Below are 72,089 nucleotides of genomic sequence, written 5' to 3'. Positions count from 1 at the left end.
ACGTTCCTGGCTTAGAAGCCACATTGCTGTCTGAAAATATTTCCTCTTCACTTGTTACCAATACCTCTCCAAGATTATCACAGTCAAAAGTAGTGTTTTTAAATGTTCCTATTTCTGTCTTGTTTGCTGACCTGCAGATGATTTGACACCACTTCTGTCTGTCCAGATGTAGCATGCTAACTTCTCAACGTTAGTATGCTGGCTGGTCCCTGACAGGTAGATGACAGAAGACAACTGCTTTTGGCTGGGGGAAATTTGGATGGATATGAAAGAAGGTGGAAGGGCAAATGAATGTATCTGTTCAGATAAGCCACTAATTCAAACACATTTGCATTTGACTATAGATCAAAGAATGGTCATCAGCAGTAACTAGCATGTTCCAACATAGTATGTCTTATCTCAACTTACTAACACCCCAACAGGCTCTAGTTGGCCCTGCTTCAGCAGGGGGGCTGGACCAGATGACCACCAGAGGTCCCCTTCATCTTCAACCATCCTGTGACTGTGACCCAGCTGGACAGAAAGAGAAATCATAAGTGAGTACGAAAATTATGTCAGGGCCACAAGTACAGCAATGGCATCGGAGGATCGAGAAAGCACATAAAAGCCTGAAGGATCAGGACAAGACCTGGGAAAACAGGATGAGTGCACAGAGGCAGTAAAATGGCTGAAATGGGGGATTAACAGACTGCCTTAGATAGGAAAGATGGGTGGAAAAGACACTGGAAAAAAGTTCCTGGAAAAGGTGTTACAGGACCTCCGGTATAGAGAGGGGTGGACTATACAACGTTCCTCATCTGAAAGAAAAGGGGAGGCTGCACGGCATCCTAACATGTGGACAGGACACTGACACAGAAAGTAAAAAGACATGGAAATGTAGTCCATGTATATACAATAATCAGGCTTGCAGAAGCAAGGTCTTTAGAGCTGCTGCACCTCACCCCTGCTGCTTGAGAACCCATCTTCAAGGTGCTTCTCTGTCTGCACAGCCAGGCTCTGCCCCTTTCCTCCTGTGCAAGAGCTGGGCTAATGCCCTCTTCCATGGGTACAAGCAGGGGACTGGTGGAAACTGAGCTGGAACAGGGCAGGGTCTAACCTGACTCTTCTTCCTCTTTCACCCACACCTTGGTCCCGCTTAGACTGTATCCAAAATCCTGTTGCCATTTGGGCATCAAGCAAAGGTGCTTATCAGTGAACAGCAGCAGCAGAGCTAACTCCTGACAAAGCACCAGATAGCACTTAACAGAAAATGAAGGAGTGAGAGGGATAAGGTATGGGCAAGTATCTTCTGAAATAATTTTCCAATTGCTTGTGATTTCAAGATATACCATGACAGAAGATGTATGTTGTATGTGCTGTCTTCTCAAGCTGTGCTCTGACTGCCAGATGATAGAGCGATGGTGAATTGCACTTGCTGAGAACCTGCTTCTAGAGCTCAGTAGGCAGTAGGAGAGCACAGTCTTCTAAAATTTATGAAACAGGCTTTTTCTTTTTAGCATGGTACCATATTGAATTGATCAGTTTATTCCCGTGGGCAACACCCATCAATTTCCTGAGATCAGCTACAGTAAACTGGATCAGTAACCACACATTCTCTCTAATCTACTGCTGAGAAAACCCTTTTTAAAAATAAAAATTCAGATGGAGGTCCTAAATCATGTAGAATTCTTGGCTTGGTGTATGGCTGTCTGATGCGTACATAAGATATCACTGACACAATGTTGTTGGGACTTTTGTAAGCAGCAAATAAATCATTGCTTTGACAGTCACGCATTTGCACATTTTATTGATGAATGGAAGCTGGAAGTAGAAGACAGCATTTTAGTGGGATTCTCTTACTTTTTTCCGAAGAGTTTGAGCTGAAAACCCACTCCGTCCTTTCTCAAAACACCCAACAGTAAGCAGCCATTAACCAGCAAACAAGGGGCCACCCATCTTACATGTGGAATTGGGTAACTGCTGAGCCTCAGAAGTCCAGCCCTCTCTGGTGGGGTGAAAATAATTATTGCCCATGACAAGGCCTGCAAGTTATTAATTTCTATTCTCCCATGCACAATCCCTCATTAGCAAAAAAAAAAAAACCACCCTTGTGTTTTTGTGTTTTGTTTTTCTTTCTGACTGAGGAAGGCCACACCCGGCTGCTTTAATTATACTTCTGAATGCACACATGTAAACATTATTTCTTTGGCTGGGAGAACATAAGCGAGAGAGAGCTTTTTGGATTTTCATTTCTTTTTTTCAAAGAAAGACATAAATTAGTTACTGATAGCTACAATTGTTGTTCAAGCCTGATTACAATTATAGACATTAAATTGCTAATTATAATTTTATATTCCTTTTTTTCACACAATAGTCATTCTTGTTTGAAACTGCTGTGCTTATTTCTTTTTATAAAATTCCCCAGACAGTTTAACAGAACACAGTGGAAATGGGCACGTAACGTGAAAAATAACATTGCTTATATTATGCTTTTTTAAAAAGCTGTTGATTACAATAACTGTTTACCGAAGCACAAACTCATTAGCCTATGCAAATTCTGCTAGTGTCATTTAAGAAGTTGTTTATAAGGGGACTTCTTACATGCTACGTGGCCTAGCCTGTTTTCCCTTGTGTTTATGTAACTGTGCCATTCAGCTTTGCAGACTGTAAGGTCACACTCAGTTAAGATCGTGTAGTCAAAGCCACGGTAGAGAACCCAGGGAGAACTGACCAGGGGGGAGTTCCTTCCACTTTTCCTCTCAAGTGAGAAACTCTTATAGGGTCATATCAGCAATTTGCACCTAAGCAAAACCTAATACAAGTTGATATGCATTTAACTTCAAAATACTTGAGATGGTTGCTTACTGCACTGAAGACATTAATACTAAGTTTCTGAGGTTATTTATTTCAACATGTTGTTCAAAAATGATCCAAGGGCTTTAATAAGGCAGTCTGAGATGCTAAATGTAAGCCATTGAGCAGAAGAAGCAAATAAGATTCAAAGGATTTCAGCATCTCAGAAGTCCATGTCTATAGGAGAAAGAAGATGCATCCCCACCATTCAGTGTTTAGCTTTTCAATGATTCAAATAGCCAAGGAATATCCCTATGCTCCTTACATAGACCATCTGAAGAAAGATTCTTACTGATAATTTGCTGAGGTTCTGCTACATGTGATAGAATTACTATGCAAAGGGTCAGTTATATCACCTAGTTTTACCTACCTAAAATGCATCCTGTCGACTTTCCTTCTGTAGTCAATGGGAAAGGGCACCTGTAAAGGAAGATTCATCTCATCCTAACTAGGTGGCAGGGTAGATGGGATGACAGTCCTCTGGGTGCAGGTTTGGGGTTTTTTTTCCATTGATTGTAGAGGGCCCAATACAACTTAACATCCCATTTGAATGAATTGTGTATGGCAGAAAACTGAGATAAATACCAACCGACAAGTAAAGGTACTGATACCACTCAGATAACGCTGCCACACACTAGTGACTGCAAAGAGCTATATGAGGTACTGTTTCACTGCTTTGGAGTGCTGACAAAAGCAACTGACAGGTGACTAAGACTTATCCTTTTAAATCTAAGGTTAGGAATGACTATAGCCCAGCAAAACACAGCCCAAAACAGCTTTGAAGAGACCTCTAGCATGTAATCTTTCTGCATTGTTGTACCTATCGTATGACACTATTTTTCAGAGCCCAGATTACAAAATTAATTACATCTCATTCTGCCTTTTCATCCAATTCAAACAGTGTAACAAAGACCTGGTGGTTTACAAAACTATCAACAGCATGCAGTCTCCGTCATGGCAGTGGCATGTATCCCAACACAGCATAACTTCAACCAAGCAAATGCTTTTCTTCCCTCAGTTGACTAATGAAATGTTCACTAAAGATGCACATCTTCATGTGGGACACAGTTTTGGAAAACTCCAAATACAGGCATAGCAGATTTATAAAAAGCCAATGGTGTTTTCCTGAAGTCTCTCAAATTTTTATGTGAACACCCAGAGAAATCCTGATGACTAAACATTTGCCATTGAAAAGGAGAAGCTTTCTGGACTATGGGCTGAATATTCTTGGAAAGATCTCTCTGAAGGAAGCCAGGCCCTAAAGAAGGCAGGAGCTGAACTTCATCTTACAGTGAAAACCAAACACTCAAAGGGGGAAGAACAGATAAGACAATTCTTCTGCACAAAAATCTTTGTGCTACAGTGCATTGAACTTGAGTCACTCAAAGTCATGATGTTGCAAAAAAAAGACAAAAACTGTAATTATGATATAAAAATAGGATTATAGCCTGTGGCTGCAAGAAGTAATTCATCTGATACACTCAGCAGTAGCTAGAGTACTCCATCAAGATACCGGTCCCACACTTCAAGGAGAACATGGTCAACTGGAAGAGAAAACAGCAGGAAAGATCGTCAGTCTAGAAGACAAGGCAGACATGATTAAGTGGTTTCATGTGTTTGGTGCTCAGAGAAGTCTGAGAACATGATAATGATGTTCAAATATGCAAAATACTGCTTCACAGAAGAAGGAAACCATCTGCTCTGCAAGGCAGGGAGGACAACAAGGGGCTCAGACTGCAGTAAAGAGGCTGGACATAGGAGGCTTCTGTCTGACAAAAGTGTAGATCTGGGGGACGTTACCTGGGATGTTGTGTTTTTCAGAACCAGTTAGAAAACTGCCAGGAATGGCACAAGCACAGTGGTCCTGTTGTAGGACAAACTACAGAATTATGTTTGAGGTCCATTTCTGCTCTTATAAAGTATAACACACTTCAAGTTTGACTGAATGTGTGGAGGACACTATGTGGAAAATGGCTGAAAAACACCGGCTCCCACTGTCTCTATTCGCTATGCCTTCCTCTCCATCTTCATACCTTCACCTTTGCAACTGACCTTCAAACATGGAGCTTTGTCATTTATTTTCACACAGCAGCCAGGAACTTCCCAGGGACTTTTAGTCCTTGATTTTCAGCAGTTGACCTACTCCCCACAAAAGAAAACCAGTAACCATCTCTTTTCCAAGATGTGCCTAATCAGAGAGACTTAAGATCGCTTTTAAGTGCTGAGCAAAGCACGACAGAACTTTACTACCAACTTTTTGTTGCATTCCAGTTGCCACAGATATATATTCTGCTAAGTACTATCATCCAACACACCTGGACAAAGCGCCAGTAGGTAACAATAACGGTAACAATGATGAATATTTTGTATTAAGGTTAGTGAAATTGTTTAAACTAGAGTTTCTGAGGCACAAATGTGCACTTGAAACTCTTTCTATCCTTTCTCATTCTGGTCTGTTATTTACAGCTGTGTTCACACATGGCAACCAACACACAATCGTAGGAAGGACAGTGCAGTTTGTAGTTTCAACAGGTGTTAGCAGGGTAGGGTAAGTTTGAAGCATCACTCCTATCCCACCAAGGTTTACATTTCATGAAGCTAATGAAAGTAAGACCCACACAGTGGGAATCTTCACTATGACTCGTATTTGTTATGTGTTAGCTAATTGGAGGTAAAAGAAAAAAAATTTTCAGTGAAGATGGATCCCAAGGGGTCATCTGCACTTCATTCAACTATTCATTGTACAGATCACTTACTTTGCTCACTTCTACTAGAAATCTGTAAAATGAAGTGCTAGAAAGTAGGGAAGAGCAGAAAGAGGTAGAACAGGAAAATTCTTCATCTGCAATGAATGACAAGTACGTGTATTACCTCAGGTTCAGACAAGATAAGTTGTTCAACTTCTCAAAGCCTATCTTTTTTTAGAAGAATATACTCATGGTGAAAACTGTGGGCAGAATGTAGGTAAGCCTAAAATCAGCTACTTTCGAGCTGTGTGCATGCTTCTATACTGTATAATAATGACGAAAGATTTTAGTTTTGAAACTGTCTTTGAGATGTAAGACTCTATGCTAGAAAAAAGACCCGGTACTTTAATGTCTAAAAATACAAAGGTTAATGTTTGGGCTTGGGAGTTTTAGAAAGAAATATGTATAGTACCAGTAATGAGCAAGAGATGGAACTCAGTACTCTGAAGGGTTAAAGTGAACTTTAGTCTTCCACCGATCATCTTCTGGTACTGTGTCTTCATAAATTTCCTCCCTTTATGGAGTGTTTTTGATGGCAGGCAATTCTTTGTTGAAAGTTAAGTGCTCTTTTATATGAATAAATAAAGAAGGCTTTGGTTTGAATGAATACATTATTTTGACAAATGTTTATTGGAAACCCAATTATGGCTTCATAAATCAGTGCTATCTGTGGTACATCAGGTGAGCTCACCAATGCCATCAAATGGCACGTTGAATATTAGTAGGATAATTAAAACAATTCTGCTGAATGTTGTCCCTCTTACCCGGGTCTGACAGTAGTCAAAACAGGAAGAAATTGTTTATTATTTTTATTTAACTTATTAAAATACTTCTTGTAAGATGTAATGGACATACTTAACAAAAAAGAAAAAAACACATTTGTTTTCAATTTGAAGTTAGATTAAAATGACAAGGTCAGGCACAATGCATGGACTGAGTGGCAGCTGAATTTTAAGAGTAGTTGAGGAATGGAAAGAATATCTATGAAGTCTGTTGTTTGAACTTTACACCTGAGTGAAGCGGGGCTTTGCTTGTTTTGTCTGAAGTGGTCACTGATGATATGAAATGTGTCTAGGATCAATTCATGTGTTTCCTTGTCCTCCCTGCTACAGTGGTTCTGAGTTAGAATGACCAAATTAATTAGAAGCCATTTTCATACTTATGAAAATGAAGGGAATCAAGTGAGAAGTTTGAACTCAAAGTCAAGAAGAAAGGGAGGATGTTAAAGTTGAAAATAAATAAATAAAAGTCTACAAAAGACAATCTAACAGGCATTCCCATCTCTTGATGCCCTCTGACTGATGACAGCAAAATGGAGACATTTACAGTACTTGTGGTAGGACACAGAAGATCTGTTTAAGCTTTATGAAAAGAATCTGCACAATTTCCCAGTTTTAGCATATGGCTAAATTTATATTCACTAGGACTTACAAGCATAAAATAGGGACTGAAACTTTAGTAATTGGCTTTGGTGTGTATTTGTATTAGTGTGATATACATAGCCACATAGTTGCCTTTCTTACCCACTTCAGTATAGCATTCTTCTATGGCACAGAAGAGGGAACAAGGAGACATAAAGAGAAGGCAGCACAACATCCAGCTTTTCTCCCATGAAAGAAAATGAGTGTTAACAGTTGGCCAGAGAGATGGCAATGAAATACTTTTACTCGAAATTTGTCAGTTCACTGAAAAGGAAAAGAAATCACCAAGAGAAATTTGTTTTGTTTCACCAGAAACTAACCTTCCTCCAGAATAATTCAGGCTCCAGATTTCTGGCATCTGGCAGCAGGCAGATAAACTGAAGGCCCCAAGGCTGAAACTCCTACACTAGGACTTCTCAGAAGCTCGTATTTTTCCCAGAGATCTGCTTCTTAGATAATGTACAAAGTTTGAGGTCTTCTTCCAAATAATGGTTAGAAAAAAATTTGTAATTTTCTGCAAGATAATATTCTCCCTTTTTCACCCTAACTTACCCTAGTCCCTTCTCAGGATGTCAGATGAACAAACAATAACAGTGTGGGAAGCAATATAGGGGTAGTCTTCACTATTTAGAATCCTATTTTTTCATAACGAGATAAGAGTACAGTCAGCCTAAAACCAGGCACGCATTTTGCTGTCAAAGGCACCACTAGTAATAAATACTCTGTAGACAAAGGAGGCAGAACTTAGGGCTGTCATGGTCCATGAAGCAGTATAGAGCCTTTGGCTTTTTCTCCTTCCTAAGCAGTCTTTCCAGGGCAAACAAATCACTTTTCCAGAGTAGAGAGAAGTGAAGGTATTGTTTTATATATTAATTTTAGGGAAACTATTGCTTAAGTCTCGTGCTTCTTTATGTCTTAACTTCTGGATCCACTTTCTAGTTAGCCCTAAGTGGAAATGAGGGATTTTAGAAGTAAATTCTCCTTACTACACTGCTTTTTCACGTGTGTCCTCAGAAAGGGAGACCATTCAGTCCAAGCTATGCACCTAGAAATTAATTTCTCTGAGTAGTTTCAAGGGGATGTAAGTGGTTGGCCTGGTGAAGAGAACTATGGAACTGCAACAGGAAAGACATTTAGAAACTTCCCTGAGCTCTGCTGAGGCTGGAAGGGTAACAAGAAAAAGGGAGCCTGCAGTCCTTGGACTTGACACAAAAGACACAAGACACAGCTCTTCAGCACCCTAATTATCAACCAAAGCATCAGACCTTTCCCCAAAGCCTCAGGGAGATTTGCTGTCAATCAATAATACTAACAAGTTTGGTTCCTGGCAAAGTTTATCAGTTTTTCTTATCTCTAGTCTCTTTTCTCAAATCCTGTTTCTTCTCTTTGCCTGTGGCTACTCTGACTGCAAATGTGTATTATTGGAAGGGGAAAGGAGGGGAGAGAAAGAGCCCCAGTTTTCATAATTCAGATTTAAATCCCCTTATATTTCATTTCTGAAGAAGTTGTGGCTATCAACCTTATTTCCTTTGCTGTTGATTTCACATTTCAACACGGGACTGAAATGTTGTCTAATTGCACTCTGCCTTTTGCCAAAAAGTCTTGGTGGACAAGCTGGTGATTCCATCATTTCCTAGCCCCTGTGAGTGCAATGCATCAGAACAGTTGCTTCTCTCTTCTCCAGTGACAAAGACAAAAGAATCTGCACCACAGCATAGCTTGCACAGCCCTCTTTTTCAGTGGAAACCAGCATTTAAAGTATTACATCTTAGAGCTCAAAGGAGAGGAAAGCTTCAAATAAGATAGTTCTTCCTTTATATGCAAGACTCCTGTTGCCATCCACAAATCACTCAGGCTGCTGTTATAATCGAGAACAACGAGCTGGCATCACCCCTAAATACAGAAGGTTGAAAGATTAGCAGAACAAAAACAATAAAGGAGCCATTAAAACACCTAGAAGATAAAATGCTTGAAAATATCTCCCCAAATTTCCCTGTGGCAAGACAGTGACTAAGCCGTAAATCAAAGCTATTCTTCTTTAGGGGATATTTAAAGAGAAGGTAGTAGGGTTTGTTGCTATGTCCATCTAAAGAACTGCAGCTCTTACCCTAATGGGGAGAAGCAGACAGAGATAACTGATCACTGACCTCAATTATTTTAAATGCACTCCTCTTTCCTTCCAGCAAGAAAAGCAAAGCAAGCCTTGTTTTTAACATCAACATAAATGAATAGACTATGTTTTTAACGCTAGCTTTCATTTGATTAACTTTCAGCTTTTCCTGTTTTATTTGCATTGCTAAAAACCAAAACAGTGAATTGTGTTGGATGGATAGATTAAATTGCTTCTTTTCCAAAGTAACTTTGACCAACATATACAGAAATATTCATGTTCTAAATGCTTTGTACAGCATCACAGAAAACAATAGTTATTCAGAGCCAATACCTCTGGTCCATTATGTACTACTCAGTGATGATACATAAGAAACAATGACAGACAAACAGATGGTCCGGCAAATATTTGCTTTGAAGTCCACACAAAAACATCTATATGGTTCATTGCATTATGAAATTTTGAAATCTACCAATTTCCATTCTATCTTTTTGTCCTACCTCTCCATCAACTTCATCTGAACATGCCTGTGGTCTGCAATAAGCAGTGGGATGAAAATGCCTATAATAAACAACAAGAAAAATAATACCTAACACCAGACTAACAATAGTTAGGATGCTCACAATTGTAAAATGTATGTCCTTGATAATGGAAGGTTTCCAAAACATATATACAAACAAAATACCTAGAGTTACAACAGTATGAGTAGCATAATAAATAGAAATGCAAACTTTTGTTTTTCTCCCCTTTATGTTAAAAAAGGTAAAAATTAGAATGATTCCAACAACAGTTCTGTACAGATATTCCATCTTCTTAGATTTGCAAAATGCCGTATGTTGTTTCAAAGTCCAGGTGAAGCCACAGATCCAAAGAAATGTCAGCAGAATTACAGAACTTTTAACACTTAGTAGAGTGATCAGTGAAATACTGAGTATCCAAGAAGTGATGGTAAGCAGCTTATAGAAAAGGTACACTAACTTGGGAAGCACAGAAAATTCTTCTTTATCAGGCAGGGATTTTCGTAATGATATCTGATAATCAACAGTTGAAATGGAGATACCACAAAATGACATAATAATGGCAGCATCTAGACAAAATGCAAGAAAAAATGTTAGACTGAAGAAAAAAATACTTATTTTACATTATAATTTCTGAATGACGTTTTGGACAAGTTCATGCTTTCTTAACACTTTTGGTATTTCCTCTGTGCTCCTGAACAAGTCACCTTAATTTTAAAGCTCAGTTTAGTTGCCTACATCTAGGCATCTAATGCTATTTGGTATGCCTATGTTATCCTGCCAGTCTCTGGCCGTTGATGGTCTCACCTAAGTTACGTGTCATACTGGCCACGTCCATACAGATGACTTAGAAATTCCCAAAGTATTGCAAAAAGCCCATAAATCCTTAAGTTTAGGCAACTGATAATGATCTGGGATGTCTATAATGTAGAAATCTATAACTAAGACTTGATCCTTCACATGGTAATATTTAAGATGAGATTCATCTGACCATTTTGTCTCAGTACCTATTGACTCCATGGACTATGAAGGAACACAAGACAGCAGTGCAGATCTCTCCATTTGGTTAGATAAATTCCAACCTCGAGTAAGTCAATGTCTTGCCAATAATGCTGCTAGTTTTAGAGCTGGAAATGGTACAGCTGCTGTCTTGCTTCTGAGAATTGAACCAGTATCTCTTCATCATCTTGCCTTCTGCAATGCTGATGTATCCTTAGGGTTTTTTTGACTCTCTCCCTCATCTGTATCATCGTGTGGATGATGGTAGTAACAGCTCACAGGGCTGCTCTAAACACATTACTGATTTCAAGATTCCCAGTTAGTCGTTTTAGAAGAAACTGTAAGCAAAAGTACACAAAACAAATTGTTCTTAAAATTATATACTAATTGTATGCAATAGCTTGTTTTCAAGTCATGTATCATTATGTTTCTATTAGATCTTACGACTTGTTACAGTGAAATCTTCCCTCTCATGGATTTAGCAGAACGGACCACCTCTTAGACAGAAATTCTAACTAAATACAGATTAATTATACAGTGGAGTGTATGTTTTCCAAGGTGCGTTTAAAATGTTATTCAATCACGAGTTGTCTTTTTAGGTAAGATACTCAACTTGCAAATTAGGGAGAAAGGCAGACTCACATTGACAGATATTATTTTTGCCATGTTCCATGACGATGTAAATTTGGACAAAAAGCTGTGGTGTGGTCTCAAGAAAAGTCTTGAACACCCTGAGCATGTTAATATCAGTCACAACATCAACGGCTTGTTTTTGAATGAAGTTGGGAGGGTCTGTTTCTGATGCATCTCCGCTGCTATTTGGTTTAAATGCAGCTTGGCAGCCATACTTCAAAGCAAACCAATACCTATAAAAAAAGGAGACTTGATTAGACAGCACTGTTTAAAAGTGCAACTCAATAAAATGACATAGCCTCGCAACAATTTTTCCCATTTCATCCTCCATTCACATTTTATCTTTGAATGTAATCCAGTACCTTCTACTAAGATAAAGTTTAGTCCAATATCTGTCTGGTATCAGTGATGTCAGGTAATCATTTATGACCAGTGATACCAACAAAATGTAAAAACTACTAGAACAGAATGAGACTTGCCTGAATAAAAATTACAAGCTTTACTTTGATAGTATCTTATTTCTTTAAAAGTACCACATTTCTGAAAATCCCCTCAGTATGTCCTCTCAGTCTCTCTTTGAGATACTCATTCACTTTCTTTGTATCCTTTTAAGTGTAATAGTGAATATCCAGCTGTGAACATCCACATTTATATCAGTATAACATAGATCCATAAGACCCAAGGATAATATCTGATGAATTGCAAACATACAACAGGCTTTAAAAAAAAATCACTACATTGTTATTTTCTAAATACTCAGGAATACTTTCAGAAAGTTATTTTCAAGACACGTGGATTCCTGGGTTGACAGATTCTATTAAAAATCTGAGTGGTTTTACATGAAGAAGTCATTTGCCTTGGCAAACGAGTGCACCTGAATGACTTTTAGAACAGTTCTGGTTTATTTTCAATTAAGCCTAAATGAACATTTCCTCTAAAAAAGCAGTAAATGCAAAGATACATGGAATTAGTTAGTCACAACTGATGTGTATTCTTAGCTGTAGGCTAAGCCTTGTAATGCCGCAGCGCCATAACAGGCACTGTCATTGTTAGTAATGTGGCATAAGCTTCACAAGGCCTCAGCACTGGGGCTTGTCAGACTTGCTCCGTTTGAAGTTTTCTTGACCTGTCTGTGACTCTGTTTTACTTGGTTTAGCTTGGATTTTCTGCAGAAAAAAAAATGGTGATTTCTTCCAGTAGACCAGGCGGCTAATTTGTTTTACTTTTGTTCATTTTTGTGTGGTACAGCCATAGTTTTATATAGGTAACAGTAACAAGCAGATATTCTGTATCAAATGAGAAATTTATGACAGACATGATGATGCTGAATAGAGAAATATAGTTCAGGTATGATAGCACAGGTCCTGAGATGTGAAGACATAGGATGCAGTGTAAAAGAGTACATGGGTAGGATGATACGGGATGGCTTGACGCTGAAGACTCCACCGCTACAAACAACTCACCAATGGTCACTTACAGAAATGCGGACCTGGAGCTGGATGAAACTAGTTTGGAAGTAACATAGAATCATAGAATCATAGAATGGTTTAGGTTGGAAAGGACCTTGAAGATTATCAAGTTCCAACCCCACTGCCATAGGCAGGGACACCTCCCACTAGACCAGGTTGCCCAAGGCCATGTCCAGCCTGGCCTTGAACACCTCCAGGGATGGGGCCTCAACAACCTCTCTGGGCAACCTGTTCCAGTGCCTTACCACCCTCAAAGTGAAAAATTTCTTCCTAATGTTTAATCTGAACCTGCCCTCTTCCAGTTTAAAGCCATTCTCCCTCGTCCTATCGCTACATGCCCTAGTAAAAAGTCCTTCCCCAGCTTTTCTGTAGGCCCCCTTTAGGTACTGGAAGGCCGCAATAAGATCTCCCCAGAGCTTTCTCTTCTCCAGGCTGAACAGCCCTAACTCTCAGCCTCTCCTCATAGGAGAGGTGCTCCAGCCCTCGGATCATCCTCGTGGCTCTCCTCTGGACACACTCCAGCAGGTCCATGTCCTTCTTATTTTGGGGACTCCAGAGCTGGATGCAGTACTCCAGGTGGGGTCTCACGAGAGTGGAGTAGAGGGGCAGAATCACCTCCTTTGACCTACTGACCACACTTCTTTTGATGCAGCCCAGGATACGGTTGGCTTTCTGGGCTGCAATTGCACACTGCTGGCTCATGTTGAGCTTCTCGTCAATCAGCACACCCAGGTCCTTCTCCTCAGGGCTGCTCTCCACCCATTCCCAGCTGAGCCTGTATTTGTGCTTGGGATTGTCCCAACCCAGATGTAAGACCTTGCACTTGGCCTTGTTGAACTGCATGGTGTTGGCTTGGGCCCACCTCTCCAGCCTGTCCAGGTCCCTCTGGATGGCATCCCTCCCCCTCCGGCATGTCTACCTCACCAAAGAGCTTGGTATCATCAGCAAACTTTCTGAGGGTGCACTTGACCCCACTGTCCATGTCGCCGACAAAGATGTTGAACAGTACAGGCCCCAGTACCAATCCCTGAGGAACACCACTTGTCACTGCTCTCCACTTGGACATCGAGCCGTTGACCGCAACTCTTTGAGTGCGACCGTCCAGCCAGTTCTTTATCCACCGAGTGGTCCATTTGTCGATTCCATGTCTCTTCAATTTAGAGACCAGGATATCGTGTGGGACAGTGCTTTGCACAAATCCAAGTAGATGACATCAGATGGTCTTCCTTTGTCCACTGCCGCTGTAACCCCTTCGTAGAAGGCCACCAAATTTGTCAGGCATGACTTGCCCTTGGTGAAGCCATGGTGGCTGTCACCAATCACCTCCTTGTTTTCTACGTGCCTCAGCAGAGTTTCCAGGAGGATCTGCTCCATGATCTTGCCAGGCACAGAGGTGAGACTGACTGGCCTGTAGTTCCCTGGGTCTTCCTTGTTTCCCTTTTTGAAGATAGGGGTTATGTTTCCAGTCAGCAGGAACCTTGCCAGGCCACCACGACTTCTCAAATATGATGGCTAGTGGCTTAGCGACCTCATCTGCTAGCTCCCTCAGGACTCGCGGATGTCTCATCAGGTCCCATAGACTTGTGCACCTTCAGATTCCTCAGGTGGTCTCGCACTTGATCTTCACCTACAGTGGGCGGTTCTCCATTTTCCCAATCCTCGTCTTTGCATTCTGTGTCAAGGGTAGTGTGGCTGCAGTCCTTGCCAGTGAAGACTGAGGCAAAAAAGTCATTGAGTACCTCAGCTCTGTCACTGTCCCGGGTAACCAGTTCTTGCATATCCTTCTGGAGAGGGCCCGCAGTTTCCCTAGTCTTTCTTTTCTCACTGACATACTTAAAGAAGGATTTTTTGTTTGTCTTAATGTCCCTGGCCAGATTTAGTTCGATCTGGGATTTAGCTTGTCTAACCCGATCCCTGGCTGTTTGAACTATTCCTCTGTATACCTCCCAGGCTACCCGCCCCTGTTTCCACTCCCTATAGGCCTCCTTTTTCCTTTTGGTCATGTCCAGGTACTCCTTGTTCACCCATGCAGGCCTCCTGGCTTTTCTGCCTGCCTTCCTCTTTGTAGGGATGCATGGGAACATGAAGCTGCAGAGAAGTAAGAGAAAGCAAAGTCTGAAAGTGTGCTAGCAAACACACAAAGACGACCCAAAGTGGATTCTAAAGGTGAAGAAGAAACCATCAACATGAACACCATGTACCTCCCAGCAAGACTTCAGACACTGGTAACACCCTTTTAATGCCCTCCCCCACAAGAATGCAACTGCTGACATTAGGACCCAGAGGAGCAGAAGGGTGAGCAAAACAAGGAAAAGGGACAGGAACAAAGAAATATGTGTGCAAACAATTTTAACCGCACTATTATTATTATTACTAAAACTTTGATGCATAGAAGTATTATTTCTTTTCCTGTAATAAATAGATCTAGACTAATAATGATTATTGGAATCAACTGTTACAATTTCACTATACCAATAATAATTTCTTGGCTTTATAGGTATATAAATCCTGTGTTTGCCCATAAACAGTATTTTGAGCATAACAGCTTTCAGGCACCACTTTCAAGCCTATTTCTGCCTATTCAGTTCCCAGATGTCTTGAGCTTCCAATATTCTTCTCCAATGAACCCATTTTGACTACAACTAGCAGGCAAGGACAGCACAAGCCATCCTTTTTCAAGAAAATTCACTGTTATTCAGCTGACTTATCTAGCATTATAAATGCTGCTAAAGGTCTTCCCCTCAACAGGATTTAGTCAGTTGGATTATGAAGATTACATCAACCACTCGGATCTATTTTCTTGAGAGATCAAGCAGAACACCACAGACCATCACTTGGATATCTTCCACAGTTGTACAAGCCTGGTAACATCTGGGCTGAGAAAGGCAAGGTCCTATGCCTCAGCTTGCCTCCTACTTCCATTCCCTAAGGCTGCATCTGAGATGATTTCAAGATTCATGCTAAAGTGCTGCAGTTTCCCAGTTCCCTGATTGTCCACGGGATCATACGCACTACGGATCCCACGAAACCCATGCAGTTGCATTTCCTTTACATAGAAAACAGGGGGCAGCAGATCATTAGACACCCAGATCTTACAGCATCATCTCGTCCCAATATGACATTGGCGCACAGTCCCCTCCTGCTTACAAAGGGAGCTAGGAAGAATTCCTGGCTCCTCCAGGTGTTAAAAGTTTAACCATCTTTAAAGACTGAATCCTTTGACCACATGGGTCACAGTGTCAGGTGTTCTTCCACGGCTACAAGTGAGACAGCTGGGATTTACAGGTCCTGGGTTAAGTGCATGCTAGAGGAATCATGACTTATTCTCTGGTAGGTTAAGCCTGTCAACCATACAAGCGAGAATTCCCCAGGACTGCAACCTGTAGTAGGTGTGGGGCAGTTATGTTGCTACTGAGGAGCCTTAGAAGAAGATCCTTTGCTCTTCTCCTTGCAGACTTATAGACTGCATCCCCCTCATTCAGGCCATACATTGATTCTGTGAGCTGGCTCTAGATTATTTACTCCCAAAGGAAACTGTTTTCTACTGTTATGTTTTTGTGTATTTTACTGTTCTCTGAATACTCACTCATAAGCAAAGAACTGAACTGTTTGGCATGTTGTCTATACCTTTTTCAGCTTATAAAACAATTAGGATTCCAAAACATCTGGTTCTTGCATCCAAGATGTAAACATCTGGAGAGTTTGCAATGTTTTCAAGAAAAAACAATTGGGTAGACAGATCTGTTAGGTGTCCGTGGACTCATTCACCAGAGCTTGTGTTTGTGCATGCAGCAAGAAGTGGAAACCAGCTGCACAGATTTTGAGCTGCAGAGCTCACAGCTGAGAAGGCAGATGAGAGGAAAAGCAAGAACCAGACATGTTGTAAAAGGAATATTTCTGTTGGATGCACACCTGAAGTCACTTGCCAGTTTTTGGAAGCATATTCCTTCTGAGTGTGGTATACTAGGTTTATATCGTTATAAGATGGTACGCTATAGTATTTTTCCTTAATTGTAGTGATTTCAGTTTGTCCACTTCTGACTTTGAGTACTGTATAAAATACACTGTTTTCTAGAAAAGTCCAAATACTTCCATTGCTCTTTGACTACGTATTAAGCGAGGTGGTATTCCCTGAGCTCCCCATGACTACATCACTTACTGTAGTTTACTGTGACAAATCCTTTATCCCTTAAGGGTATTTCCCACCTCCCATTTGGCATGCAATATTCGGACAATTTATGAAGTGCCCATAGCCAACTTTTAGGCCTAACATTGGACAACTGCATTCACAGCCAAGGGCAAAGTTCAGTCTGTACTAAGGGATAGCTCAGACTCAAATTTTCTTCTTTATCATGCCCACGGCTCACCTAAACACTGTGCCTGCTATGAACCTATCATAATTATATTCCTATATTAATATATCCATTGCCATAGCAGCTCCATGTTTCAATCTTCACAAACTGAAAATAAAAGCTCTTTAAAAGCTACTTCAACTGGAATAAAAATACAGTAATTAAAAGTATTGGATTGGTTACGTATTTTGAGTAGACATACATCTTAAACTGAAGGTGGAATGTATATGGGTAGTGTGTCATTCATATAGAGAAGTGCAGACTTGCCATTTACTTTTTCACATTCTAAACTCATTAAAGAGGATCTTTTTTTCATTAATCCCAGGTATATAAGCTACTTGGAAGCCAATAGAGTAAAAAAATCACAATTTCTTTACAACTGGAATTGCCATGTGTGAACAGTAAAGAATTACCAGTGTTTCTAAAGCTCGTATTCACCTTGATAAGGTGAAAAAAAAAAAAAAAAAGAAAGGTTTCTGCCTTTGTGTTTTCCTTAGTGTTGTTTTGTGGAGAACACAGATGACAGGACTCCTACTTGTTATAAACACTTATTGAAACACAGCTCCACTGCTCTTGAGACGCTCCTAGACTTTCATCACCAGTTCATAAGGGATGAAGTTTGCTCCTGGTCTCCTGTAAAATTAGGAAAATTTTGGCTCTCCAAGCATGACTGGGAATTCACAGAGGTGACAGCTACTTGTTTTTGTTGCTTCACAGCCTTCACATGTTGCAGGCAAACTTCCATGTCACCTGCTTCCCCTCAGATTTCCACTGAGGACTTTCCACCACAATCCCAGTACTACACATCACGTCTCATCAAACTACACTGATAAAGATGTGGGTGCCATTTAGAAATTCATGCAGGGAGGGTGTGAGAGAGACCTGGCAGCAATGACTGTCCCTTCTAAATTCTGGTGACGCAGTCACAGTTTGCAGCATCGTATAAATCCTTAATCAAAGGAAAATTATCCTCCACTGCATGTTAAACTTAATCTTCTAAGTATTGAAAGGCCATATTAATGACAATTAAAGGCATTATTGAGTCCATGAAACTGATGGAACTAAGTCAATACTTAGGATAGTAAGTTTACATTAAGAAAATGTGACCAAGCACATATTATTATGTAGCCTCTAACTCACTTAAAGTAGCATTACAAACTTTCCAGTTTCAATTGACTCTCTGTACTCACTGGCTTGGTATCTTAAATACCTTTCTATTTATTTTGTCCTGTGGAACTTCTTGTTATACAAATAAATTGCTAGAGGCACGTTACCAGCTTCAGTCCTCATTGTTGATCCATTCTTGGTTTGGGTGTGACCTAACAGGTGCTAAATCTGTACCAGTATAAACTGAACATCACCTACCTTGACTGAATTTTTCTCATCACCTTTCAAAAAAGTGAATGAAACAACCCCAGGTTCAGCAAAGCACTCATGTTTGCTCTGATGTCTCATGGATTTAGAATTCATCTTTGAAAAAAAAATCTTTTTCATCTGCTCCTCTTCAAAGATCCAGGGCATTTTGAGGCTACCTTTAAGCATCAAGAGACACAATAGCAGCTGCCAATATCACAATGGCTGCTGCCTGTACGGCCTTCTATTCTGACAGTGAAGGTTATTAATTGTTAAAATTAAGTCTTCCTCAGGTGTCCTTGACTGATGCTGCAAACTGCTACACATCAGTGGACTCCAAAATTCATATGGTGCCCCAGGGAAATGTCCTCTTTTTCCACATTCACTGACTGTGTTATTGTCTTAACGTTGACTATTATACTGCAGTCTGTTCTCAGTTCCGCTAACATCTGTGTGACCCATTTAAATTTTATTCAGTATAGCTAATACATACTTTACCAACTTAATTTTTCTCCTTGCAGAGAATAACATATCATGTGAAATATAATTACGGGTCTACATTCTTTCCACTAAAAGATGATATGAAATAATTTTCATTTCATTTTTTCTCTATTTTTATATATATATAATATGATTTAATTTAATATATTAAATTATTTATATATTAATATATTATGTATTAAAATAATTATATATTAATATATATATACTATGCCAACCGTATCCTGGGCTGCATCAAAAGAAGTGTGGTCAGTAGGTCAAAGGAGGTGATTCTGCCCCTCTACTCCACTCTCGTGAGACCCCACCTGGAGTACTGCATCCAGCTCTGGAGTCCCCAACATAAGAAGGACATGGACCTGCTGGAGCGTGTCCAGAGGAGAGCCACGAGGATGATCCGAGGGCTGGAGCACCTCTCCTACGAGGAGAGGCAGAAAAAGTTAGGGCTGTTCAGCCTGGAGAAGAGAAGGCTCTGAGGAGATCTTATTGTGGCCTTCCAGTACAGGAGAGCTGGGGAAGGACTTTTTACTAGGGCATGTAGTGATAGGACAAGGGGGAATGGCTTTAAACTGGAAGAGGGCAGGTTTAGATTAAACATTAGGAAGAAATTTTTCACTTTGAGGGTGGTAAGACACTGGAACAGGTTGCCCAGAGAGGTTGTTGAGGCCCCATCCCTGGAGGTGTTCAAGGCCAGGCTGGACGTGGTCTTTGGCAACCTGGTCTAGTGGGAGGTGTCCCTTGTCCATGGCAGTGGGGTTGGAACTTGATAATCTTCAAGGTCCTTTCCAACCTAAACCATTCTATGACTCTATGACTCCATGATATGTACATAAGTGTATACACACATATTATTTCCATATTTATTACTTAGCATTGGCAGTGTGATAACATAACCAGACTGATTCCCACTGTGCTGTGCACTGTAAAAACATAACATGATAAAGTTCCCTGTTTCAAAGATGGAGCAAGACATGTAAAAGACATATGAGAGAGGGAAGCAGGGAAGCAAGCAGGAAGAAAAGAAAGAAAGAGAGTAAAGGAGAAAGAAAAGGAAAGAAAGAAAAAGAGGAAAAAAGAAAGAGAGAAAGAAGGAAGGAAGGAAGGAAGGAAGGAAGGAAGGAAGGAAGGAAGGAAGGAAGGAAGGAAGGAAGGAAGGAAGGAAGGAAGGAAGGAAGGAAGGAAGGAAGAGAGGAAGGAAGGAAGGGAGGAAGGGAGGAAGGAAGGAAAATTTAGTACGGTGTATTCACATCTCATAATTTCAAGCATCCTAAGTTCACTGGACAAGTCATATTTACTGTCTAGGCCCCTATTTTCCTCTGTAGTGACTGGACAATATAGGTTCCTGCCACAAATGACCTTCTAAAGAAGCTCACCTTAACAAGTATGACCCGAGTCCTGACAAAATCTATTTTTATCCATTGACTACAGTGATAAGCCCAAGTGGCTCATTGTCTAAATTAACTGGACAAATTACATGACTAAGAGGGAGGACAGGAGGGAGTTGTACATGGATACACCTAAGAAAACACATATAATAGGAAGCATATAATAGTTGATCACAAAGGTACAAGCACAGCTGTCAGCTTGCTGTTATCAGCTTATACTTTACAGTATACATTATCACACTGCTGAATTTTGAGGAGTGGCTGAAAGAACTTTGTAATTTACCCATATCAACTTGGAAACATTTTACAAGCATAAGAGGTGGTGTAGGAGAAAATATCATTTGTGCAATAGAGAACAGGTGATCAAGCTGACAACACTGTCAGTACAAAGGGCAAAATTATGTTTACTAGATAATGTCATTCAGAGAACATGGGACTAATTCTGGGAAGGAAGCTTCAAAAATTATAGAAATTCATGGTAAGAGGTATTCGTTGGAAAGGGTATGAGTTCAGGTAAATCCAAGACTTTCATGGATTACCTTAGATGAAGGTAATCCATGAAGAATTGCCTGTAAAAGCAGCATTTTTGAGTAGATACAAGTGCTGAATCAAGATTACAGTATCTAGAGTTGTGGACGATCAGAGCTTGGACCTGAATTCTGAAAGTCTGTGTTGAAAGATGAGGTCTTAGAGATAGTCACCAATCAGCAGGAAATTTTAGGGGCAACCTGGGACCGTAAAAAGCCAAAGGTGAGACCTGAACAGATTACAGAGAATGAGGTCATGGAAGAAAAAGGGGAAGAAGGGAGGGTTTGGGCCTGACATTAAAAGAGCAGCTTCTGCCATTCTATACTACAGTTACTGGCTTAACCTTTATCATCAGTTATCAGAAAAAGAGGTGATGGCTGGAAGAAACAAACTCAGAGCACAAGAACAGCACTCCCAGCCATACCTGAAGATGAAAAGCCTTGGCAACAGACAAAAAAAAGAGTGCCACAGTGAGCCCTGAGACATCCCTTCTAAAAGGCAGAACCTAGTAGAGTCCCTGTGGCCACATCTTGGTATATGTCACATGAATCAACCCATGTCCAAGGATCTGATTAGTGAATAAGATGGCATCCAGAAAAATTGAAGAGGGATTTTCTTTTTCTTCAAAATGTAGTATTTCTAACGTATTTCTAACTTTTTTGAATAACTGACACCAGAAAAATTAAAGCTGTCAGTAAATATTCCTCTGTGAAGTCTAAAACTTCAAGACTGTAAAGGAGGAGGAGCAGGAAAGTAAAGCTGATGGACAAAAGGAAAAAGAATATTGAGAGGCAAAAGTTGATTGTGACACCTAAAAGCTCCATCGTTTTCCTTAATCCATGAAAACATCAAGTCAATAAAACACGTGTGTGAAGGGAATTTTTACATTGGCATAAATATATTTGTCATCACTGTTCGTAGAAAAGTATACAAAGTTAAAAGAGACATTTTAAATAAGTATTTTATTAAGTGCCTCCAATAAGACTATATTCACTCCTGTTTCTTGCATGTTACAGACCCAAAATAATTTACAATTCAGGACTTTTTGCCAACATATTTCACCTCAGTTTTAAAATGGAAGTAAAATCTTGGAACAAATGATCTCTATAATGAGAATTATAATGATCATTTTATAGCAAAGCCTCCACAGAATGTTAAGCATATGGTATCTTAAACTATTCCTGGACATGTGCCTTTCAGCAAACAAAGGTTCCTGTCACCATTAACTCAGTCCCTGCGGGAAGTATTGCTGCAAGTATTCTTACTAACTGTTCAATGATTCGTTTCTCTCCCAAATCTTTGTGGGTTTTCTACATATGGTTAGACTTTCAGATTCAAAAATTAACTCTTACTTCAGCTGTCTCACCTGCTTAGTGTAATCAAATGATATCCCTTCTTAACATCACTTTATAAACTGACATTTATCAGTTACAACAGTATTACTCTGTAAAGCAAGCATTTTTATTAAGCATGCCCTATCAAAAGGCCAATGAATCAAACAGTTAGGCTGTGAATGATAAAAATTATTACTTACAGGTAAAATGAAAGATCTACATTTCCATCAAAATCTGACATAATTTACCACTGGCATAAGAAGACAAAAATCCATTTGCTTACATGGAGCAATAATTGCTAAGGCCAGATATACTCTTGTTCCTGAAGCCATATTAAGCATTTCTTAATAAACTGTCTTAAAGCAATATGATTTCTCATTTTAAAATAAATTTTAAAATGTGCTTACCTTATAAAAATTCCACACTGAAAGAGATGAACGAGAAAAATCCATTTCAGCTTCCTAGTATTGGTACCTTCCCAGTCATTTTTAAACCACTCATAACTGAATATCTGAGTTATTAATGACGAAAGACCTCTAAAACACAGTATCAATATACTCCAAGAATATTGTCCTTGACAGAAATATCTACTAGCTACCCAGAAGTCCACTCCAATATCAACTACATAAATTATAATTCCACCAACTAAAAAAATAAAATTCTGCTTAGTAAATTTCATCATGCATTAGACTGTCACTGTTGTCACTCTCTCCTGACTCTATGTAAAGGAAAGTCAGAAGTAATCTAAATCTACAATAGAGTCTTCTTCCTGATGATACCACCTCCTCATAGAAAGGAAAATCGGGTTATGCATTTTTATTATGGCAAAGGGACTTGCATTTTTCTGGATTCTTGATTTACATATTAAATTAACTACACTGATACATGTCTATTCTGAAAAGATAAATGTAAATTGTCTTTTTAATTGATGGGGTCATTCTTCATTACAGGTTCCTAAAAAGAACAAGAAAAAAGAAAGAGCAGCAGTAACAATATTTTCTTTTAAAGTATCATACAACAATTCACACGACCATTTAACAAAGAAAGTACAAAATGCAGAATGTACTGAGATATCTGTGTACAATCAGCCCAACAGAAGCTGCCACCTCTGAACCTGCTGAGATCACCCATTCTCCCAACCATAGTGACTCTCCAGTTACAGAGCAGCTGTTGAGATAATTCCTCATAGTTGCAAAATAATAAGAAACAAGCTTACCTCTACTAGCTTTTAAAACCAAAGAAAAAAAAAAAAAGATTGATTCCTTCCCAGAACTTTCTTAACTTCTGAGCTATTCTCCCTTACTGTGCACAGCACAAAACACTGAGAAAACTCCTGGCTTGAGTACACACTCCCGGCTTGAGTATCAGAGTACACATCATTACATCATTTCCAAGTGTGTTACTGCATTAGTGTGCACACATTTAGTGGTTTTATCATTTCTGCTTGTTTTTCCATATGCAACAAGAATGCTGAGACTGCAGCTCTCTTGTGAAGAGACTTGTAAGGAGCCAGACCTGAACCAGTCTACACCTCTTTGGGAAATCTCCCAAGCTGTGCGAGTAGTAGCTACACACAGACGACCTAACCACATTTTGTACTACAAACAGAAATAATTCGCAGTCCAAACTACATTTACATTGCCTAGCATTGCATGGACCTCTTTGAGCAGTCCTCACACACCTTTGCTCTGTAGATCTGTGGTATTTGCCAGCTGAAACAGATAAGCTATAAGGCAGTACATTGTCTCATTCATTTCCATCTCTGCAAGGCTATAAATATTAAAATTACAAAGTCCCTTGTTTCATTTGCATATCTTAGTAAAAATGCTGGCAGCAATCCCAAAGGATGGAACACAGGACATGCCAAAGCACTGGCTTTTGGCTGGTGCCACCACCGAAGAGCAGCAGACAATACATGGGGAACAACTCCGCCAGGGAACCCGGGGCAGGGGAAAGGCATGCAGGGGCAGGCCTCCTTTGGATTTTTGTGAATTTAGGTACGCTACCACGGAGGAATGAAATAAGCCAATTGGTTAATATCCCATGAACAAAACTTTTGAAAGGTAATGACTATTCTTCGCTTGTGTTGACTGGGCTAGTCTACGCTGTGACCCAGGTACAAATCCAAAAAAAAGAACTTAAGCTCTTAATTTCCTAATGAAGACAAATGGAAACATAACAGCCTAAAAAGGTGCTGGGTGTCTAAACATTATTTTTTTGGATGTAGGCCTTAGCTATTTCTAGCCTCTTGTTCTATCTCCTACTTAGGTTTCATGTCCTGGTCCCAAAGAGATCAGAAAGATCGGGCGATCTTACAGCTGGGATAGCTGAAATCCTTTCACTGTTCTTTGCTATCCTCTCCAATAAAATACCACTAATATCTTTTAAATCACTAATGCAATTTATATCCAATTCACAGTCAGATTCCAGGAAGTGGACTTTGGTACAAAGTCCAGCATAAACTGAACTTTGTGTTTACAAATGTTTCATACCTTAAAACTTGTGTATGAACCAACCTAAGAGTCTATTAGTAGTATTCATTGAAGAAAATTCCAAAGGAAGCTGTATTTACCCTATATAAGAACATCATGTCATTCTGCAACTTGATGTACCATCTTTGTCAAGCTGTATCCTTTTTTTTTGTGACAAGACCATTATGCAGTTTTTAGAACAGATTAAAAAAAACAAACAAACAAACAAAAAAAAAACCACCAAACCTGAACAGGGTCACTATTTGACTGTTGTAGGAAACACAACAGTAAAAGGTAAGTCAATAACTGAAGCCAAACAGAAAGTTCTTTGGACAGGCAATTTATGGCCGAAGCAGGCGGTATACCAAGGTACACATTTAATGAGTAATACTGTACCAGACATTTGAGTGGCAAAGAGCAGCCTCTAATTTTGTACCTGAAATGAATAAACAGGGTAACTGGATTCCCCCCTCTTTACAACCTCCCTATCCTTTTGTATCTGAGCACCTCACAAAGAGGAATTATCTCATTATCATATCTTCCCAAATAAGAAAGGAAGTTTTACAGGCTATGTCCAGACTCCTCTGAAACAACAGCATGAAAAGTAGCTGTGAGCCAGGTGATTTCTACTTCTGACACTGTCCAATCTTCTGCCATGCCAGCAGTCTGCAGACCTGTCTGGACATCTTGGTGGTATATGAAGTCATCAGGTAAGCTGAGATAAATGAGGAGCCACACATTATCAAGCATGTCAGCTTGCTGACAGTCTCATGATTGACTTGAATAAGGGGTCTAATCTTTTAAGAGCCTTGGAATGGCTGGTAAGACACAGGGTTTACATTTTGCTCATGGTAACCTAAATAAAAAAAAAATCTATCAGAGACTCACAAATCTGTATTCCCAAATGTCCAATGTCTTAATTCCAAGCACAAATTCCTGCTCACAGGTGCACATGAAATCTCTGTTGACGATCTCAGCCCTTAATATCCCCTATATTTTATGCATGATAGCACTCCAAAGGGCACCATAGTCTCATGCACCAGGTGGGGTACAATTAAGTGCCACAGGAGACGCTGTCTTATATCACTCAGAATTATATTGTCCCCAGTCTTATTAAACATATGAGATCTAACATGACAGGAGCAAGAAGAGTAAAGGGTCAAAGGGTCTGTCAGTCAACATAAATATAAGCCTGCTCTAAAAACTAACATACTTTTACAGAATTATTTTGTGACAAAGCAGAAACAAAAAAATGTGATTATCAAGGCCTTCAGTTCTCACAATACATTTAAAATGCTACTACAAAATGCAGACTTACCTTAATACTGGCCCTGGATAGAGATTTTTCACTTTAAAAAATTGTAGATTTGCATATTTGCAGGTTTTCAATCCATACCTTTACAAGACTTGTAATCCTAGAAAAGTTAAAGGGCTTACTGATATAACAGAAACTGAAACTAAAGTCATATGGAATCCATGTGACACAGTTAATGATTTGCTACCTGTCAAGAACAATCATTCTTATGACTATATTATAAAAATGTTATTCTAAAAATTTAGCTTAGAAGTCCCTGTCTATATTTAATACTGTTTAATATATCATAAAATTCTCTTCAATAAATTAATTTCACACTTTACTCCATAAAAGTAAGGGGGGGAAAAGGTACCATTTTCCCTCTGTATGTTTATATATGTGTGAGTATACACCTTCAAACTTAGACTTCAGTTTGTTAGACCCGTTGAACAAAAGCCATTAGATATTTATGGAAGCATGCATGTGTATATGTGTGTTTATATGTATATGTTTAAATATATTAATTTATTTATTTGTATACACAATTATATATCTCAAAGGTTCATGAAAAAAGAACAATGTTTCTGGCTGTAGTTGAAAACCAAAGTACAATGCACTTTAAAATATGTAGAAAAAGTCAAGAAAACAAAAGTGATTCATCATACCCATCCTGTCTTTTATTCCCCTGACTTGATTGTTCCACTTGCACAAAATCCACTGGAATGGACTGGACCACTGGTTCTTCACAACTTTCACTTCACTGGCACCACAATGGATGAGACTGCAAGAGTAGCTGGGGACAAAACAAGACACTGGCAAATTGACTGTGGACTAGACTATCTACATTTAGCAGCTTTTACCAAAACTGCCCCTCTCCATGGATCTGGGACAGATTTGAAAAGCAACTGCCCTCCAGTATAACATAGATTTTTTTTTAAATCCTAGAAAATGTCTATTAATCTTAGTCAATGGTTAATATCATTCCTTTATGTATGAAAAATTTTGGTCATCTGAGATATGTTCTCCCTGAATTATAAAAATATACATAATTTAGCAGCAGAGCAACAAATACGTTATATACTGAGTTTGGTATATATTTAAGATTCTTATAGCTCCACCTCAGCTTTTTTAAATTTGTGATAGGCTTTGCAAGCTATTTACCCAAATAGTGACTAAACTCCTACAGCTTTAAAGGAAGACATCTTAAATCAGCCAAGTCACAAACTTGTTGCTGTGACCTTTGTTATTATTAAAAAATGACAAAAGCTCTATAGCACCAAGAGAGAGAGACAAGGTTTGTGTATCTGATTCTTGGAGTGTAAATCAAGCAGCTCACAAGCTAAATTACTGGCTGGATGATTTATTTGTATTCTAGTTAAACTTGCCATCGAAGAAAGCACATCTCTAAATAGTGACAAAACTGTTATGGTATTCAGTACACATTTTGTTCTTTGCTTCCAAATGGGGTAGGAAGGACCTTTTTTCTCTGTTTTGACTAGTGTTGACAGGACATTGGGTATTTTCTCTTTGGAACAGTCCGCTTATTCCAGACATCAGAAACTAAGGTCCTCACTAGGGCTAGCATAGAAATAAACAGGATGAAATGCCAACCTGAAAAACCTTGGGATTTCTGAAGATTCATTATGTAAGTGTCTTTACTTTTGATACTTAAGCTTTGCAGTCAGTGAATGTTTTTGCCATTGGTATTAATGGAAGTTACAGAAGAAAATGCATGGCTTGAAAGAGTGTATTGGCCAATGACTTCATCTCAGCACAATAGATTCCCCTGGTTCTTCATGAATTACTCCAATATACTTGTACAAGCTGTCAGCAGTTTTCTACCACTGCTGCTACTTGGTACCCTGCTACAGCAAAACCCCTGGTCACCTATCCAGTGAACCCAAAGTTGAACTCACATGGAGTATTTATACTCTGAGCAGCATTAACATACAGATTTTTAGAAGAATCTCACAAAGACACAGATTGGCTGAGGTTGGAAGGAACCGCTGGAGGTCATCTGGTCCAACATCCCTGCTCAAGTAAACCAGGCCACTTAGAGCAGGCTGCCCAGGACTGTGTCCAGATGGCTTTTGAATATCTCCAAGGATGGAGACTCCACAACCTCCCTGGGCAACCCGTGCCAGTGCTCGGTCACCCTCACACTAAAAAAATGTTTCCTGATGTTCACAGGGAATCTCCAGTGTTTCAGTTTGTGCCCATTGTCTCTAGTCCTGTCACTGGGTACCACTGAAAAAAGCCTGGCTCTGTCCTCTTTGTACCCTCCCTTCAGTTATTAATAGACATTGATGAGATCCTCCTGAGCCTTCTCTTATCCAGGCTGGACAGTCCCAGCTCTCTCAGCCTTTCCTCATGGAGAGATGCCCCAGCCCCTTCATCATCCACCCTAATAATCTCCTACAAACCAGCTGATCTGGCTTTCTACATTTTCTACACAATGCTGCCTCTTAATGTAGGAATCTTGCAGCCTAAGTTCCCTCTGTGAAATCTTCACTTCTTTTTGGTTTAAGGTCTCTTGACTTATCTCTGTACTAGGTAAGAAGCATAAAAACATAATGAAACTGAAATAAAAGTTCTGAAAATACCAAGAAATAGATGCATGTCTTACTTAAAACATGTTTTATAAATAGAAACTAAAATAACACTAAAATAACATGAAAACCTACCAACCAAAAATCCTCTCAACAAGACTTTCACGTAACAATGTCTACGAAGATAAGTATCTCAAGAAATTTTCTGCGTATATTCAATTGATTCTGGCTAATTATGACAGAATTACATGCTTGTGCTTAGATCTATTAGGCTATTACACAGCCACAGTAGAGAGGCATTTATCCTCAACATTTATGCTTAAAATGAGGAAGAAAGCCAAATGCCAGTACTTAAAGTTTTCTTGAGTGCTAACAATTCAGTGACCTTGTGGGATTTTCAGAAATACCAAACTCCATTTTATGTATCTCCTAGTTGTAGAAAACTAATCCTCCATCAAATGTCATACTATATATGAACAGCAACCTCACTTTAGGATTATTGAAATTCAGCTTTTTTTTTTTTTTTTTTTACTGGTAGTCTAACATTCCCTGCTTCAGAATATTTTTTCCATCAAAATTTTCTCTTAACTTAAAACAGTCAGTGGACCAAAAGAACTTGAGGCTATCCACTCATATTTGCTTGTACCACATCAGCAAGACTTTCACCACGTGCCTATTAACCCCCTCTTTTATAGGAGAAACAATAGACTTTTTAAATCGATGGGCTTGTGCAGGAAATTAAGACGACAGCAGAAGAAATAACCTGCACTTTGTTCTCCAAAGGCGCTCACTGATGCCACCTACAGACGAAACAGATTCACAGCTGCTGCCTAATATTAGAAAATGTATTCTTTTACTACAGGACAGTAACAGTAGTAATAAGTATTCCCCAGGGAACAAGTCTAGAGTTCCCCAAACAATTCTTAATTAATATAAAAAAAATCTTGTGATGTTAAAAATAACTACTTCTGAGTTACTAATGACATGTAAAACTTCAGATATATAATTTCTCTAAAGTTTCAGAATTTTCTTAGAAATAGGAAACCACTGAAATACACAACTTACCGTTGCTTAGGTAGTACCTTCTTCTAACAAGACAGCAACAGAACTTTATTTAAGGACTGAAAATGGGTTGAATGCCACCAAATAGGTATACATGTGTGCTATAGAATCAGCATAATAGGATACCTCATGATTAGGTAAGTTCAGGTCAAGTCACAGTTTCTTATAAAACAATAAACAGGAAAATGATATGGGAAGAGACTGGTATATTATATATAGGGGTGTCTTGCTTACTTCAGCAGCATACCTGCACACATAAAGGCTTCTTTCCTTTGACACAACACATCCTTTCTGTCGTCTGTAGTTCATGCTTTGATAAGCTTGAAAATAAAAAAAAAAAAAAATGGTTCTATATACCAAATAAGTGAAGTTTTGATTCGTCAGATAAATCAAAGAAATTGGCTTGAAGGCCTAAATATAGGGATGGTCAGTATCTGTATTGTGGCACAGCTTCTGGCACAGCTTCTGTCTGTGGATTTTGTGATGCCTGGCAATTAAGAGCTGCAATGGAGTCCATGCCCAGGAGTAGATTTTTTTAATCGCTGCATAATATAGGCGCGTACAACACACTGCCAGCAAGCCCCTTGTGTGTCACAAAGCAAACGTTTTGGCTGAAAGGGTGACTGTAAGGTAATGAGTACTGTTTGTGTGGCTGAAGCGTCAGCCAGCACTTCAAGTGTACTAACTGTAGCTAAATTAGCACTGATGAAACAGCCTAGAGACAAGCACACTGTTGGACCCTGGACATTGAAGATGCAGTGCTGCTGTCTGACCAGGTAGCTGAAAAGCAGCATTTGTTCTCTGACCTTGGAAGCCAGCTGAAAACCTGGAATTATGAGTTGACATGAGCAAGTGCAGCACGGCTAGACAGGTAGCAGGTCCTACGTCAGAGCTGCCTCCCTGCCTCATGCCATCCTCTGCCTTGTGCTGCCCAGGGTGCCAAACACGTCGGGTGGATCTGTGGAAGGCTGAGAACAAGCAATGGGGCAAGGAGGAAAGAGACGTAGTGTTAGAACGGGGAATACAAATTTATCATACATGGCAAGATGCAGACCTTCACGGCATGTATTGCGCGTATCGCTTGCCCACATTAGAGTTTAAGCAAACCAAAAAAAATTAAATTTTGAATTTTAATGAAGTTACAAAGTTCTTTTGAAGCCCTGAAGTTTCATTTTTCAGTTCCATGCTGTACACCAAGTTGTTTGTATCTAACAAGCCTTTTGGAAGTTTGACTCTCAAGATCACTTTTGGGGATTTCTGCCCCTTCAGAAGACACCGGGAATCTGTTCCCTTTGTCCATGCAAATCCTAGAAATGGCCCCAGATTACATATAAGGGTTGAAACTCTATTTTCATATAATGAAAAAACATTTAAGCAAAAAATATGCTACCACCAAACACTGTTCTGTGCTTTGTATTGCCATGATCACATTATAAATTTACATTTATTTGTTACGGGTAAAATATCGGATCTTACATAGGTATAAAACAATCAGATAATATTTGAAATTCTAATGTTGGTAAAGTTGCTCACAGTAATACTACCTGCTTGAATTTCGAGTTAAATTATCTTTATTCTTCATTTACAGGTACTTTGAGGAGAGAACAAGTCTGCTCTAATTTCTCTAACAATGCCAGCTGAAAGGCAATTAATCAGGGGTTTCAGAAGGGGACACTGCAAAGCCAAACAGGTGAATTTCAGCACCTTGCAGGCTCCAGAATGCATGTTGTTTGCAAACTCAGTATTACTACTTGGATGACAGTGACAAAATTTCACAGAATCACAGAACAGCTGAGGTGGGAAGGGACAGCTGGAGGTCTCCTGGTCCAAGCCCACTGCTCAAGCACGGCCACCCAGAGCCAGTTGCCCAGGAACATGTCCGGGCGGCTTTAAAATATCTCCCAAGGATGGAGACTCCACAACCTCCCTGGGTAACCTGTGCCAGTGCTCGGTCACCCTTACAGTGAAAAAGTGTTTCCTGATGTTCAGAGGGATCCTCCTGTGTTTCAGTGTGTGCTCATTGGCACTGGGCCCCATGACAGGACCAGAGGCGATGGCCCTGTGACAGAGCCTGGCTCCGTCCTCTGTGCGTCCTCCCTTCAGGTATTTATATACACTGATGAGATCTCTCTGAGCCTTCTCTTCTCCAGGCTGGACAGTCCCAGCTCTCGCAGCCTTTCCCCACAGGAGAGATGCTCCGGTCCCTTCAGCACTTTAGTGGCCCTTTGCTGGACACTCTCCAGTAGCTCCCCAATTTTCTTTAAAATGCTGAATCCTAGATAGCTCCTATATGTCACAGAGGAGCATATATAGCTCCTATATACGCATGTTCTCAGAATATACAGAAAATGCAGCTGTCGTTACTGAAAAAAAAAAAAAAAAAAAGCCCAAAAAAAACCAAAAAAGTCCTTCCGGCATCAGGAAGAAGCCAGCAGAGCCCGGACCTGCCTCTGCCCGGGCAGCAGCGAGGCACCGGCCCCTCAAGGGAGAACACCGCCTTCCTGCCACTGCATTACCACAGTGTTTGTTCCCAAAGGCCGAGCTTGAAGCCAAAACCCCGCCGGTGCCCCGCCGTGGCGGTGGGCGGGCCGGGAAGGAGCCGCCTCACTGAGGGCGACAGCCGCTCCGCCTCACAACCGGGCGGAAGGTCCCGCGTCCAGCGGCGGGAGGCGGAGCGGGGGGGAATAAGTGGCTTCCGCCTTCCCGCCTTCGCCTGCCGGTGGCCGTGTGAGGGGAGCGGAGCCGGGGAGCGGAGCGGAGCGGGCGGGGGAGTGGGAGGAAAGGGGTTTGCAGGGTGCCGCTGCAGAGATGGTGTCGCTGCTGCCGCGCATCGAGCGGCTGTCGTCGCGGGTGGTGCGGGTGCTGGGCTGCAACCCGGGGCCCATGACACTGCAGGGCACCAACACCTACCTGGTGGGCACCGGGCCCAGGTAACGACGCTGCTCCAGGGGTCTGTGCTGCGGCTGGAGTGGCGGCCAGCGGGCTGTTCCGAAATCCCTTAATCGGGGTTAAAGAAAGGAGGGGAAAAACAACAAAAACAAAAAAAAAAAAATTACAGCATTAAGTTTTCGGGGCGGGTGTGCCCGGCGGCGGTTTGGGCAGGCGGGGTGCGGAGCCGCGGCCGGGCGGGAAGTTCCGTGAGGAGGGCGGGGGGCGGGTGCTTCACTTCAGGCCTCGCAGCTCCCCCGGCTGTGCCGGTCTGAATATGTTCTTTACCCCCCTTTGTAAATTGTTACAGCACGGGAGTAGAATATTACGGAGAGGAGAGATGGCGTCTGGAATACGGAGACATCCACTATTACCACATTTCCATGCAATGTTGGGTTCTTTCTTTATTTAATGAGAACTCTAAATTCGCTCACTGTTGTTGTTTTTTTTTTCTCTTGTTTTTTTTGTTTGGTGGTTTTGTTGTTTTGGGTTTTTTTTTTTTTGTCCCTGTGTAGAAGAGTCCTTATTGACACTGGGGAGCCAGCTATTCCTGAATATATTGGCTGTTTAAAGCAGGCACTGTCAGAGTTCAACATCTCAATTCAAGAAATTTTAGTGACACACTGGCATCATGATCATACCGGTGGAATACCTGATATCTGCAAAAACATCCCTAATGGTAGGCCAGACATTTCGGATATTGTTGAAAACGTTAGATATGTGGCAAGAAAAACATTTTCTGAGTGCTTCTGTACAAAGCAGCCGAGTGGTTATTCTGGAATCTCCATATAAACTACATGTAACTTCATTATACTGTTGCAGTGTGTAGAATGGGAGCAATGAATAATCTGAATATTGTAGTTGTAGTACTAGAGTTTTTCTTCAGTACCTGTGCATACCTTTGTAGTGAATTTTTCTTACAGGTGAATAATGAGAGCCTACATACCATCAGCAGCTTCCATGATATTAAGAGATGTGAGAAAAACTTGATACTCTTTCTTTTCCATGTTGACTGTAATGACAAATTGACCATTACTTCCACTTGTGTTAATCTCTGAAAAAGAAACATGCGTAACTGAGATTGTTACAGTAGACCATTAGTAATTGCTGACAAATCCATAGACCTCAGATCATAAGGGCGAAGAGGGTAGGGCAGTCTGCAGGAGAATTCTGATCTGAAAATGTGTATTTCATGTTGAGAAACAGTAAGAGACATTAATGCTTTAGTATCTGGGAAGAAAATTAGCAGTATGGATCATGCAGTTCTTAGCATCGCTGGACTTTGTCACAAGCTTTGTTGCAGGCTTTACCAGATTTTGTAAAGTTGCCAGGTGCTTATCTGTACAGAAGCCAGAACACTCCTGAAAACAACATTATTGTCTTTGTGAGGATTTTGTTTTTTTCAACCCATGAGCATGGTTGTAAAGACTAGCAAGGGGCATAAATACCTTTCTGGGTTGCTATCCATAGCTGTTCCAGCCAAGGCATGCAGTTGGAACATGCACAGTTCAGAATGATAGATGCTGAAGGAAGTTGCAGGTCAAAAAGCCTCCCATCTAGTGTTAGGCAAATGTTGAATGGTGCTTCTGTGAATCATAATGGAGAACGCAAATGCAGAAGTCTTAGTGGTGTTGTAGAAACTTGGGGGTTGTGGGTCTTGATGAATCAAGAAGGAACATTTGTGAAATATAATAATTATTAACATTTCTTTTTTAACTTCACTTGCGCTTTTTTGTCTTCAAAATTGCTGCTGGTACAAAGTACAGTATTCACATTCAGTGGCTTTCACTATTCAGTGTTGGTGGCTCTGGAATAAGGTTGCTTTATAAATGTAAAGTTACTGTACATAATTTCTTCTTTCTAGTTTTGTATTCACACTGTGTAATAATTAATAGTACTTATTCAAAAAGTAGCCTTTCTGTGGAATTTACTTTGTTAGTGACTATTTCAAAACATCATTTTCTTTGCTTTCTTTAAATAGGCTCTGAATATCGCATCTGTAAGCTTCCTCGTGTCCCTCACCGTGAAGAAATAATAGATGGAGGACATAAATATTTTTATCTTAAAGAAGGAGATGTGATACAGACAGAGGGAGCAACACTCAGGTAAACGTCAATTTCTGCAAGTTTGCTGGATCACTTTTTTCTTCAGAATTCTTACACATATGTGTATCCTAACTTCTAATGATTGGCAATCTGTACATCTAATCTTTTCAACACTTAAACCTGTAGACTTCTTACCATGATCCAGCAGGCCATGTTTATACGAAGAAATTGTTTTTATGATGAGGATTATCAGGAGTTAGCCTTTGGTTTTTGGCCTCAGCAGAGAAATTAAGAACATTTCCTTTGAAAAGTATTTCCTCTGGGAAAATCAAATAGGATTTTACATACTTTCTTATCACTCTTAGCTAAGTAGTTATTATGAAAATTGATACTTTTGGGGAAGTTTACGGTAGTCTGGATGGATTATTTAGTATGACTTTCTTTTTACCTTAAAAATATCTCCCAAGGAGACACTAAAACATTTAAAACTTAAAATGTTAAATTTTAAACCTTTAACCTGTCAGGTTCTCGTAGGGTGCCAATTTGGGAGGGCTTCTTCCTGGAGAGCATGTTGCCTGTCTTGTTAGTATGAATGAGCCTGAAACAGAAAGCCTCTCTGCCTCACACAAACACACACACACAATAAAAAGATCTGACCATTTTGTTTCCAGAGTTCTTTCATTAACAAGGCATTACTCATCTAAGGACAGATTTTGCTTGTTTTCCTCAGTTGAGATGTGAATTATATCCCACTTGTAGAATATGCCAGCTGGCTGATTGGAAAAAAAAAATGTAAAAATAAAGGATATATTTGACCAAAAGCATTTTATTTTTTAGTGTAAAAAAAAAAAAAAAAAAAAAAAAAAAACATGGAGAGTATTATATTGAATACTGAAGACCTGTCACTACTCTGAGTGGTGCATGTTTGGACAAAATCAGTTTAGAGATGGAAAACAACTTGTTAAATTTGAATCCAAGACAGAGGTGGCACATTTTGAAGTTTGGGGTAATGCAGCCAAATTTTATGCTTCATTGTAAGCAGGTATTCTCACCTAGTTAATTCCATAAGCACTTTAAGCATACTCTTAGATCCACCACAGGTTCCAAAATAGCAGTATCTGCATGTTTCATTTTAGTTACCAACCTTCAAATTTTCGAGGTGTGCCAGGCAGTGTCGGGTTCTTTTTCCTTTGTTTTTCCATATTAGTAGTTAAGCTTCTGGTAAAGTTTCATCAGGAACTGGAGGGTACTGCTTCCTACAAAGGTAAGGTGCAACCCATGAACTTGATATTTATGTTGGCTCTGCAGGGTGATGGCTCACCTGCTTTCTGCTGAACTCAGTATTCAGAAAGAGCTGGAAGTCATTGCATCAGATGGTGCTGTGCTTCTGGCCTCCCAGCCCTACGCTGACGTGGCTGGTCGCTGTGTAGCATTGGCCTGTACCCCATGCTTGGCACTGGCTCTGTCAGTTCCTTATCGCTGTGTTGATGCATTTGCCATTAACAAGAAGATTCTGTTGAATTTCACCGGTGATGCTGGTCTGAGCTGTGTACTTTGAGTTTGAATCAGCCTCAGCGTGAGGCCTTCTGCCTTTCAAAAATTGTAGCACTGCAGTGCAGCTCCTCAGCAGCTCACATTAATATATACATATCAACTGCCTATTCACCCTTTGTTGCATTCTAATGTAGTACTCACTCAAGCTGTGGGGTCCTAAATCCTTACCATTCAGATGTTTAATGACCTGCACATAGAACAGCTAAAAGACCATCATTCCTTGTTGTATTTGACAGCTCTGCTTCACTGTGTCATGGGGCTTTCAGGGAGAAATAAATTTTGGGAGACAGAACTTTATCTGGGTTGGGTCCAGAAGTTTATAGTTAATTTCTAAAAGAATTGGCAACATCATCCTTACCCTCTTCTGCTAAGTGCAAGGTGTATGCCCAGGACTTCACACATTTCAGTCTGCAAATTACGTGTCCGTTTTTCTTTTTTAAAGCTTCAGAATAAAGCCCTCTATAACATGAAGTCTACATGACTAGCCAGCTCCCTTAATGCACTTTTATTACAATGTGTCATGTAAGTGAGAGCATGTTAGAGATGATGATCTGTGTTCTCTACACGGTATAAGAACGTGGATTATACAAAGTGATGCCCTGTTTACATCGCCATTTCAGCCTTTTTTGGTCTATTTTTTTTCTGGTTCTTGTTGTGGGCTACTTTGTAAGTGTATAGTTTTATTGTCATTTTTTTCTAGCTTCTGAAAATGAAGCATATATGCTGTGTGAAAAACATGCTTTATTGTTGTTGCTCTTTAAACAGAGTTTTATATACACCTGGACACACCGATGATCATATGATTTTACATCTGGAAGAAGAAAATGCTATATTTTCCGGTGACTGTATTTTAGGGGAAGGAACAACAGTAATTGAAGACCTGTATGATTACATGAACACTTTGAAAAGGTTGTTACAAATGAAACTAGATTTAATATATCCAGGTAAATGGTTCTATTTTTAACTGCTCTGTTTTACTATATGACTTTTAAATATCTCCTCTAAGAATTTGAGAACTCATTACAATCAAACACTGTTACTAAGGTAACAATTCAAGTTCATTACGTACTTGTGTCCAGTGCTAAGCTAAGGTGACTTTTTGGCATGGTGGTTTGCAGAACTTGAAATTTTTTCAGTGATAGATAACTTTCCTTCCTGAGATTTCTCCATTTAAGGGTGAATCTTGTGCTTCTGTGCCTAAAGCCTACAGAGGCTAGAATCTTTCACTGTTGGAATCAAGCAGCAAATCTGGTTTTCTTATATTACTCTATCCAGGTGCCTTAATGTTACTGTGCAAGAAAAAATAAGAGTTGTGCTTTTGGTCCTTTGCATCCCCACATACACCGCCAATGTGCGTAACCTAGTAAAGTTTTTCTGAGAGAGATGTCTGTCCTTTGCAGCACAGATTAATCATAAATTCATCTTGGAAAGCTGCAGAACTGTCAAATGGTTGTCTTAGTTAATGACTTAGCTTAAATTTGTACAAGAGCCAAGAGGCCAAACATCATGTTCTAAAAATAAGTTGCCGATTCATTCAGTCTATGACTTCGCTTTAATTTTTTTTTCTCTATCTCCCCCAAACCTTGGGAATGCATTTACTTTTCACATAAACCAAGTGTCTGTTTGACAAGACTGGATTTTAAGAATTCATTATATAACTAAGGTTTAAGCTCCTCGTTTGTTTTTTCAGAGCTACATCTCAGGATTTTTTCTGACTTTTTCTGTTTCATCTTCTTCAACCTGTCATTCTGAGCGACTGTGTCTACATTCTCAGTTCTGTCTTCCTCCATTAACCATCTATGTTTAGCCTACATAACCAAATCTCATTTGTGTTCATTCTTAAAAATACCTTCTTTTGAAGTAGGTGTTCTTTAAGTGCTTTGAGATCTAAGCATAAAAATGCTATTTAAGAAAAATACCATTACAGATATTCCATGGGTGTGGAGGCTGACATAGACAGAAATAGTGACTTGCTCATAGTTATTGTCTTAACTACTGATAAAACTAATAATATTTTAGCCTCCAGAATCTCAATCTGTTGATCAATTCAATGTTCTACTTTCTTTCTTAAATACCTACAAAACACAGTGTGTTCCTCCAATTGAATTTCTGCCTTCCAAAACCCCATATGTGCCAAACTCTATTGGGTTCATCAGTTTTATCTGTTGTATTTCACTCTGTTCTTAATCATTATTTATCTAGATTGCACATTCACCAAGGTTGAATATTTGTCCCATTTATCTGTAAATGTTTGCTTCATTGTTGTATGTTCATGCTGTACTTGCAATTAGAAAGTCAGTCAAGTATTATGTATTTTCAGTGATGAGTAGCTAAGTATGGAGATGGTTTGGAACTAACTTTCTTTTTTTGTCCATGCACCACAAAATGTATGTGCAATTGTGTAAAAGACAGCTATTGCCCAGTCAGAAGAATTGTTTATACTAACAGCATGTACTACAGTAAATGGTAACTATAGCAGAAAGTAGTTTGCTTTACCAGTACATTCTATTTAAGCTCAGTACTTTGACTTTATTGCAATTTTAGGTCTTCATAATACTTGAACTGTTTCTCTGATCCCCATCCGTGCTTTAGGACTCACATTGCAACCTCAGAATTAGATGTAGGAGAGCGTGAATTTTTGTAACAAGCTGACTGCTGGCTAGGTGTGAGCAGCTGAATTTTGCCAATCCTTCCCCTTCCATGTTTCTTTTGTAAATTAATGTGGAAATTACTTAAGGCAGAATACTCGTGACAGTCGATTTACAGCCAAAAGTTGATGAGAACTCTTGGAACCAGAAAAGGGCATTTTAGTCAGCAGAGGGCTCCCTATCCTGTAATAATAAACACTGTTCTTCCTTGACAATGTAGAAAAAACTGGTACTGGTCTTAGGAATCTGTGCCAGATTTCATGAGCCAATTATTTTCTTCGATTTTATCCTCTGTGCTTTAATTTACTGTAAAGTAAGAGAATCTCTATTACTGAAGAGGGTATTATGAGAATAAAAACTTACTGTTTCTGATCATCTGGGCTGTACAGAGATCTGAAATAATGTGAAACTGTCTGATATAAAGTCTAAATTACTGGAAAGATGGTGACATTTTGAGAGATCTATTTCACATGCTCAGAAACATTTTGCATTTATGCAGATATTAATTTATTTATTGGTGAAATTAACTGTGTTGCTGTCCCTGAAAAATTATGGAAGGGAAAGATCCACATCTGGATTTAGTTCCAACCTTTCTGACATCATTTTAATATATGTACGTGCATACACAATGGTTATGGATCAGATGATGTAATGGATATGAAATGCCTTTAACTTTGCAAAATGGGTGTTCCATTCCAGGTACTGACATTAGTCTTGTAGGCTAAGTCAATTAAATCAATTGGAAGAGCAGGGACCGGTTTTAAGACTGCCTTGTGATTCCATGTGCAGGCCTTAATTTTGGATACTTAATGTGACTTCTGTCATTAGAGAATGCAAGAGAACAGTTACCATTATAGTCTCTGCTCTGTATTTCTGAATGTGTTTTTTCTAAATTTAAACTTTTCTTTTTTATAAATGGTAACATATTTACTAGAGATACTGTTGTATTTGTAACTTATTTTGTAAGGAACAATAGCTTCAGATTACATTTGTTTGAAATCATTAAATATATGTGCATATGACAGTATAGTGTTATATTTACATGTTACATATTTTATTTATAACACTATATTTACACAGGGTAAGCTTCGATGTATATTTAGTAATTTCAGTTCTGCTAAAGCGCGTGTATAAATTGAGATATGCATAAATATTTTGAATTGCTGAAGGATAGATTCCTTTGACACTTTTTTATTTCACAGATATTCAAAACATGAAAAATTAGCTGCTATATTTCTATAAGCTTCCTGTCCTCAGGCAGAATACATTCTAATTTAAAAAGCCTTAAAACTAAAAACCCATTTAGTCAGTTAGCTCAAAAGTACAAGTAAACAGTATCATGATTTTCTTAAAAATAGCCAGAGAATCTCAAAAGAAACTGTCTGATTTGGATGATACCCAATAACTTCTAAAATAAAGCTATGTTTTCTTACAGTAGTTTCTGTTTTACTCATTTTATAATTTACTTGGAGTAAAAAAAAAAAAAAAAGCAGAGCTGGAAGTTGCTGCTGCTGCTTCAGGTGAAGTATACAGGCAAAGAAATAGGAAACCTTGCTATGAAAAGCATGTGTAATTCATGCAAGTAAATTTCTCTATAGGGAAAACATTAAGTTTAATTTCTGTGCATGTAACTCTTATGTCTGAAAAATATTTTCATTTCATCTGTCATTTTAGTGTATCATGAAGCAGTGTTTGATTTTTCCACAAAGGTTAGTGCTTTACCAATTAAGCCTTTTTCTAATTGCATTCAGAGACCTTTCAGTAAGTTGAATATTTCTGATCTGCCACAATAAGTCCAGAAAAAAAGTGTGTTTTGTTTATTAACCAGCCAGATATAAAATGACCCACATATAACCTTCCCTGTGCATTGCTTATTCCTGCCCTGACATGTTCCATTTGGCTCAGTGATTTGTCTTCTATTATTGTTTTTGATCATACTTACGAAAGTATGCTCTTAAGGGAATAAAGTACAGTGTGTGAGTCAGTTTTGAAGATCTGTCCTGGAAAATTTATCTGTCACAATTAAAGATGTTACTTTTCTCACCTTTGTACAGTAGTATGTAAGTCCTTCACCTCAACCACTACAGTTCAAAGACCAGTATCAATTTAAATCATCAGTATCAATATCATTTGAGGAGAGTGAGATAGGCAGACAGAGATAATATAATAATCTGAATCTCATCCTTCAAATCTGTTCAGCAGTGAACTCCTTTCCTTCTTTTTTTTTTAAATAGCCTAAAGTAGTCTCCCCTTGCTTTTCTTGTTCCATCTGAAGTATTCTGTTTTCTCATTCACACTTTTCACATCCTAATTCTTCCTTTCCATCTTAATGTTTTTCAATTGCAGACTGTGATGCAAACTTAATTTTATATGAAAAAAAAACCCAAAACCAAAAAACATACCAAGAATTTCTTACAATTTAACATCAAGGATCCTCTGAGAGGGTGGTACCTGCAGGTGCTGCTCCCTTTTTATGACTTTTAAGTCTACAATAAGAATGATTCAGTTATTCAGTAGCATACTTAATTCCAAACGTAAGTAATGGTGCTGTGGTACATGTGTTTTGATTTAGGTCATGGTCCAGTAGTACGAGATGCAAATGCTAGAATCCAAGGCTACATTTCTCACCGAAATGCACGTGAACAGCAAATTCTAAATGTTTTCCAAAAGAATGTTGGAAAATCATATACATCCTCGGAGCTTGTAAAGATAGTATACAAGGTAATTGTTGATTAAAAGTTTTAGATTGAACTAAAGAAAATTGAGGTTATGTTCATAAAATTGTACATAGCAGTTTAAGTATTTGAATTAAGACCATAGTGGCTTTTAAAAGAGGGGAAAAAAAAAAGGGAGGGGGGGTGTCTGCTGGTTCAGAATTCATATATGACTGTGCATTTAAATTGTATTGTTTGAGCACTTCACTGGAGTGGGGCCCAGATGATTCTTATGAACTTCTTATTTCACTAGATGGTCCTCAGTACAGTTTCATAGAACCAAGCAAAAATAAAGTTGCAGCGCTTGGTTCTAAGTGAAAAGTACGAGATGACTGTTTAATTTTTGATTTGTCAAAGTGTGTTTGGAGACTCCTGAAAGATTGGTTAAAATTTGTAGTTCCTGCTTGGTCTGTGGGAGGATGCAGGTTTGTTGCAGTCTCATGGAGATGGGTATTGCTCTCAGGATTTGGGTAGCTTGCACGTGGCATTGGACAGGCATAAGAGTACTTTTTTGCTACTTCATCGTTCTTCATTTAACCTCAATAATCTGTACATGTGGTATGGGGGTTACCCCTCCTAGCAAGTAGAGATAAAAAGACATACAGCATTTGCTTCGGAGGAAGATGTCAAAGTTGCCAATGGCTGTGGTTTGTAAACCGTACTGTAACAGCTTCACAACTCATTTGTTGTGGTTCTGCTGATCACCAGTTTCCAAAAGAATGACTGCATCACATTGAAGGTTTTGCAATGCTGCTGTACCATTACCTGTGGCTGTTTAGCTCCTGCAGTTCTGCTGCCTGAACAACTACAGTTTTTACGTATACAGCTGTTCACATGTTTCTGTAAAGTAACAAACCAATTGTCCTGTCACTGTATAAGATTTTTTTCAGTACTACTAAAGCTTTCATATTAAAAAAAAAAAAGTGTAATCTCCCAGATTTTTCTAAAGATTCACAATTTATTGAGCTAGTTTTCTAGTGAATTTTCCTGCCAGACTATGTTGTTTGGAGAAGAACTTTTTAATTTTCAAAAAGAAGGCTTTACCTCTAGGATGATAGAGCTGGAGAGGGGCATTTTGAGAAATGATAGTGTTTTTTACCTAATAAGCACTGGAAAATTTTAAGAGACATTTTGTCCTTCTGAAGCTGTTGTATTTTTAAACTTGTTTACTCATGTACAGGTACTAACTGTTAAAGGATATTTAAACCCATGCAAATACTGTCATGGAATAGAAGCAATAGGTATCTGTGGAGAAATGCATCTTTAAATTTATCTTTAAAAATGCCCGGTGCAGACCAATCTCAGAAGAGCACAGTCATCTTGGTGTGGGCCAAAGTTTGCATAATACAAGTGGATAATGCAAAAAAATGAGCAAAGTAAACAAAAATGTATCATTAGGCTACTAGTTTAACTGGTGTAAAATTCACTTACTCATTTCAGGTTGTTGTCATTATATAACTAACTGAATGCTCAACATATTCAGAAGAGGAAAATCTATGTTAATAAACCATGAGTTCCATATTGAAAAAAGAATTGAGAGATATTTAAATACAAAATGTGTATTTGTGTTCCCGTTAGGAGATCCCTGAAAATTTACTTCTAGCAGCAGAAAGTAACCTCTTAGTCCACTTGAAGAAGTTGGAAAAAGAAGGAAAAGTGTGTAAGTTGTGGATGGAAGGGTGGACAGAGGGTCACTTTCATTTTGATTTTCTACGTACTGTTGCTCGTTGTATTTTAGTGCATCACTTCCTGGGGGGAAAAATACCCGCAATTAGTTGCGGTAGCTGTCCTTCAGACAACCTGAAGTGGAATTATATACAAAAAGCCTATGGTTATACAATATTTCCAAACTTATAGAAAATATTTTATAAAGCGTTTGTGACATGCTTAGAGCACAGATTACTGCAGTGCATACACCTTTAAATTTTTATTTAAAACATACCATGGAATACATGGTTTATACCTTTGTGTATTTTCTGAAATTCATACTGAAGTATGCATGTACATAGCATTTTATGGAACTACATTTTATGTTTCTGCCTTTCCTAAATACATATTCTGTATGTGTGTGTTCTAGAGACAGTCAAAAATCACGCAGTGTAAACTTTTACAATTTTTGATTAATAGTACTTAAGTAGAGCAACTATTGTTACATTGTGCCTTTACTTTTAATGAACAAGGTGAAGTATTCTATTTCTGTAATGGCATGTGCATGTGGAAACATTATTCAACCAGGAGCTAAGGAAAATATTTCTTTCTGTATGTACATTACATAACTGCACCCAGGACTGTCTACTTAAAAGTAAATAACTACATGAATATTTAGAACTGTTTCAAATTTTCAGCACTTACCAACCTGAATAACAACATGAAATCAGTGTATTTTTTCCAAGTTGGACCTTCTGTTTATTTTAATGATAAATCAGCTACCAGGTACTAATTGCTTAAATAATTGAGACTTAATTTTTGAAATAATAATGACCTGCTTTTTATTCAAAGAGAATAGGCTAGAGACACACGAATAGAGTCATCACTGAAGTTCAGAAAATGCTGTCTTTAAGCATATTTTATGCAGAATGCCATGGAAGCTTACTAGCATGATACTTACTGCACCAGCTTTTAAATGTGGTCTCAGTTCTTGTTTATTAACACGTTATGGACCTACACATTTCTCCAGTTTGGATCCACAAGATTCTTCTGGGGTATCCCTTCCTTTCACTGCCAAAGCAGCTCAAGCGACGGCATAGTCTGTTTAGATGAAGTATTGGATAAATTAACTTTCTCTTTAAAGGTAGACATGCAGTCTTCCCTACAAAAGACTTTGTATATAGATCTTAAATGTCCAGGAATTAATTTGTTTGAGTGAGATAGTGACTTTAATCTCTTTTTCTCATTGGGTGTGTCACCGCCCATTCCACCCCCACCCCTCAACACCATTTTCATGCTTACTGAACTATAGTTTAGTTTTCCTCAGAAATCACCTTTGAATTTTGAAGAGACAGCAGATACAGAGCTTCAGTCAGGTATCTGTTCACAAAGCAGCAACTGCTTGAAATTATTTGAAAGCTTAAATAACTAGAGGAGATGGAAATTAGAAGAATTTTTTGTGACTGTTCTACTCCAGTGAGAGGTTCTCGATTCAGCTGTGTGCTCCTGCTTTCCACGAAGCACAAGAAGTGGCCTTTAAAATTTCTTGGGTTTTTTGTTTGTGTTTTTTTTGTTTGTTTGTTTTTTTAATCTTCGGTTTGTGCTCACAGAGGAGGAGGAAAGCAGTGTCATCAAAACACTTGGGATTTTTCTGTGCTGATCTCTGCAGTGTGGAAACAGTTGTTAAATTTTTAAATACAAGCTTAGACCCAGAGCTATGATAAACGCTTAACATCATGTGACCTTTGCCAGTTTTTCAGTTCAAATTAAGGACATCTGTTAAGGAAAATTGATTCTGTTGGTTCTGAGCATGTAGCATACAAATACTTGCGTACTCATGTTACTTGTTCATTTGGATTTGATACGATGTCCTTTCCAGGTAGTCTGAGTTGCAGTGTTTCAAGTTTTGTTCTCATAATGGAAGACTCAAGTTGCAGTCATAACACTGCTTAATTTTCACAAAATATTTTTCCAAAGAAACACGTTGTCAATGTGACAGGCATATTACAATGTTACAAGAGAGCTACTCCATGTAAATTATGGCCATATGCTGTCTGCTGCAGTCATTAATTCACCATTTAGTTCTAGGGATTGCAGTTTATGTTGGTACATAACTTTTATAACTTGAGTTAGGAGTGAGATTGCCTTTACAGATTTGCTCTTCTCACTTAAAACAGAAAAATAATGCCTTGTACACAGAAGCATGGCACAATATGCGCATGTAAGCATTCTCCCATGTTTGGATACAAATTTCTTGGTCATTGTTTCACATTTTTAAAACACACCTGATGGAGATAAATATAATTTCACTGTTCTTAATTTAGCAGCACAGATTATTTTTTTTATCTAAAGTTCATAAATTTAAGAACATGCAGCAAGTGCTCTGCTACCTCAAATTTCTTAATATCTAGAAATTTTAATATTCTGACCTTTAAATAACTGTAGGATTAGTAACCCCTTTTTTATTAATCATTCTTTATATTGCTAGGTTACATTGTGAAACAGTTAAGGTTTATCACCTTCCATTAAAACTCAACGCTGGCCTGAAGGAAAGTATTCCAATAGTTTTAATAAAAAATTACATGTACAGACATACATATGCATGTACAGGTTAAGTTTGAGATAATCTAATGTTTATATATAGCATCTAAGTGTTAGTTTGTGACTAATTTGGTCTTTTTTTCTTAACAGTATGTGAGGCATCTCCCAACTTCAGATGGAGAAACAATTTATAAGTTATACAAGAATGCTCAAGAATATTTTTAATCTGCACAGTTGCTGCATGAAGAAATATAATGATGAGCTCAGATGATATGTAAAATAAAAGCTAATTCTTTTTTTTTAAAGTGATAACACAATTTTAAAGCAATGTTGCATTCAGTTAACTAATGTTTTTCATAGTCTATTTTTTGATAGTTTTAAAAATAACCTGATAGGTACTGAGTTAATAAAATGGAATGAGTGTGAAGAACTGAATGTTACCTCTGTTATAAAATACCCAGCTTCTCATCGGTGGCAGAAGACAGATAGCAAGGTCATACAAACTTAATGTTACAATATTATAAACTTAAAAGATATATTAAAAAAAAGAAAACAACCTCTAGTAAAAAGAATTGAAAAGATGTTATTCTAAACCTGTTTTAATTTACTTCACAAAAAGTGATTTTTCTAGCAAGCTACCTTTACATTCTAAAAACCAAGTTATTTTTGTTAACAGATGTAAATAATGGGGTTTATATTCCTTTTTTAATTCAGCTGCCTGTGCATATCTTCGCTGGTTGCTGGCTACAATAGGTTTTAACAAACACTGAAAATAATTCCAGACTTCTGTTTTCTGGTGGAAACACCATTTCTATGGAATTCGTTCAAAGGTTTCATAAATTTGAACTAATCAACGTAAAAAAACTACACATACTTGGAGTAGACACTTAAATTCTTTATAAGACTCTTCAAGAATGTGATTAAAAATCTGTGTAAATTCAGATATGTATTACACTATGAAGTTAAGTTTGTCACTTTAACAAGCTTCAAGTTTTGCTGTTAAATCCGTTTAAACTACAAATATTTTAACTAAAGATTGTATTTGGTTGTAAGATACTGTATAGCGTACTAAAATAAAATGTTTGAAGATCAATTTAAGCTGCAAGTTCAGTTCTCCATGTAGCTTAAACTTTCAGAGTATTGTATAAATATTTGCATTACTTTGTGTATTCAAAGTGTGTGAAGTTTTTGTGTTAGATACACTTCTTTTAATGCTGGCTCAATCTTAAAAAAAAAAAAAAAAAAAAAAAAAAAAATCAGATATGAGATGTTTGAAAGTACCGAAGGCAAATATATGTCCTTGAAAACCTTTCACTGTTCAGTCCTGTACCTTCATTTGTGAAACATGCATATGTTTGGGTATTTAAGGCATGTTTTAATAAGTATCATTATTTTATGAAGTTGACAGCATTTGTTCTGATCAGCTGAGCCAAATCCAATACAAAAATACTCCCAGGAACAGCAATCCAAAACTGAAATCATGTTCTGAAGTAGTAACCAGACTCTTAAAGAGGGGAAATAACATTTTGGTCTAGAAAATGATGCTTTTTGCAAAAGTCATTGATCTGGTTTTTGGCCACATCATGACTCTTGCTCACTTTTAACTTTCTGTGCAGTGCTGTTTTGGGGTCTTTTTCAGGTCTGCTAGGGTTTTTTTTTCCTCTTATATTTTCTGTTTACTTGCGTTTTTCCATTTCAGCCACTATTTTTTTCCCTCCTCCTGCAAACCTGATTTTTTTCAATACCTTTGGATTGTTGCTCTCTTTGTAATTACTCAGAAGCTTTCACATGGACTTCTTGCCATTAATAATTACTGTTTTCCTGTAGCTATTTCTTGAATTTATAATTACCTTTTCCATTGTTAAGAATAAAAAGGTAATTGTCACTGTTTTGTCTTTGGGGTTTTTTTAAATTTAATTCACGTGCTCTGAATAATGTCATTTTGCTTCAGGAAAACAGAAAAATCGGTGAGGTGGCACAATTTTCTGTCAGAGGTCTGAGAACCTAAGCCAGCAGGAAACTGGTATGAAGAGGTGATGTCTCATTACCTTTCTGAGCTGAAGAAGAAATCTGCTGGCAGGCAAAATGTTGCTGGACCATTTTCTTCTGTTTCATTATACTTTGTTTTTAAATACACAGAAATGGCTTTAGTGTTCAGATAAAGTATCGTTGGAACTTGGCGGCAGCGAAGAAATCGAAAGGAAACAAATTAGAGAATTCCACATTTTGTGCTGTGCTGCAGCAAGCACCTGACATTCTCAAAAAAATGAGGGAAATTGCAGCACAACCGGACTTGTCATTAATGATTGTATATGGTGTCTCTGAAATACTAAAAGCTGAGATTGTACTGTTACTGACATGTATATACAATAAAGGTTGCTTATATCAGCTATGATATGTTGTAAAAGTCTTAAGACTCCTTGTTGATGATGAGATTATGTCTGGACGGTGTGTTTATTTAAAAACAGAATGGCAATGTAGGCTATATGTCATATATGTATAAAAATGGGGATTAGCCTATTTACATCCCTTATATTGAATACATTCACCTGTGCAGAATGCATGAAAAGTTAAGAATAAAAACAGAAGGGGCAATTTCTGTCTCATCAAGCTAGAAGGGCAAATATCATTTGATGCATTAATTTTCTAAACAGCTGGGGACAGAAGCTGGAAGAAGCACAAATTGCATCTCCAGCCTTCCTGCCAGCTGCTTTTAAGATCCTGTCCTGAGAGTCATCCTCATTTACTAGCTCTAAGACCTAGGAAAGAAGTTTGATGGTAGTTAGAATGTTCTCTTTGGGGTGGGGGGGTGTCTATTCTGTTTCTCGCTGACTTGCTTATTTACATTTTGTTTAAAATGTCATTCTTAGTTCTATCTTTAAGGACGTTTGATGACGAGTGAATTCAGGAAAGGTTCCCAAATAGGAAGGGTACTGTTCTGTTTGTATCCCTTGCTGCAGGTGCAGTAATACACTCACTATCAAATCCTCCACACTCTTGCTACCTGAAACAGTGTATTGGGTTTGTGTAGCAGAGGGGGGCCACAGGGGTGGCTTCTGTGAGAAGACGGCAGAAGCTTCCCCTGTTTCAGACTGCTGGGAACTTCCTAAATGATGCAATCATTTTCAAGCCTAGTACTTCAAAATAAGGACATCTGGAAAGAAGCCTGGCAAACATAGACCGGCAACCCATTGGCAAGAAGCAGACAGAGGGCTTAGCAGTTTCAGGTGTTTCAGATGATAACACGTCACCTAAAGAGCCATAAGAAACTTCATGAGGCTGAACAGAGAACTCCAATAAAAGGGAAGTGCAGAAGCTGTTCAGAGGAGGCAAAAGGTTGTCTTGTTTTCCATTTCAGTATAAGCAGTTTACGCTATATCCTGAGGACCAATGCAAAACCAAGGAGCTCTGTGCCTGTGTGAGAGGACTTCCAGCCAGACACCAGCTGATTACAGCTTGAGATGTGTTGTCCCAGTTAAGTCCTGTTTGTTACGTTCTGTAGAGATGACATGACCTGGTTTCTTTTAAGGCTGAGGTGGGAAATAGATGCAAGACTACATTGCAAAAAGGATTCCAGTTTTTATCCCAACCCGATGTATTTCATGGGCACAGTATATTACATCCATGACTACACTGTAAACAACCAGGCATATAGTTTTACATTGTTATTGTTGAAAAAGTGTTCTTAAGAGTTACAAAATACTGGTGTGGCCAGGGGATGCGAGGATTTCTAAGATATAAAACATCTTGGTACTGAAATATGAATGCTTGTTCTGTTTAAACTTTTAAAAAAAGTCTCCAACTATGAAGGGAAAAATTTCTGTCGCCTTTTCTGTATTTTTAAGTATCCCAGATCATCTCTGGATACCAAGTATCCCTGTCTCCTGATTTAGTACATTCATACAAAACCTCTGAGCAGCTTCATAGCTGATGAAGGTTGAAAACCCTGGTCATACACTAAGCAGTCTGCTCCCTGAGCAACTCACTGCTCCGCACAGTAGGTAGAAAACAACCTATTAAAAAGAGTGTGTGCAATGTATGGTGCACGCTCTCCATTCTGGCAAGGCGAAGCCACACTGAGGAGTTTCATCTTAACCTCCCTGTATTTGTTAGCTGCTGGCTGCAAAAGCCTTTTGGACAACGCTAAACTTCAGCCATAAATTACTCTTTTTCTTGATCTTTCTTTTCCATATATCCATTGGGTGTGTCTGTCCGCCAGAAGCTTTAATAAATAAAAGCAGCAGGGATTTGGGTGGGGTTTGAAGGACAGCTTAACTCGGCCTGGATGTTTTCTGCATCAGTGTTGATTTCTCAGACCTCTTCGCTCACCTGTTGTAACCTGGAACAGCCTTCTGTGATCGGGGTGGCTTTTTAACCCACACCCGGCCTCCCTTTTAACGTCTCTTCCTTCTACGCTTCCCCGTTAGCTTTTCTCCCCTTCTTCTTTCTTGTCATTGGGTTCCTTGCCGCTGTTCCCTGGATAACGGATGTGATTTCCGGCTGTGCGGCACAGGGGGAGCAGCCGGGGTGGAGGGACCCCGCTGCCGGCGCGCTGAAACCCTGTGCCCCGCGGCTGCCGCTCCGCCGTTCACCCTAATGAACCCGCTGCCCGCGGCTGCCTAATTGCACCCTGCGGGTGCCCCGCGTCAGCTGGCGGAGGTCTGGCGACAATCAGCCTTAGCCCAGAGCCCTGGGGGGAGGAGGAAGAAATCAAAGGTGAACCTGGACGGCCGGGGGGGGAAGGAGGTAGCGGATCCTGGCCCGGCTCCGCGGGCACGCACCGCAGCGGCGGCGGCAGCCCGGGAGGGCGCGGGTCCGGCTGGCGCCGCAGCACTGCCGCCTCCTCCGCGACCCCGGCGAGACCCACGGCCATTTTCTGGGGGCTATGGGCTACCCCCAGCCAGTAGCCGGCCAGAGCGGCACAGCGCGGCTCGGTTCTGCTCTACTGACAGACGCCGGCCCGCACCGCCCTCGGTCGGTTTGAACTGCCGGGCGCTGCCCCTCGCCGCCCCCGCGGGGAGGGAGGCGGCCCGCCGGCCGGTGGGGGCGCTGCTGGCGGCGGCCGGGGCTGCTCCTCTGCGGCCGGGGCGGGGTGAAGCGGAGCGGCGGCTGCCATTCCTGGGCTGCGCGGCCGCCTCCTCCTCCGCCTCTTCCTGGCCGCGGCGAGAGGAGCTGTGCTGGCAGCGGGGAGGCGGCGGCGGCGCCCAGCTCCCTGCCCGCCATGGCGATCCGCAAGAAGAGCAACAAGAACCCGCCGGTGCTGAGCCACGAGTTCATCGTGCAGAACCATGCGGACATCGTGTCCTGTATGGCCATGATCTTCCTGCTGGGGCTCATGTTCGAGGTGAGGTGGCACCGGCGCCCCCGACCCGGGGGCTTCGTCCCCGCTTCTTCCACCACCTCCCCCTCCGCCTGGGGGCCCTCGGCGCTGGGCGGGGAGGGCTCGGTGGGTCCCGGTGCACCGGGGGCGGGTGGGCGGCAGATGGCTGCAGCTTCCCCTCAGCCAGCGCGGGCGGCTGCCGGCGCACCTGCCCGGCGGCCCACGCCCTCCCCGGCCCCTCCGCCACACGGCCGGAGGAGCCAACGCGGGCGCCATCCCCGCGGCTCATCCTCGCTTGCCCGGGCCCGGCCCCTCGGGGAACGCCCTCTTCCCCATCTCGGCCCGGAGAGCCGCGGGGACGCGGCTCCCGTGTCTCCACTCGCCGCCTGTGAGGGGGAGGCCCTGTCGCGCCCCCTCCCCCCCCCCCCCCCCGCAGCCCCGCCGCCGTGAGGGGACGCGTAGCGGGGCGGCGCGCTTCCTCCCGCGGCGGCGGCGTGGGGGGGAGTTCCTGCTGGCGGCGGGGTTACGTGGCAGTCGGAGCGCGGCGGCCGGGGGAGGAGTGTGCGGCCGCGCTCCCCCCCGCGGGAGGAGGGAGGGGGGTATGGAGGGGGTTGGCGAGGCCCATCCGCGACAGGCGAGTCCCCCGCTCTTTGTGTGCGCGGCCCCGCCGGCACTACGGCTCCCGTCAGGCCGCGCGGGGAGGGGAGGCCAGCGGTGACGTGTACAAACGGCCGCCGCTCGTGGGGGGGGTGCACGGCGGGTTCCCCCTCACACCCCCCTCCACCCCACACCCCCATCCCACACACACACCCCGGCGGAGCCCGGGGCCGCGCGTCGCCTCACGGAGCTCCCGGGGCGACGAGCGGTTTGCGGAGCTGTTATCCCGCAGGGGGTCGGTGCGGGAGCCTCGGCTGGAGCCGCGGTTGCACCCCCCCCCCCAGCCCCCCTTACCCCGCCGGGTGTGACGGCGGTCGGGGGGAGCGCTCCCTTCGGCCTCTCGGGCCTGAGGGAAGGTCGGCCCCGCCAGCCATGCCGCTCGGGCCCGCTGGCAGGCCAGGCGCTCCCCTTGGGCCCCCGTGTAGGACGGGGTAATTGAAGCTCTTCCTAAATGACATGAGAAGTTAATAAACTCCGGCGGAGGGGTGCCTGGGGACAACCAAACCTTGAGCTTGGCTGCTGATCCAAAGCGTGCCGCCTTGGCACTCCTCCGTCACATTCTGAGAGAACTGAAAAGGTGGTTTACCTGTGTGACTTCCAAAATGTTCACAGTTGCGTCCCGCCAAAGTAAGGCACTTCCATTTTTGTTGGCTAAATGTTTCTGGCTTTTCAGTGTTTCAACCATTTGTTTGGGGTTTGGGGCCTTTTTGTTGTATGGATGGTTTTCAGAATAATTTTATCCAGCTGTTGATACTGCTCAGCATTAGAGGCCAGTGGAGTTAGGAAAAAAGAAAATAATTTATATGTGTATGGAAAGAAAAAGCAGGGCAGACCAAGGAGGCTGTTATGTTTGGGTTTACTATCAAAAATCACCAAGACAGTCCTTATATGGTGGTTTTCTGGGGATTGAGGTTAAAGAGATGGACTTAAACCATTAGCTTGTATGTCTACTTCTGGCTTACTGTATTTACAGTGTTACTGGTAGGGCTGGAAGTTTTGAGGGGGGATTGGATGTGCTGAAGTCTTTGTTTCTAATTTTTTTTGATCCATGATGATCCATATACCCTGTTGGCACAGATGTGGTATGGCTGAGAAGATTGCTGCACTTTTTTAAATGCTTTGATACAGGTCTTGGAAATCACCCTCTGTGGTCAATGTTGGTCTGGTAAGGTGTTTATACTGCCTTACTTGTGCAGCTGAATTAGGACTTTGTGAGTAGTTGACAGAGCCTTCAAAGGGCAGTTCAGAATTGACTAATGTTTTGAATTGTCCTCTTGAGTGCTCCCTTGATGAATAGGGAGCCCGAGGCAGCTTCACTAATACAGGCAAACTAGTTGTATTCCCTGAATTTACGTGGAGTGAACAATCCACTGTGTATTCAGGGATTCCTAGAAAATCCAGGGCTTGTTTATAAAGTGCTAGTTTTAAAAATGAATGTCTCGGTTCTTGTGAATGATAGTAAAAGTTGGTAGTAACTCAGTTGATGTCTTCAGCTATCCAACATATCCTTCCCAGATTCATAAAGGAGTTTGGGTTTGTTTTTGTTTTTGTTTTTTTTTTTTTTTTTGTTGGGAGTTTTTGGGGTTTTTTTTGTGGGTTTGTTTTTTTTTTTTTTTTTGTCAGTCTTATAAATGCAACAAAGATGCTACATTTTTACAGTGGATCAAACCATAAATATTGTAAGGCATGGCTATTCTTCCCTTTCTGTTAAGACATGTTGATTCATGTTGGGATTCAAGAAAACTGTGTTAAAGTTGAAAATTAGTTGATGCATATTGATAGGTAAGAACTTGTGCTGTTGCTTATTTATTAGGTGTTTTACAGTATCACCACCCCCCTAAACAAAAAGGCTTTAGAACATACACAAACACCCCCATTTCATTCTGCTTTTTCTTACTGTCCATTGTAAAGGAGTAGTACCACTACTGCTAAATTTCATTTCTTTTGTTTTGCACTTCTTGCCAAAGGATCCCCAGGGTCGAAAGAATGCTAATCGTATTGAGTTGGTATGCAGCTGGCCTGAAATGGTTTTCCATTCTGTATGCCTTTTCTCCTTTCCTGTCTACGTTTTCCAAATCACCCACAGATTTGTGAAAACTATACCAACCTTCAAATTTTGTCTAAAAGTAGTTTTAAATGAAGTTCATTCTCAGTAACTGCTGCATGCATCGTGGTCTAGGGTTTGCGTGATTTTGTACATGCTGTTAATGTAATAATACAGTATGGACTGAAGAAAGAAATGCAGCATGTGTTTTTGTTTTAATGTTGTAGAAAAGACTACTTGTAAGTAGTATTTTTGAAGATATTTCATTCAGGAGATTGGGTATTCTGTAAACAAACCTATAGAGATCACACGATGTGTTCTGCCTTTGGAAAGTCAGGTAAAATGGTGCGATAATGTGTGTTGATCAGAGGAGGCAAACGTGCTGGGGAAGGGCGCTAAAGCTATGGGCAGATGTGTTCAGTTTATTTCAGTGAGAACTTAGCACTTATGTTTTTTCTCTTTCAGATTACAGCAAAAGCAGCTGTCATTTTTGTTACACTTCAGTATAATGTTACCATTCCTGCCACAGGTATGTATCTTGCAGGAGGTTAGTTATGAGACAGTGTGTTCAGATGTTATTAGCATGCCATAATTTCTAGACTGGGGGTAAGTGAATGTGTCAATTTGCATAAATACTAAGCAATTTTCAAGGACTCCACTTTATTTTTAGTAAAACTCCATTTTAATTAGGTTAGGGACAGTGTTTCTGTTCTGCTGGGTTCTTCATTAGTGCTAAAACACCCTCTGACTGGTGTATATAAGTTCACAGTAATTCTTACTCTGGTTTTGCAAGTGACGATCTTTACTAGTCAATAGTGGTAGTTTAACATAATTTTATTGTCCCCCTTCAATGCGTTTGGGTAATATTCATAAGTGCTCTTACGTTTTCATGTTTATAATACATCTTTCCAGAATCAAATTGGTTTGTGATGTGATGGAGAAGATGATTGTAAACCATCTAGTGATCTAACTCATGACGGCAGTTTAATTTGACTTATGTTTGTTCAGCTGACTACAAACTACTTCTATATGAAAGGTTTCACTTTGAAAAACAAACTTATTAGTGAGTAAACTGTATTGATGCCTAACAGTTAATTCTGTTTGTCTTTTAGAAGAACAATCTGCAGAAACAATCTCTCTCTATCACTATGGCATCAAAGACTTGGCTACAATTTTCTTTTACATGCTTGTAGCAATAATCATACATGCTATAATTCAGGAGTATGTACTGGATGTAAGTACAAAATACTAATTCCTTTCATCAAGGTAATTGTCAAGTTTTAATTAGACTTTAAGACTATTAACTTAATAGTAAACTATTGCATTAAAACTTTTAACTGTTAAAACATGCATTGAAACTTTTAGATGTTCTAATGCAGTTAACAGGTAAATGTTAAGTACTACAGCATATGAATAATAATGGACTTTCATTTCAGAAAATTAACAGGAAAATGCACTTTTCAAAAACAAAGCATAGCAAGTTCAATGAGTCTGGGCAACTTAGTGCATTCTACCTTTTCTCCTGTGTTTGGGGAACAAGTATTCTTGTCTCTGTAAGTATGCTTTCTCTTCTGTTTGTATTACGAGATTTCAAAAGCTTCACTTAAGATGATGATAAATAAGTTTTTGGCTTATTTTTCTGGTTTTAGCTGGTTTTAATATTAAGCAGGGACAAGTTTAGGGATTTTGTGTAGATTGTAGTCATGACGGAGGATAAAGTCGAATAGCGTTACCATTGCTCAGTCTGAGTTAATTTGATTTACTGTCAACTGATTAAACTTTTTAGCTCTACTGTGGTACTTCATTCTCTCTAGTTTGTTTTGTGTTGGCTTGTTAGTGTAAAGTAAATGTTAAAAAAACATCATATATAGCATTTTGGCAGCCTAGGGAATGGATGTATGGGCAGACTGCTGTAGGCTTAGGTGAGCGTGTGCTTTTACATGGCATGCTCTTTACTAGTGGCTGTATGTGTATCAGCTTAGTTTCAAAGAAGAAGAGTTTTGTTCTGTGGTTTTTGTTTTCTTTTTTTTTTTCCTTAACATAATGACTCCTGAAAAAAACTTTGCTTCTCTTAATTAAGCTCAGAGCTTGTCAGCAATTTACAGGGGAAGACTTATGGCTGTAGTGATGCTGAAATAACCTCCATCTCATAAGGACAATCTTATCTTGAATGAATGCTTGGTTTGTTTGGTTGCTTTCTATTTTTCTAAGCCAATACAGCTGTCTCTCAGATTTGGGTTTGTTGTTTTTGTTTTGGTGTTTTGTGGTTTGTTTTAAAAGAAAATATATTCATCTGCAGCTTTTACCTGTGTGTGTGTAGATGTGTGCATGTTTGTATGTACACACGTGCGTATACATAAGTACACATGTGTATGTATGTTCATTCATTACTTCTGATTAGGAAGTAGCATGTTTGAGGGTTTATTGTGTTTTTTTTGTTTGTTTTTTTTAGGAGAACTATATATCAGATCCAACCTCTCTGTGGAGGGACTATCCGCACACTCTGATTCCGTAAGGCCTTTTCATTAGAGCATTGTTGGGGAGAGGAGGGAGTGTTTTAAACTTAGAGTGTGTCACATACAAACTTTGTAGACTAAATAGTCTGTACACCTATATTAAATGTTAATGTATTTTTGCTCGTATTTATGGAGAAACTTGATTCTCTGTCAATTTGTAGCATAGAGTTCTCTTTCTGTAGGCTATTATTTAAAGAATTATGTTTTTTCAGGCTTTATCTTAATTATTTTGTTTTTAAAAGATCTGACTTTTGAGTTGGCTGGCAGGCAGGATCTATATTTTTCTTTAGAGACTTTGATTAAATGTGTTCACTAGGAAGCTTCTGAAATGTTTTAAGTTCATTAATAAAAAGTAATATTCTTCAATTCTTGCTGTATTGTACAGGTTTCAAATGAAGTTTTTCTACATCTTACAGTTGGCATACTGGTTTCATGCTTTTCCAGAATTGTACTTCCAGAAAACTAAAAAAGTAAGTTCAAAATGTAAATTGAAAGAACTCCGAACAAAGCAATTCGAACAGTGGAATAGTTAATGTCTTTTGGACTTCCAGAGTAATGTGTTACCCTAGATTTCCTACCCTTTTCTTATTTGTGTTACCCAATTTTCCTGATGGAATTTTGGGTGCTCAAATGTCTGTGTGAGAAAGTAGGTTTTTTTCTTTTCAGCTAAATCCTGTATTTCTAATTGCAGTAAAATTGCTATATATCTGTTGCGTAAGTAAAAATAAAAATAACTAGTGTTTTTCATCTACTAAAAGAATTTTCCCTTGAGCAAATGAATGTGAGACTTTCTTTTCAAACTTTTTTATTTCTTGTAATGTGTAGTCTGAGTAGTCTCAATGAAATCTAGAATTGCTTCATGAATCGTGATACAGGTGAAGAATGTAAGCAGTAAATAATTTAATCCAGGGAATATTAAAATCTGGGATTTGATTTAAATACCACTGTCCTCAGCAGAAGTTCTGCTTAGTTGTGCATTGAGATTTTTTTTCAATGCTCAATTTTTAACAGCATCCTTTTCCCCCTAAGGGTTTTCTCTGTTGGGGTTCTCAAAACACTGAGTTTACTGTAGATTTTGTGTAGCACGCTTTTTGCCTCCCTGGACTGATCTAAGTAGCCTCTCTGCATGTTTTTGCTCAGGCTCCTTTTGCATATGCAGTTTCCTTTTTAAACTTTTCTGTTTTAAACTCTTCAATGTGGCTTCACCAAGGGCAGGATATGCTTGACTAATTCAGCGGCCTTCTGTGGCGGAGTGAGTGACTGCATTGGTGGATGAGTGAAGAGCTACCTGAACTTCTGTTAAGGCTTTTTGTATGGTCCCCCACAGCATTCTTACCTTTAAATTGGAGAGAGGTGGACTGTCAGATAGATAAGGAAATGGCTGGATGGCTTGTTCGCTGGATGGCTGGTCCAAAGAGTTACAGTCAGTGGCTCAATGTCCAAGTGAAACCAGAAATGAGTGGTGTTCTTCAAGGATCTGTACTGGGACCAGTGCTATTTAATGTCTTCATCAATGACATAGATAGTGGGATTGAGTGCACTCAGCAAATTTGCAGATTACACCAAGATGAGTGGTGCAGTAGATCTACTTGAGGGAAGGTATGTAATACAGAGGGATCTTAACAGGTGTGAGGAGTGGGCCCGCGTGAACCTCATGAAGTTCTATAAGGCCAAGTGCAAGGTCCTGCACCTAGGTCACAGGAATCCCCAACATCAATACGGGCCGGGTCGATGAAGGGATCAAGAGCAGCCCTGCAGAAAAGGACTTGAAAGTACTGGTGGATGAAAAGCTGGACGTGAGCTGTAAATGTGTGCTTGCAGCCCAGAAAGCCAACCATGTCCTGGGCCACATCAAAGGAAGTGTGGCCAGCAGGTTGAGGGGGGTGATTCTACCCCTCTACTCTGCTTTCGTGAGACCCCACCTGGAGTACTGAGTCCAGCTCTGGAGCCATCAACCCAACATGGACCTGTTGGAGTGGGTCCAGAGGAGGGCCACAAAAAATTAGCAGAGGGCTGGAGCATCTCTCCTATGGAGAGAGGCTTAAAGAGTTGGGGTTGTTCAGCCTGGAGACAAGACGGTTCTGGGCAGACCTTACTGTGGTCTCAATATTTGAAGGGGGCTTATAAGAAAGATGGAGAAAAACTCTTTATTGAGGCCTGTAGTGACAGGACAAGGAGCGATGATTTTAATCTGAAAGAGAGTAGATTTAGGTTAGATACAAGGAATAAATTTTTTACAATGAGGGTGGTGAGACACTGGAACAAGTTGCTCAGAGAAATTGTGGAGGCCCCATCCATGGAAGTGTTCAAAGACAGGCTGGATGAGGCTTTAAGCAACCTGGTCTAGTGAAAGATGTCGCTGCCCGTGGCAGGAGGTGTTAGACTAGATGACGTATAAAGACCTCTTCCAACTCAAACCATTCTGTGTTGTTGCTCTGTGACTGGACTGTGTCTCTACTGCCAGAGTTCTGCTTTAGTCAAGAAAATGAAACCTATGTGTTACGTAACCGTAGGTCTTTGTTCAAAAGCCTAGAAGAGGCTTGGGAAAATAGTAATGAGATGCTTTGTTTTCCTGCTGATCAGATGCAGTATAAACACTGATGTTTTGCAGATAAACTGCAGCTGGTGTTTGCATATTGTGCTAGTGATACCTCTCGAATTTGACTTCATATCCAAGTGTGGAGGTTTTTTTAACATAACTTCAAGAAAGCTGTCACAAGTGGAAGAAGTGCTGTATATCGAATAGTAGTGTTTTAGTAAAACTGCTTGGAATTTTCGCCCCTGTCTTTTGCATTAAGTTTGAAGAATGATAGTACATTTGTTCTAACAAGTTAGCAGTTGATATTTCTTTCACCACAGTTTAACCTCTGCCATCTTGGCTTCTCTCAGGTCTAGCTGTCTGTACTGCTGATGTGGGCAAGAAAAGAAGTTCTTAACTTGGCGTTCTGTATGGCAATGTATACCTCTGCCTACGTTATCCCAGTAGGCCTTCAGCCTATGACAGTTTGTCTAAGCAGGCAGCATGGGCTATATAAATGTTACCTCCGTTCTCAATATAAAGTGTAAGGGCTCATCCTGGTAGTCCTTGGAGAAACTGAGCATTTGTGCTGACTATTCTCTAATTTGTTTGAAAGAACTCATTTCTTGTTTTCTTTTAGAGTAGGTCGAGAGGAGAGTCCAGAGGAGGGACACAAAAACTGCGAGAGGGCTGGAACGCCTCTCCTATGAAGACAAGATGAGAGTTGGGGTTGTTCAGCCTGGAGAAGAGAAGGTTCCAGGGAGACCTTATAGCGGCCCTCCAGTACCTAAAGGGGGCCTACAGAAGAGCTGGGGAGGAATGCTTTATCAGGGAGTGTAGCGATAGGACAAAGGGTAATGGTTTTAGACTGAAAGAGGGTAGATTTAGATTAGATATTAGGAAGAAATTTTTCACTGTGAGGGTGGTGAGACACTGGAACAGGTTGCCCAGAGAAGTTGTGGATGCCCCATCCCTGGAAGTGTTCAAGGCCAGGCTGGATGGGTCTTTGGGCAACCTGGTCTAGTGGGAGGTGTCCCTGCCTCTAGCAGGGGGGTTGGAACTAGAAGGTCCCTTCCAACTCTAACCAGTCTATGATTCTACGACAAAGCTGAAGCCCCTTGCTTGAAGTTTAGGGAATCTTTCCAAAAAGTAGGAGTTTCTTAAGCACAACTGAATATATTCTGCATACCACTTCAGGACAGATTTTTTTTTTTTATTGTCATCTCATGATTTTTCTGTTCACAGACGGCACCTTCTACTTTGCATGTGCTGTGCGTCTAATTCATGTCTCTTCCTCTTTATTATTTCATCTCTATGAAGTGTTAAATTGCATGGGGCTGGCTAAAACCTAATTTGAAGTGTGACCATGTAGCTTCGCATGACTGGTTAGTAATATTATTCTCTGTATTTGCCAGCAACAGTGTCCCAGAATCTTGGATGATCTTGAATTTTTGAAATAGATGTCACACTTGGAAAACTTTTCATTTTGGTTCATAGACTTACTTTATTTCTGTAGCAATCTGACAGAATCTACATAAAACTGTAGGAAGTTATCTGATGATACAGTAATGCACATCAAATAAGTATTGTAATAGCTAGTACAAATTCACGGTAGTCATATCAGATAAAACTGGATCCTTTTAAAAAGCATCTTTTTGATGTTTGGTGCATTTTTCTCACAATGGCATATGTCTACGATATTATTAGTAAGTAAACAATAAGTTATGTGTGGAATTAGATGATCTAGGTTGAGTAATTCAGTGCCAGAACAGGCCACGTTAAGGTAGCTTATAAACCATGAAGAATTTCCAAGACTAGGTAATGCTTTGTAATAATATGTATCATTGTACTATAACATATAACATTGTGTGTAATACATAATGACTTTTTTCTTCCTAATAGGAAGATATCTTTCGCCAGATTGTCTACATTGGACTTTATCTCTTCCATATTGCTGGAGCCTATCTCCTGAAGTAAGTCAATTGTAGACTTTTGCTGGCTTCTTTCTCTGTCTTAAACATCTAACAAAACGTCTGAATGTTTGTTTTATTTGTTTTTATAGTCTGACCCATCTTGGACTTGTTCTTCTGGTATTGCATTACTTCGTTGAATTTCTTTTCCATATATCCCGTCTTTTCTACTTCAGTGATGAAAGATACCAGAAAGGGTAAGTAGTCTTCATCTTTTAAATTCATGTCATTCCTGTCTCAAAGCCGTGTGCATTTAACTAACCAGAAACCAAAATTGCAAAAAAGTTCAATGTTTCCTTAGAGGCCATGGTTCTGCAGACTAGTTCTAGTATTTATTTCTCTAAAACAACCAAGTTTTTTACCTTATTCACCTATTTATGTAAATGTTAGTAGCAGTATAAAATGAAATAAAATCTTACACTATGTATTAATATTTTAAAAAAAAGTTTTGTAGAGGAAAGGGGCAGCATAATGCAGCCAGTTCTATAGATACTTTGTAACAAAAAAAAAAAAAAATTGTGAGGCAGGGCTTCTCTTACTTTTTGTCTTATCTGAGTACTAGAAATACAAGACTAGTTTAGGATGAGTGCAAAATAATGCATTTAGGCAAATGCTTACATTTCAAACAAATGCACATGGTAAAGAGTAAATATTTGTGTTGTTAGTACTTGTATCGTGAACAGAAAATTAATTTAGTTTTTGTGGTGTTTTTCTTTGTAGATTTTCACTCTGGGCAGTGCTTTTTGTTTTGGGAAGGCTTCTCACCTTGATTCTCTCAGTCCTCACTTTTGGCTTTGGATTGGCAAGAGCAGAAGATCAGCAGCTGAATTTCAGTACTGGAAACTTTAATATCCTGGCTGTTAGGTACAGTAAACTTGGAACACTTCCTAAGCATGAGCTGTAAACCTGTGTTACCATACCATTTATATTGTGTATTTATTAATGCTAGTAATTCTGAATGGTTAGGTGTTTTCATGCAACCAAGGGGATCAATAGGAGTACCTTCTGTAACACACTTGTAAGGCACAGTGAAATGACTTGAAGAATTTACAGTCTACAGCTGAGAAATCTGTAACAGGTTACTGTATTTTTTTTGTCAGAAAAATAATTAAAGGGAATATCAAATTACAGAGATTACTTTCAAATGTTTTAGAGTTAGTGAATTGAATTCTAGATATAATTGCAGTGACTTTGTAGAGGTCAGGCCGTTTTGCCCAGAGCATCTTAGGTCCTGGTTGAAGATTCCTACCTCTTTCTCTGCCTTTGTCATATCTCCTATTGCTGCTGTGTGATTCAGAATGTTCAGCCAGCCACCTGGCCTTTTTGATGAATTAAATCCAGAAAAGGAAGTTATTAAAACACTGACAATGTCAGCATTACCGTACAGAATTGATACTCAGAACTGCAAGACTCTCTTTAACCATTTTCAGCTGTTACTACTTGGTATCTTGAGACTAATACTGAGAAAGGAGAAAGCAGGAAAGAAATCTAGTGTTTTCCAGTTTTGATGGAGGAGCAGAGACTTCACTGTCACTGTGTATCTAATTTTGTTCAGCTGTGCTATGCCTGCTTGCTTATGTGGGCTAACTCTTACTTGGCTTAGAAGATGGATGTTACTAGGAGGGGGGAGGGAGAAGTCGCACCAAAAAAACCCAAACCATAAACTTTTACGAATTCATATTATCTAGAAGGAATCATTTTAATGTGTTAGAGGAACCTGAGTAAAAAGGCAGTCTGTGACACACACAAAACTATCTGAGGTGGTGTTTTACTTTCCTTTCCTCTTTGGATGATGGGATAAACTTACTGATAAACCTTTACCTGTGTTTTGTTTCTAGAATCAGTGTGCTGGCCTCCATCTGCATGACTCAAGCATTTATGATGTGGAAGTTCATTAATTTCCAGCTTCGGAGATGGAGAGAGCATTCTTCTCAGCCTCAGTCAGTGAAAAAGAAGTTTGTAACAGCTAAAGGGAAGACCTCCAGAAAAGAAAGAGGTTTGTATTTTCAGTTATCCTGTTGCCTTTACTTCTCAAAAACAACTTCAGGCAATGGAGAACCTTTTTTAAATATAATTGCTAAAGAAACATTTTGTGTTTCACTTCCAAGGAGATGACTCAGTTACAGAAACAGTATTGTTGAATATTGTTGTGTTGGGGTGTTTTTTAATTAAAAAAAAGTTCACTATAAATTGTTTGGTTTTTCTCTTTTAATTGACTGAATGAAGGAATTGCCATTTCTTTAGCTAATGAAACAGGAGGTTTTTATTATGTCTGATTTTATTACTTGAGCAAATTGTGCCATGCTTAACGTATTGGTCCCTTTTCAAGGGAATAGACATGTTTTAAGATCTGTTCTTGTTATCAATGACTTCTAAATTTTTCTTGCAATTCATTTCAAGCTTGTTTTACATTACCACTAAACTCTGAGGTTTTAGGGCAAGGAGATCATTTGATGATCCAGTAAATAAGCTCATATTGAACTGTTTTTACTAAAAGTAGAATTTTGATATTTCTTTTAAGGGAAGGTAATAACTACTTATTCCTCCACCTGTGTAGAAGCATTTGGAAGTGAACTAATGACTACAGGTTTGACTTCTTGATTATGCCATACCCTTTCTGTGGAAGCAGCATGAAAGATGAACAGAGTGCTTTATCCTCCAAGGAAAATTATGTGCTCACTTAAAAAAAAAAATTGCCACACTTCAGTATTTCTGTTGTATCAACAGTTAAACTTCTGCTAGCTTGAATAACTTCTGCACTTTTTGAAACTGATTGAGTCATTTCAAAAGATTATTTCAACGTGATCCTTTGCTACCAATCATGTAATGCCAACCTGTTCCACTTTTTCCTACACTGAACGTAACGTGTGAAGAGCATTTGCACTGAGAACTGAGATTTATGGTCAGAGATCAGTTCAGAGAGATTTTTTTTCAAGATTCTTTTCTATTAAAATAATGTGCTTTAGAGTATTTCTGTGCTCCTTTTTGATGACTTTTAATAATCTCAACTTGGCTTTTATGTGGTGTTAGGGTTTTCTGTTTCCATCAGTAAATCCAGTAGGACTTTTTTTTTTTTAATTGAGTGAAGGTAGTTTCCTATGTAAGTGTCCTTCTTAATCATGTTCATTGTGTCTTACTTTGTTTTTTGTGCAATTAATGACAAATATTTTTAAAGCATAACCTTAAATGGCATTTTAATTAGTCAAAAATGTAGTAGCTTTTTAAAATCCCTTGAACTATTTAGTTCGTGTAATTTGGTGAATTTGCTAGTTTTCACCCAACTTCAATGGAGACTTTCAAGTGGTAAATGAATAGTGAAAAAGGCAGTTAATTGGAATTGTGGTTATATTCACAAAATAATTGAGCTATGCCATCTTAAAGACTGGGGAATTTTTCAGCTTATTTTAAATGGGAAGAAAAGAACTTTAAAATGGGAGAGGTTAGTGTTGTTTCAGATTCTTCTGTTCTGAAGATTCCTGTGATGTTATCTGTTCACAACACTTGCACAGGATGCATCAAGACTGTGTATTTGAACTGTTTAAAACAGTTTTTTTTGTGTGTGTGTGTACATGGTTGGGTGGACTCTTGGGAGCCAGGGTACAATAAAATGTGTTGCTTTTAGACTATGCCAAAAGCAAGAAATGACAGTAGAAAAATCCTATTGGTGATGTAGGTGGGGTACCCAGGCACATGCTGATTCTTGTTCTTTGTTTTACTTACACGTGTTTTGACTTAACTGTTTAAGAAAATAGGATTTCAGTTAGTTGGCTTGGATCTAGCTCATTGTCTGTAAGCTTCTTGATTTAAGAGTAACACAAACTTTTTGAAAAGTATCCAAAGACTACCTTATGTTGGCTTAAAATGGTGCTAGTGTTTACAACCAAATATGTTGGATAGAATTTGGTTGTTCCTATGTGATTAATTGGGCCTGTGTCTGGTTTTACCCTCGCGTATATTTCTGATTTTATTATTTTCTTGTAGTTGCCTGTTTGCATAAATGGGAGCGTTTGGGGTAGTGAGGGAGAGAGGGAGATCAACAGTTGTTCTTGTGGATTGGCCACACTCTGTGGTGATCTGCAACATATCTGCAGATAGGAAACATTAGTTTAACCAGTTATTGGTATGAAAAAATGTAATGCTTGAAGTCAGAATGGTACTGTAAGTCGGAGCAGAGATGTTAAGCAGCAAGCATTATAGCTTGCTGTGCACTCTGCTCTTCACTCTGTTTTATAAATCTGATTAATGTCAGGCAATATCTCTGCTTCCTTGGGTTGTGGTGGCGCTGAATGAAGGGGATTCTTTTAATTCACAGTGGTATCATGTTGCTTCATTTCACTATAAGCTGTGTGCATTATAAATCCATAGATTGTGGATCATTGTTCTACGGTGTAGAAACTGCTAGAAATAGTGTTTTACTTCTGTCCATCTTATCTATGTAAATATCTTCATCAGAACAAATGAATTATATATGTTAAAGTATATATTTAAAAATTGTGTGCGTGTGTTTATAAACATTTCCTGTATATACGAAAAGCTTGTAAAAGTAAGCGGAGTGTAATTTTGGCAAGAATTAAATAGGTGGGATAAACAAAAAAAAAAAAAAAAAAAAAAAACCCAAACAAACAAAAAAAAACCCCAAACAAACAAAAAAATGTATACCAGGGTATTATGTATATACTGTGTGTCTCCAGAATTTCACAGGACAGTCTCTCTAAAGGTTGAGTATTTTACTTTTTAAGAGATTATCTTCTAAAATATTATAGCTGGCCTTGATTTTCAGTGTAGATACGTATAATGCACACATTTCAGTGTCTGGCCAATGTCAGGAAACCGGACTTTATCATGATAAACTTTAAATTTTGCACTTAAAAAAAAAAAAAAAACTTCACTATACCATTGCATTATGAATTACAGTGATGAGGTTTAACAAAGAAGATATATCAGAAAAGAAGTTAAAAAACTGTTTGTATAGGACCTACAAAAATGTAATAAAATATTAAGCATCTCATTGTATTTGAAAAATGTGTTCTTCTTTTTTCTAGAAAATGGAATAAATGGAACAGTGACCTCAAATGGAGCAGACTCGCCTCGTAGCAGGAAGGATAAATCATCGTAAAACTGGGTTTTGTTAAGTTAATTGACTAATGTCCCCAAAGAATCTGCTTTTTACATGGATGGCCCTTCAGCACTAGAGGTGTTATGGATTAAAGAAAATACAATTCATGTTTTTTGATTATTGCTGTTGTTTTGAGAAACTTTTTTTAAAAGCCATTTTGACTAAGGAAAAAGGTTTATCTGTCTTCAAATACTTGGGGGGGGATACAACACTTTTTAAATAACATTGACACTTTTTTAAACATTTATTGTGATGAAATAACTTCACTTAATGAGGATCACTGTTGCAATGTATTATTTCCTTTCAGTTTTTGTAATCTTGGTGATATATACTGTTCTACCAACTTCACTTTTTCCAAGTTCTTCAAGAAGTACTGCAAAATTGAAGTAAAAAACTTAGTATGCATTTTCAGACACTCTGGCTTTTCAGTTAATTACCTTGATTCAAATTTACAGTTCAAATTTGGATTCCAAGACCACACCAATAAACCTCTTTATTTTGTAGTTATTAGCCACACAATGTCTAAGAATTGCCCCATATCATTAAAACAAAACTGAACTAATTGGAAATGTTGCAGAGTCTTATTGTTTGTTGGTTAGAAATCTCTTACAAGGAACAAAACCCCTTTTTGAGATATAGCTTTAGCACTTGAAAATTAGAAGGGAGCGTGTATGGTCATAGAAAGAGTTATTTGAGTAGCACTGTTAACTCCTGTCTGTGCTTTTAAAGTGTATGTATCTTGGAGAATTAGTGTGTGTTGGACCTTCTTTGAAAACTTGTCTGTCTGATTTTAGAGGGTGGAGGTTCTTGCAGTGTGTTGTTGTAATTGTTTTAGGAGGCATTTAATGCTCCATGAAGAGGGAATTTGTTAGATTAATGGATCAAGTTGAGAAACATTCCTTTATTCTAACTGCTTTGCTTTGTTTCACTTCTGTTAGGAAATAGTTTGATTTCTCCTATATATATTTTTATGAAAAAAATATTTAAAAGCTACAACTTCTTAAAATTGATTTATTGTGCCCTTTGCTACAACTGGAAAAATCTTAATTTAAGATTTTTTCCATTATCTGTCTTTCATAATTGTATTAAATGTGAAGCTTTGTCCAGTTAATTTTCCAGTTTAATATGCAGTTAGTGTTTCCTCTGTACCCTTTTGTAATGGGTATAATTCAACCCATTTCACTTGAGACAATGAGTTAGAGATTTAATTCAGTCTTAAGAAGAAGTTGTTAAATTAGTCTTTCAAGTTAAGCCAAGTATTGGACTGCTTATTGATTGAGAGGAGTAATTATGAGCAATCAAGCTGATAAATAAAATAGTTTTAATTAAAACTGTTATTATAGTTGAGTTTATACCCAACAAAATAATAAATCTGCATTCTGTGTCTTCTACAGTTTGGTTGCTTAGTATGCAGAATAAACGTTTCTAGCACAAAATCTTGACTACAAGTAACTATCAATTCTTCAATTGTTTAGTGCTATTTAGACTCATTGCAGTATAATTTATTATACGTTTCAGCTAATTTTAGTCACAGTTCCTGAGTACTTGCTTCACAGCTCCTGAAGTGGGCTTGACAGACTTGGACTTTCTTAACTTGAGTACTCTGGGGCAGCATGCCCTGTAATATGCCCAGTCTGCTTCAGTGGAATTACCTATACCATATCTTGATTTGAAGAAATAAAACTCAAGCAGTGAAACTGTGATTCTGTGTGATCGGACTGTGAAACTGGAAAATTGGAACTCGGAAATTTTGAGGGAATTGCATACATTAAATACTCGCTGCACAACATCATGTTTCATGTCTGTTGTTTCTAAAAAGACCTTCATAGATTCTTTGTGCCTTGCTCTCAAGTTGTACCTTAAGCCAAAGGGGGCAAAATTTAAAGTTTATAGCCTGGTACTTTGACTCTAAATCAGTTTCCTTGTAATATCTGGTTGTCCTGGGCCTGTCAAAATCATAAAGGGTGGAGGAACAAATTGTGAAGGGAGCGTTTAAGGTACTTCTTGAGATCTTCAAGACTTATTGGAGTCTGAGGGTTGTAATAGTTGTTTCCCTAAGGCAAACTGTTTCTTGTAAACCTTATTCTTTGCCACAGTAGTCTGGAAGTGAACCTGAAGTTTACATTTCATAAAACTTCAAAAGAGTATATTCTTGCCTGTTAATTCTGATGTTGCTTTATGTCTCCTTTTGGCCTTATAGATGTTCTTGGCCTTTGGACTTTGAAAAAAGCACTTTTGTTTCCACAATGGCTTAATCTTTGTGCATGCCTTATAGGAGTTGTTGCTTTCTGCCAAGTAATGGATAATTTCAGTTGTTCTAGAATCTGGATAGAGTATAGAAAGCCAGTTTCTTTTCTCTTGTGTCATTTTTTTCACTGAAAGGGTTGTCAAACATTTGGACAGGCTGCCCAGGCAAGTGGTAGAATCGCTGTCCCGGGAGGTATTTACAAGATGGGTAGATGTGGTGCTTAGGGACGTGGTTTAGTGGTGGTTTTGACAGTGTTTGGTTGATGGTTGGACTCGACCTTAAAGGTCCCTTCCAATCCAGACGATTCTATGATTCTGTAACTAAAAATACATATTTATCATTTTGGATGAGGCAAAAGCAATAATTTTTAGTCTTCTGTCTTGGGGTGGAAATCCCCATGAATTTAGAAGATTGAGACTTCTGTTTCCAGTTTGATGTTACTTGTTTGGGCATAAGATTATTGTTTGCTTGGATAACTTCTTTTGAATTGCTTAAAACTGAGTTTCAAATTTTGTTGCGTTTTGGCTCTTTGTAATCTGGGATTCAGTAAGCTGGAAGAAGATTAGTTGTCTAATCGTGTTTTCTTAATTATGGAATCAGGAAAATTAGAAATGGAAATTACTGAAGAGCTCATTATTATATTCCTATGCCTAATAAAATAATTATTGCTTAGACTGTAGTAATTTATCTTGGTGAATTACCAGGTCCCACAAAGAGAAGGCTTTGTCCATGTAGATGGATTTGAGTTGAGTAATTCATACAGTCTGTGGATAGGGTTTGTTGGGTTTGGGTTTTTTCTTAAACCCCCTCCTCCCTGCCCATCCTGTCAGAACTTTTCAAGACTTACAACAGATGATTTCAAGCCTTTCCCCCCCCCCCTCCACCCCATTGGAAATGTATGTTTGGTGTATGTGCCAGAATCTACTATCAAAACCAGTATTATACTTTTACTAAGTAATTATATGTATCTTCAAAGTACAAACAAGGAATGCAGAGCAGCTGAAATTAATTTTCAGAGTTTTTGCTTTTATCTGGATACTTTCTCCTCTTTACTAGTTGCAAAGATTGATAATTCGCCCAGGAGAAATTCATGAGCACAGCTCTCTGGAAATACTGCTTTTTGGGTAATCCCATGCTCAAACTTAGGAATGATTAAGGGATTTGCCGTTCAGAGAAAATGCATAGGCTATTTCTGCTGATGGTGAAAGTAAATTAAAATTAACTATGATGGGATAATGCATTTGGAAAACCAGTAGTTATTGGTAAGCATTTGATAATTTTCCTAAATACTCTTTTATTTGAAAATTTTAGTTGTGTTTATGGAGTTATGTTACCCAGAATTGTAATAAGCAGTGTGGTACTTTGGTGCAAGTAATTGGACTTCTGTAAAAAGGGTTAATACACACCTGCAGTCCTTTCTGCTCTTTGCAGATTTCTGACTTAACTACACCTGAGGTGATTTTTGTCATGGGCAAACCTTGATATTAAAGGAAGGAAGTATTTTCATGGTCATGCTAAGCTGAAAGCAATGTAGGTTGCTGCCAGAATTGGGGTTCTGTCCCTTGCCATGTCTAGCACAAGCCTTTCTGCTTGCGTGGTGAGCTAGATGAGGGAGCTGGCGTGGCTGAAAACTGGCTTGGTTGCTTAGTTGCTTTTCCGCTGGATCAGTTGCCTGATAGTAATCCTGGAGGTACTGAAGTGTTTTTATATAAGCAAGAAAAAAAGATGGAGTGACAAAGTGAATCAAGCTGTAAGGCAGCTAGCCCTTTCAACTGCACATTTGGTTGAAAGTTACACTAAGTTACAGTATGAGGTGGGAGATCTCATTGAAGGGCTTCCAGTCACCAATACCAGAAGGGAGCTGGTCTATCTGTTGGCTCCTACATGCCAGACATGTTAATGGATTTTTGTCAGCTATTGTGGGGGACGGGAAAGTGCTCAGTATGCTGTGCTGTATTGAGATACGTTTTACCTGTTATAGTTTTGGGGTTTCCAGACAGTGCAAGGTGGTACTGGTGGTATAGAAATAGGAATTCTGAAAGGGTAATTTATCTTGGATCAAAACCCCAAGGTTACTTTCTTTAACAGCCAGGAAATTAGAGCTTTTTTGGCATGGGATTTTTTTTTTTTTTTCTCCTCCACGCAAACCCTTTATGTATTGAAATAGGTCTTCCAGAGAGCAAGACTTGCACTGTATGCTTGTCTAGGTGTTGGGGGGGAGGGTGGTTTGGTTTCTGTCATTTTGTTTCCTGTTTTCAAAAAGTTCACCAGCTGATTCCTAGGTCATACTTGGGTTTGGTTCCATTTGTGACTCAGCCCTTTGGGGCCTGTATTGTAGGAGATGAGGCTGGCAGCTTCAATAGCTTCCCTATGCAGCGTTGGTTGGTCATTGCTGCCCTAATTGTTCTCTGTGGAAAATGTCAGTATTGAAGGGACTTGAACACGAAGTCGTGATATTTGTAGCGTTCGCAGGCTGATGAGAGCCTGTGTGCAGTTAGTGCATTCCAAGAGGGCTGTGGTTTAATGCCTGGAGGCTGTAGTAGTACTCATCTTGGCATGCAAATATTTGAGTTACTTCTTACACAGGGTATAAGAATGTCCTACAAAAATAAGGCTTGGGGAAAATTTGGGAGATCCTTTAAGAAGAATAAGACTTAAAAGGACCAACATCAGTTTCACCTGTTCATCATATTTGAATTTCTCACATTGTTAGTTGTGGATTATCTTCAGAGCACTGGATCAGCCCGTGCTTAGGGGTTTTTTTGTACTGTAGGTTGTTGTGGTGGATGTCTGGTGAGTATCCCCTCTTCTCGTTTCTCCCTGAAGTACTCAGTTTAGGATCTGATAAGCCTACTTCTGTACACATTAGGGAATTTGGCATGTTCTTGAGGACTAAAATAGAAGCAGTGACAGTGTTTCTGGATCAGACGTGCAAGAAGTGCATCGATATGCCAGGTGTCATCAGAACCCACTTAAAGGGAACTGAAACTCTTTAGGATGAATACATCACGATACAACTTGCATTGCAATATGTAGTGTTTGGATACAGCTCACATCCAGACAGCAAGTGCCTTTCTGTCGGTGAAACGGAACTGCTATTAGCATCTACAACTGTCGGTTCCCCTTCTGTGAACGATGGGTGAAGAGTGCTGGGCTTCATTTTTCCTTTTAGAGAAGTTCTTTTGATGTTGACAAGACAAAAGGCAACAACTCTTATTTCAGGTTTTTTAAAAAAAATAAAACATGCTACCCAGTTTTGAATCCAATACACTTGCTCTTGATCTCTTTCTATGTGTCTTGTCACTTCTATTTTAGGTTTCCACAAATACTTTACTTTTATCCAGCTCAAGGATGGCAAATCTGTGATGTGAATGCCAGAAATGACAACTCCTTTTTCTTCCTTTTGTGTTTGAAACTTTTTGCAGAATCAGAGCAGCTGAAGTGTTGCTTTATAATTTGATAGCTTTTCAGTATTCGTTCTTTCTCCTTATTTATTGTGGTTAACATTGGAAGTCAGGCATTGTCATGCAGCACAACACAGTTGTCACTTCTTCATTCTAAACACGAGTGTTAGGCAATTTGATATACTGCAGTGAAAAAATGTATTGGTAAGTCTTGATTGGTTTAGCAGAAATTGGTATTCCTGGATGGTTTTGGTTTCCATATTGCAGTTCGCTATTATTGCTTTTCTCATTTAGGAAACCGGGCACTTAAGTCTCTGAATCTCTAGACTGTAGTTTTACTGTATACTTCACAAATTATGGTCTAGAATTTGAGCCTTGTGTCTGCTTATGTCAGTTATAAATGTTGAAGAATGTATCTTGCATTGTAATTAACAGATAAAAATTCAGCCCATGGTGATAAGAATACTGTAACAGGGTAGGAATTTCAACTCTTGAACTCCAGACTAGAAGCCAAGCCAAGACTATCCTCTGTTCTCACCACAGGTGATTCCTCCTCTTTGTTTCTTGAATTAATCATTATCTTTGTTTTGTTTATTTAGATTGTAAGTTCTTTGTGGCAAGGGTTGTCTTTTGTGTGTGTGTGCGTGTGTGTGCGCGCATGTGT

At 39.3% G+C, this 72,089-nt stretch overlaps 3 protein-coding genes across 3 annotated transcripts; 2 read left to right on the top strand and 1 right to left on the bottom strand.

Annotated features, from left to right (window-relative positions):
- Positions 1-9,553: 9,553 nt before the first annotated feature.
- On the bottom strand, positions 9,554-22,861 carry XKR9 (XK related 9; the record flags this gene model as incomplete). The annotated part of the gene is made up of 3 exons (XM_082499055.1): positions 9,554-10,197; positions 11,270-11,493; positions 22,587-22,861. 3 exons carry the CDS (start codon positions 22,859-22,861, stop codon positions 9,554-9,556), a joined length of 1,143 nt encoding a protein of 380 aa, XP_082355181.1.
- Positions 22,862-32,266: 9,405 nt separating this feature from the next.
- Positions 32,267-48,005, top strand: LACTB2 (lactamase beta 2). The gene is made up of 7 exons (XM_082479443.1): positions 32,267-32,485; positions 32,999-33,162; positions 34,465-34,588; positions 36,848-37,026; positions 41,303-41,451; positions 43,023-43,104; positions 45,783-48,005. Exons 1-7 carry the CDS (start codon positions 32,364-32,366, stop codon positions 45,824-45,826), a joined length of 864 nt encoding a protein of 287 aa, XP_082335569.1. The 5' UTR covers positions 32,267-32,363; the 3' UTR covers positions 45,827-48,005.
- A 2,759-nt stretch (positions 48,006-50,764) lies between these two features.
- On the top strand, positions 50,765-66,577 carry TRAM1 (translocation associated membrane protein 1). The gene is made up of 11 exons (XM_082479093.1): positions 50,765-50,976; positions 54,119-54,182; positions 54,766-54,887; positions 55,090-55,206; positions 56,106-56,164; positions 56,555-56,639; positions 60,590-60,660; positions 60,750-60,854; positions 61,378-61,521; positions 62,496-62,653; positions 65,700-66,577. Exons 1-11 carry the CDS (start codon positions 50,854-50,856, stop codon positions 65,771-65,773), a joined length of 1,122 nt encoding a protein of 373 aa, XP_082335219.1. The 5' UTR covers positions 50,765-50,853; the 3' UTR covers positions 65,774-66,577.
- Positions 66,578-72,089: the final 5,512 nt, after the last annotated feature.

The sequence above is a fragment of the Vanellus vanellus genome (assembly GCF_965231255.1).
Source record: "Vanellus vanellus genome assembly, chromosome: 2".
NCBI lineage: Eukaryota > Metazoa > Chordata > Aves > Charadriiformes > Charadriidae > Vanellus > Vanellus vanellus.
Note: the sequence above shows the minus strand (reverse complement) of the source record. Positions and strands in the feature narration are given on the sequence as shown.

What these genes read in the sequence shown, in the direction of transcription:
- TRAM1 (XM_082479093.1), top strand. Translation starts at nt 50,854, where the DNA reads ATGGCGATCCGCAAGAAGAGCAACAAGAACCCGCCGGTGCTGAGCCAC. An exon ending in TGTTACCATTCCTGCCACAG is followed by an intron (nt 54,183 to 54,765) that starts GTATGTATCTTG and finishes TTTGTCTTTTAG; the next exon opens with AAGAACAATCTGCAGAAACA. An exon ending in GAACAAGTATTCTTGTCTCT is followed by an intron (nt 55,207 to 56,105) that starts GTAAGTATGCTT and finishes TGTTTTTTTTAG; the next exon opens with GAGAACTATATATCAGATCC.
- LACTB2 (XM_082479443.1), top strand. Translation starts at nt 32,364, where the DNA reads ATGGTGTCGCTGCTGCCGCGCATCGAGCGGCTGTCGTCGCGGGTGGTG. An exon ending in ACTAGATTTAATATATCCAG is followed by an intron (nt 37,027 to 41,302) that starts GTAAATGGTTCT and finishes GTTTTGATTTAG; the next exon opens with GTCATGGTCCAGTAGTACGA. An exon ending in TTGTAAAGATAGTATACAAG is followed by an intron (nt 41,452 to 43,022) that starts GTAATTGTTGAT and finishes TGTTCCCGTTAG; the next exon opens with GAGATCCCTGAAAATTTACT.